Raw genomic sequence first — 72,089 nt, forward strand, 5'->3', positions numbered from 1 at the left:
CATTATTCGATCCTCGTTATGTGGAACTCAGGTTTGCTAACATGCTAAATCTAGCAGCAACATGTGAAACTTAATTTCTCTTAATTGAAAAACAAAATGCTTCTGTGTAGTCAAAATAATGTTAGTATTCCATTTGATACAATACTACAAATGTACCTTACAAATGTGAGTTGAATGCTTTACCATCACTCCACACTGTGTGAATATGTACATTATTTGAGATATAAAGCTGCATTCCATTCAACTCGGAAAGTCGTATTTTCCAACTTCCTTCTAGGAAAAGTACAATTGAAAGGCACTTGAAGTCGGAACACCGATTTCGATGAGATGCAGGTGCGTGATGTCACACAAACATGTCATCACCCAGGGATATATACTAAGTAAGTGATAAATATTCACTTTTATCAAATAATATATATAAATTAGTCAAAGTTCCAATATTACATGATATTAAACTTGTTTAACAAACGTTTTCTGAGACTGGTGTTCAAAACGTGGGAAATTGTAGGCTACTCTCTTTTGATAATCATACACCTGTAGCACAAATGCTAGTGCTGCAGCATTGTTTATCAATTGGGTTGCTAGGAGATGTCTCTAGTGACAGTCGAAACCTGCTAAGCTAACAGGAGAGTTACAGTTTTGTGTCCTTACACATCATCTTCCAATCATCTGGCAATGGAATGCCTTTCCCTGCTGAAAAGACCAGCATTGCTGGTCACCAGCTTATGTTGTGTTTTGGGTGCTAGTTCCCCAGCATGGAATGCTGGTGTGCTGGTATCCCAAGCAGGCCTTTTAACTAGCTTAACCAGCTTCATCAGAAAGAGCTTGCTGGTCATCCAGCTTCACCAGCAAGGTTTAGCTCATGAAAAGCATGGCTATGCTGGTCCACCAGCTAGACAAGCACCTAACAAGCATAAACCAGCCTAGACCAGCATGGGAACTGCATGCTGTTTAAGCTGTTTTTTTCTGCAGGGTTATGGTCAGAGATATCAGGTAGGAATATACCACATCCTTCTTGAATGGAACGAAGGATAAGTGTTGGATGAGGTTAGCAAACATGCTAAAGCTAGCAGCAACATATCATGTGCGTTTAATATGTCACTCCCCTCAACTGAATAACAGCAAATAATTTTGTGTATTCAAAAAATGTTAGTGTTCGATTTAGAGCTGTCAAAGTTATTGCGTTAACGCATGCAAAGATGGTGGCACGTACACACGCAGCAGCTTGGCACTCTCCTCGTAGCAGCAGTTTGCTTATTGTTTTTTTATTTTTTTATGTCTACTTGTGTGTTTGTATATGTGTGGAACCAATGCACGGAAGTCCTACGATCGACTAGAATTGTTAACCATCAGAGAATCCAACAAATCGAACGGCATTCCACCGGAGATATTTACTAATACTACACAGCGAGATCATCATACCCCCGGCGGGGCGACGCAGATGGCGGTGAGAGAGGAAACAAAAGCGGGGTAAGAGAGCCGGGATACGAGCCAGGCTCAAAGCTAAGCCCTATAAGCCCACCCTTCCGAGTCTCTTTCTCGCCAACTCCCAGTTGATTGTCAACAAAATGGACGAAATTAAACTGAGGCTTTCTTTGCACAATATAGACATCCCCGACGGCGCCATTGAGCTAGCAGGCCGCTCTGTTTACCGAGCAGATAGGACACCAGATTCTGGTAAAAACAAAGGTGGGGGATTTTGCATCTTCATCAATGACAACTGGTGCACAGATTCAGCAATAATTGAAAAACACTGTTCCCAGGACATAGAGTTCCTTTTGCTGAAATGTAGACCATTTTTTCTGCCAAGAGAATTTACACCTGTAATCATTACAGCTGTATATATGCCTCCAGAAGCTAAAGCTAAGCTAGCACTGGAGAGACTGCAGGGCATTATCACTCAGCAACTGACTGTACATCCTAAAGCTGCTATCACAGTAGCAGGGGACCTTAACCATGCAAACCTTAAGTCAGTTTTACCAAAGTTTTATAATAATGTACACTTTGCCACAAGAGGGGGAAATATCTTAGACCAAGTCTACACCAACATTCCAAACGCATACAAAGCCTCACCATCTCCGCACCTTGGACTATCAGACTTAAATGATTGATTTTTATTACTTTCATTGTGCTTTATAAGCTGCTGCCTGGACTGAGCCATACAGAATTTCATTGTAATTTTGTTACAATGACAATAAAGAATTCTGAATCTGATTTATTAAAAAAGTTGAATGCGTACATTTGTCTTAATCACGATTAACACATTTACCGTCAACAAATAAACCAGCATAAACACTTGTCGGAGTAGGGTGGAACATTATACTGTAGGGTGGAGTCATTACACTGACACACACACCACAAACACACACACAACAGCAATTCCATTTTAGTGATGAAATGATGGAGAAAGGGCCTCTTAACACTTTGGTGTACAAAACAAGCCAATATGGGACTGTGATAGAATTCACATACTTTGCAGCCTCTGTAATACACAGTTTAATAACCCCAGATGCACATCAAATCTTAACTATCACAAAAATGCAGAATGAGATGTTGCTTGCAAGCACTTTTCGTGTGGAGTTCAAAGCAGCGCTTGACACTGGAGTTGATGCCCTGGCGCGAATCGTAAATACGGCTTCACGATTGCTGCAGGAAAGCAGATAAACACAGTCTACCGGCAGATTAATATTGTGGAGGATGAAAGTTTAAGAGATTTAATGCCCATTGCAATGAATATACAACGTATTGTGGGACTAGTTCTTTCCATTAGTCAACCTTCCACTTAGACTTTGGGAAACATTTAATGTTACCTTAACTGGTGCTGTCCTTTTCTGCATATTGCGGCGCTGTTTTGTGGCCCTCTTCAGCCTATCGTGGCCCGTTCGGCATAATGCGGTGGCCCGTTTCAGCTTATTGCGCCCCATTCGGCCCCGTTTCGTGGCCGGCCAACCGGGAAAGGTCCCGGTTCTCCTGATGGCTAGTACGCCCCTGCAGACAGGACAGATCATGGTCTAAGAGACCTGACTTCTTTCATAACTCTTTTGACTATATGTGTTTTGCTAGTATAGTTTCAGTGCATAGTATACTTTAAGTTGGCGAATTGGGACGTAAGGACAGTGAGAGAGAGAGAGGGACAGTAATGAATAGTGTGTGTCCTGATAATTACATTAATGATTATTAGGCAGAGCTCAGGGGAAGGAGAGAGAGTGAGAGAGAGAGAGAGAGAGAGAGAGAGAGAGACGATCTGTCAGCTAACTTTGACAAATGGCTTTGCACTGGGGGCCACTGCTTAGAATATTAATTTACAAAATAAACTTTGAGGAAGGAGAGAGGGAGGGGGAAAAAATGAAGGTCTGTGAAGAATAATGAAAAGCTGAATTTGTTTAACCTCCTGGAAAAAATGCCTCAGCTACTTTGCAAGAACGTAACAAATATGTTTTACATATTTTAATCGTTAATCTAATTGCATGGCATCACAGTTGGGGGTGCTACTTTGAAACTGTAGCTTCCCGAGCCACAAACTTCTCATAATTTCAAATATTTAGGTTAGAGCCAAGCTACTATTTTGAAAAAGTAGTTAGCTGCACTAAAAAAAAGTAGGTGACAACACTGAAGTTACTAATGACTGCATTTATAATGCAAGGGCCAAATTTATTTGTCCTCTCCATTTAAATTCACTTTAGGCATATCTGACTTCGTTTATATTGATACAGACAGTGCAGTGTTACACAGCCCAATATTGATTGCAGATTAGTGGATTGCATAAGTAAATGGATTTGCTCAGCAACGTCCAGTGGGATCTCATGGATATTGGTGTGGATACAAGTGTTTAGATGTAGATTAGATGATTGATGTCAGGTATGTATGGATTTAGAACCACATATGAAAGTAGCACAAATTGGATGCCAAGAAATCCCATTTTGTAAGCTGTTTACATGCATGCTGAAAGATCCAATCTGTGCCAGAATTGGTGACAGTGTTAATGCGACCTAAAAGGGTGAAATGTTTTCAAGTATATAACCACCAAATTATATAATGCATTAAATAAAATGGTGCAGTATTTATCTGTCACATGAACAATGAGGATCTTAGTGTGACAGCATTATTATACATATAATTTTTTTTAATGCATTATTTTTTATCTAATTAATCACACTGAATTAACTCATTAAATCAACAGCCCTAATTTTGCAACACAGAGAAAGATATAGAATACTGCACATATGCTGTTATGGATCAGTTTTTAAAATCAGGTGATTCAAAGCCTGTTCGCACCTAAACCTAATATACAGTGCAAATGTTTGTTGCAAACAAGATTTTGAATAGAAACAATGGATTCCTATGGCAACATTAATACCGACAAATCGTCCGCAGACAAACCGAAGGTTCTTTTTTCCTCTTCAAGAAACCTGACTGTTACATGAACTGTCCAAATGATTGACTTACCAATGCTACATATAAAAAAAGAGGGCACTTCGCTTGATTATTGCCTCAATTTCGATTGGTTATAAAGCTGCGTGCCCAAGACATTGTGAAAAAACAAATTCAACAGATATAGCGTTGTCACATTGTACCGTTACTTGCTGGAAAATATAGCTTGTGACTAGAAAACCTTTCAGAAAACGCTACTGTGCAATTTAGTTACCAACCAAACTCTGCAAATATACTGTAGTTAGAGTTAAAATAAAGATAAAAATGTCATGCAAATGTCAAAAGAAGATGACAAGCTCTTTAAACACTTTATTAGTGACCTTTAAAGACGTCATGTGTCCATGATCCACCTTCACGATCAAATAATGGTTCAGATCTCAGTGCATTGATTGGTTCGCTGTTTCACGCCGCCCTCTGCATCAACTCCAAAATCTTCAACCCCACACTGCAGGTGTCCTTTCAGACAATGATAACAGCAGTGAAACCCACCTGAACCACAGCCCTTCTTACAAAACTGATCCTCATAGTGGAGAACAACACACAGCCTAATGCCAGGTGGCTGTTGACTGAAGATATTTTGCACATAAATCAAACTGCCATTGGGCTTATCAATAACAAGTCAATTAGCAGGCAGAGAGAGGTGCCGATCTCTAGGGGTCACCAATGTTTGTTAGATGGACATCTGCAGCGCTGTTTTCTTCGCCATGGCAACGGACCTACAGTAGCACTTTCCCTCTGTGTTTCTCTCGCTTTCTCTGTTTCTCTCATTCTCGGGCAAGCCGGAATGCTGCTTTTGAAGGAATAGTTCATCCAAAAATAAGAATTTGGTCAAATCCATATGACTTTCTTTCTTCCATTAAACACAAAAGGTGAAATTCCATGTTTTTGGAAGCCATATGATATCTTTGAATGAGGGAATGACTGGAATTTAAGTCTTTTTTTACTGAAAACCGACACATCCGCTGTAGCTCTCAAACCTCATTTGCGGTTTTGCACGTAATAAGATTGCAGCTCGTGATGCAACATGTTTAAATGTTTAAAATTGAACACAAGCGCAAGATTTAAGAGCTACATTTTCAATTAATAATGATTTAAATTTCTGTCTGTTCCTAACATAAAGCTATTGTATTACTTCAAAAGACTTAGCATACAGCGTCATATACAGTAGGTCATATGGACAACTTTATAATGCTTTAAAGGTATTTTTTGGAGCTCAACCGTGAAAATAGCCATCCATTTTCGTTGTATGAAAAATAACAACTTATAAGACAATAAACAATCACACATGTAACCTAAAATGCTATATATCGACTATGTCTTTCAGGCCCTTGAGGCATCTTTATGAAAGATGAAAGAACCTTTTTAAAACTGCTGTTTTATGTGACCATAATTTTCTTCAGTTTATAGACTTGGCTATAATGATTTGGCCAAAAGCAAAGTGTCTGCATGAAAATCACATTCCTTCGCATTACTGTGCACATTAATGAGGCTTTATTTATTTCCTCTTTCTCTCTCTTTCTCTTACTCTCTCTTTTTTGCTATCAATCAGTCTATTTATATATTTGTCTATTTAATCCATGTAATTATTTATTTTTCATATTTATTTGTGCAGTATTATAGTGTATTCAAGTATGCATTTAGTTGTTTGTTTGGTTGGTTTGCAGAAGTCTTGGCCCTCTGATAGTACTCTGTGTCTATGATGGGCCCCAGGAAAGGCTCTTGGGCACTCACTGTGTGTTTAATGACTAGTCCGACAGTGTCAAAAGGGCCTGCCGAAATAAGTCCAATTCTTATGCAAATATTGAATCAATATGCTTACAAATAAATCCCTTAAATTAATTTTTGATGACACGATCACGGTTCAGAGTGCAACTGCAACAGGAGCCACTTGTAGAACTAATTAATATTCATCAAAGTGACACAAAAAGCAAAAGCAGTGTCATCATGGATTACAAAAAGAAAAAACTGAAATACACTTGCCTCAGCAGTCAGAAATGTACTTATTTATTAGGGGACAAAATAAAATAAATAAATAAATTAAAATAATATAATAATATATACAGTATTTTATGTATAATTAAAAATGTGTGTGTGTGTGTGTGTATGTATACATATATATATATATATATATATATATATATATATATATATATATATATATATATATATATATATATATGTTCCATTTATGTCAAATACTTTATTTGAATCAATGTATTTTTTTTTTTTTTTAAATCTAATGCAATTTTGTTACTTTTGGTGCCAGTTTGCCTCAAGCAGGTATCCAAAACTGTCAAATGCAATCGTATTATAGGCCTACCCTATGTTTGTTGTGCATTTCCAAGTTTTGAATATGCAGTAAAGGTCATTTTATGCTGGCTGCATTGAGTAGATAGTTGTCAGCTTCCTTTTAAGGGATTCCACTGATCTGATGTGCTCTAACAGCTTTTTCTATACAGCTCAGATCAAATAGCCGAGCTAAAGCTTGTTGGTTCGGACCACCTGCTGGAGAGAGTGCAGCCATAAACAGCAGAAGGGCGCATCAGTTTGTATCTATGTGTCTTCTATTGATATGTTTACGATAAAGTATATGTTCATGTGCGTTTGTGTGTCTTAAGAACACATGGTATATGTTGTGTATGCTGTGTGTGTGAATGTGGTTTGCAACCCCCCTACCCACCCCAGATCTCCCGTGTTGTCTCTCAGGTGCTAAAATGTGGCGGTTAAAGACCCCACAGAGAGGTATAAATAGGACTATCTTCCTATGGAGAGAGACATTCTTTTATAGGAGAACCTAAGGAACACTCTTATACACAGAGACTAGAAGATAGACAGCCACAAACAAGAACGCACCAGGCCTCCCCTGTGCCCCCATGCGGAAAAGGACCCAGGGGAGAATTTGCCAGCTGAGCCTCAAAAACAAGGTAGGAGAACCCAGCTGACTGACAGATTGAGTGCTCTCAGCTGTTTGTGTGTGTATATGTCTCAGTAATTCACTTCATAGTTGAGAGCTGGAGAGTCCCAAGCTGAGAGGGGGGAAAGAGAACAAGAGAGAAAAACAGAGAGAAAATGCCAACATGCACCCGCCATGGGAGTGTTATGGTAAGCGCTTGTTGATTTATTGATCAGGAAAGGGAACCGTTTTACATTTTCATGGACTAGATGAGAGCGAAGCATTGTGACACAGTGGTTCTGAGACTCTGACAGCCGCCCGAGTGATGTGACTTCTTAAGTTAGTCCTTGTTTTTATTTGCGTTTTTTCCTCAAATGGTTGAGACACCAGTGTAGTGGATAGAATCTGTCTCATGAATGGCTGGCATTACAATTTTCCTTCATCTGATGTAAAGGTAGTTTACCCCAAAATTTACAATATAAAGATTTATTTACTCATGTTTTTCCAAACCCACATGACTTTCTTTTTATCCATGGAACACAAAAGGAGATGTGAGGGCTGAATGACAGCCTCAGTCATCATTCTCTTTTATTGCATTGTTTTCCAATACAATGAAAGTAAATGGTGACTGAGACTGAACATTCTAAGACATACATGTTTGTAACAGCATAAGGGTCAGTAAATTATGACACATTTGTTTTTAAATGCATTAATTTTGCTATGTTTATGCCTCTAATCCACACTAGAACGCCGTTTTCCTCCACCGAAAATAGAACGCTTCGAAAACACTCTTTATTTCCACAAACTTCTGAAAACAACGACTTCAAAACTGAAAATGGAGAAAACAGAAAACAGATTAGTGGAGACATTTTCGTTTGAAAACGCATGAATTTTGCTACATTTATACCTCTCATCCACACTCGAATGGTGTTTTCATCCACCCAAAATGAGCATTTCAAATACGCTCTACATTACCACATACTTGGGAAATCGATGATGTTAAAAACTAAAAACAAAGTTTTTAACATGTTATAGGTTTTTGTTTGAAAACGCATACATTTTTCTACATTTTAACCTCTAATCCACACTAAAATGGCATTTTCTTCTACCGAAAATAGAGGGTTTTGAAAACACTCTTCATTTCAGCAAACTTCCGAAAACAACGACTTTAAAATTGAAAATGGAGTTTTCAAACGAAAACGGATTATTGAGGATATTTTCGTCATCCACACAGAATGACGTTTTCCTCCACCGAAAATGAAGCATTTAGAAAACGCTCTACATTACAGCATTATTTAGAAAACAATTATGTTTGGAAACTGAAGACAGAGTTTTCAAACAAAAATGGAATAGTGTGGATGTGGCCTAAATCGTTATGTGTGCATCACAAGGGGCCACTCAAAACGAATGCGTTCTTGCAGGTTAAAAAGGAGCAAGATACAGCGCAGCGGAAGGAACATGGCTCAAGATGCATTTTTAACCTGACACGGTGTCTAAAAAACAGAGCGCTCCTGTGTGAGACACTGAAAAAAACAGCCAGACACAGCACAGCTGTCAAAAATGTCTGTCTAGTACATTTACATAGGAAAACAACAGAAAAACAGTCAGGATGAACGCAAAAACACGTTATATGTGAACGCCCCCTAAAACCTGTTCCACATAACTCATTGTGCCTCTCTCTCTCTTTCTCTCTTGCTCTCCATTAAATGCCAACAGGCTACTCTATGGCCTGAAACTCATGTTTCAGCACAGAAAATGACTATTATAACTGATTGACAGCCTTAGAGGTGTCCATTTAGCAAATGCTTGGTACCTGAGAAGTGAGAGGAGAAAAAATGAAACGAAAGATGAGGGATTGAAAAAAGGACATGGTGAGTCCCTGATCGGGAGTGTTAGGGAGGAGGAAAATGAAGTTTTCAGCGCTGGATCGATTCTCGAACGCTTGTCTCATGCATTTTACAGAAGCGCTAAATGCCACTTACCGTATAATACTGCACTCTGGGTCAGAGCAAAGCTTTCCCACTTGGGCTGGGATTTCAGGGCGCTTTTAACAAACTATGCTGTAGACTTAAGTAAATCTGTTTGATTGTGTCAGAGCCTTGGAAATAAGATTATTTTCGCACTTCTTTTGTGGATTTAAGAGTCTGAAACCCCTTTTCTATTACACCTAATAATATTTCTTGGCAGCCAAGCTAATCTCAGAGTCCCATAAACTCGCGATTCATGAAGAATTAATCTCATTCCTTCTAACTTTCTTGTCTCATTCTTGAAAGCAGCTGCGACTAAGCTGACGCCATGGACAAAGAGAGGTGGAGTTCTAAAGATGCTCCCAGAGCCTCAATGCCTGACGAACTTTCTCATCCTAAGTTCTCCGAATGGAAGTTTAAGCTCTTTCGGGTCAAGTCAATTGAGAAGGCCCCCCTGCCTAATGATGCAACTGTGGAGAAGGAGAACCAGGCTGAGGTGGATATGGAGATGGTGGGCTCCCCAGGAAGCATTATGAAGCTCTGTTTTGGGGGGAAGAGTAAGGAAAACTTGGAGGGATCTCGAGAGAGAGTGGATCTCAAGCTGCAGGAGATTGATACACATATGAATCTAATAAAGTGAGTCTAACACTCCCATTGGTTGGGTATTCAAAGTGATATGAGGTTTCAAAAGCTTTTCAAAAAAATAACCAATTTTCAAATATATGAATGCATGGTCTTTCAATTCACATATGGAAACGTGCTCACTGATTGTACTACTGTATGTCTAAGCATATTGATTCGACAGTGCTGAGTTTGTTTTAAAAATGCTGCAAGGTCTAATTGGAAAAAAAAAGTGTTGTAAGATATGCTTTTGATCAAACTGAATTATCTGATCAGCATGTCCTTGCTTTCAGTGTTGGGGATGTTGAGGGAATTAGTGATGCTATTAACTTAAGTACATTTTCAGTAGCCTGACAAAAAAGTGTAGCTTTTCCAGTAACAAGGTACTTTTTTCCAACAAGTAGTGGTGTAGTGCGACCAAACGCAAAATTGTAAATGTCAATTTGTTTGCACACGCAGCATTATTGGAATGTCTGAATATGTTTTAGTCAATTGGTTCATCCTAAATGGTTCTCTCTCTCATATGTGTTGGAAAGTCATTTTAGTGAATCGATTTGTCCTAAATATTTCTTCCTCTCTCATATGTAGCATTGGAAAATCAGATTCATTCTAGTGAATCAGTTCATTCAGATGATTCATATAAATAAATTGATTAAAAAAAAAAAAAAAAAAAAAAACATGATTCACCGATTCATGTCCCTGGACCCAGCACAATATTTTCAGTCTTCTTTTTTATTTTCAAATTATTTAATTAAATGCATGCTAAATAAATTACTTTGTATTCTAGTTTTAGTTGTATTTAGTGTAAATGTACCTTTTCAAACATTTGAAATTGTTCATTTGAAAACCATTTTCTTTTTCTTTTTTTTTTTTGAGCCAGGAAAATTCTGGATTGATCTAATTATAGAACTGAAATCATCGGATAGATATACTGTCTATATATTTTAAAAGTTATTGCCCTCGTAAAGGAATATTCCAGGTTCAATATAAATTAAGCTCAATCGATAGCATTTGTGGCATAATGTTGATTACCACAAAAAGTATTTTAGACTCATCCCTCCTTTTCTTTAAAAAAAGCAAAAATCGAGGAGGCACTTACAATGGAAGTAAATGAGGCCAATTTCTGGAGGGGTTAAAGGCAGAAATGTGAAGCTTTTTATTTTATAAAAGCACTTACATTCATTCTTCTGTTAAAACTCAATTATTATTTGAGCTGTGAAGTTGTTTATATCATCATTTTTACAGTCATTTTAGAGTTTGTTGACATTACATCTTCATGGCAGCGTAGTTGTAAAAATGGCTATAACTTTACACAGAAAAGGTTAGTAAGCGATTTTATCAAATTAAAATAATGTTTTTACGGATTAGTCCCATTTACCTCCATTATAATATTAATAATATTATGCCACAAAAGCAGTTGATTGAGCTTAATTTGTAATGAACCTGGAATATTCCTTCAAGGAGCTTCAATGTAGTTAGCTACTTTTTGTTAGTAGCTTGTAGTGTAGCTAACTAATTTTTCAAAAGATTAGCTTGACTGTAGTTTAACTACTTTAAATTACAGCTTGTAGCTTCCCCAACACTGCTTGTTGGTCTTTTGCTTAACTTAGCTTAGCTTCTCTTTTCATCCTTTGCAGAAGCCTTTGTCGTCTGTGTGGCCTCTCATTATGGAAAGCTAAAGGTACTGCGCATGAAGTCCAGGGTGACCTGGAAGAGTCCAGCAGGTGTGCTTTGCGCCGGATGGGCTGCAAGTTGGCAACCTGGCCTGAGGTAATCTTGAAGGTCTTCATGGTGGACGTGACAACCGACATGGAAACGGTCCATCCGTCCCTGTTCTGTCACCGGTGCTGGATGGCTGCCATGAGGGGAGGAGGGTTCTGTTCTTTCAAAAGGACCAGGATCCCAGCCTGGAAGCCCCACACCTCCAACTGCAACCTCTGCTTCCCCAAGAAAAGCTCTTATGAACGGATGAGAAAGAAGCGGATCAAGCCACTTAAAGGTGCGCACAGCCTTACGAAGAGAATCAAGAAGGACTCCTCAGCATCCTCAGGGGCCAATAGAGTATGGAGACAGTCCACAGAGAATCAAGGGGGATCAGGTGGGAAGGACTGGCTAAACCCATCTGTTCAGAGAGGACAATGGATGAAGACCATTACACTCTGCCAGAGAGACCATCTGAGCTCAAAGCTCATCCCCCAAGAGCTCCCAGTGGACTTGCTATGTGCAGTTACCTGCCAAGTGTGTGATCACCTTCTTTCCGACCCTGTCCAGTCCCCATGCCGACACCTGTTTTGCCGGGTCTGTATCGTAAGGTACAGTCACGCTTTGGGGCCACACTGTCCCACCTGTAACCAACAGCTGAATCTATCCCACCTGACCAGGCCAGCCAAGTTCTTTCTCTCCACTCTCAGCTCCCTGCCTCTTCTTTGCCCCAGCGAAGGCTGCAATCAATGGGTCAGATTAGACTCCTTTAGAGAACACTGCCTCAACCACTATCATGACAAAGAGTCCCATGAAGAACAAACACCTTCAGAACAGAACCTGGATGGCTACCTGCCCATCAACAAAGGTGGGCGTCCTCGACAGCATCTGTTGTCGCTGACCCGGCGGGCACAGAAGCACAGGCTTCGAGACTTGAAGAACCAGGTGAAAGTGTTTGCCGATAAGGAAGAAGGAGGGGATGTAAAGTCGGTCTGTTTGACGCTCTTCCTTCTGGCACTGAGAGCGGGAAATGAACACAAACAAGCAGACGAGCTGGAAGCCATGATGCAAGGTACTGCCAAGAAGCATATCACCCACAATATGTGACTGTCAAAGCAGTCGAAGTCAAATTAATACAACTAGAGTGAACAGATTTTTGCATTATGCATTATTGAGTCGCTTAAAGGGATAGTTCACCCACAAATGAAAATTCTGTCATCATTTACCCTTGTGTTGTCACATGTACAGTATTAGTTTCTTCCTTCCTTGGAACACAAAAGGAGATTTTAGGGCTCAGTCTCAGTCACCACTTTTATTGTATTGAAAATAGATGCAATGAAAGTGGATGGTGACTGAGACTAACATTTTGCCTTATTTTGTGTTTAGTGATGACAAAATATAAAAATGTAATCTAATATACAGTACGGTATCACTATTATTTTTCAGTATGTATAGTTAGTCTGGTTCTTAAATGCCTGACTGTAGATAAATGTATTCACTTTTCATAAAGCAACAGCTTTAACATGTAATTTTACATCATGATGTTTACATTTACTTCTTGCATATAGATGTATTAAATTAATTGAACATGCTCACAAGGTTATCTACATACAAAATTAATCCATACCTTGCTCGTATGGCTGACTGTCAATTTAAATAGAATAGTCACCACACTACTGAATGTGTGTGTATATGCACGTGAGACTCGAATACACAATAACAATTCTTGTAAAGAGCCTGTTAGGATGAAAACAACATCAGTAGCCCTTGTATCTGCAAATGACACAGCCAGAGTCTTCAGCCCCTGGGGGAACTGGGCCCAGCTGGTGTCTGCTTTCATCTGTAGCCAATAGATCAGTATCTCCAGCCCAGCTGAGTCACCTCTCATCTAACTTAAATATTAATAATCTCACTGATCTAGAACAATTACGAAATTGTCCATGCTGCAATTACAATCAGAATTTTAGAATTTCCATGTAGGATTTGCTGGTGCTTTGAAATTAGAACAGACAAACACACACACGTGCATACACACACATGAATATGATACATATGATCACATATGTCAACATTATGAAGTTTATCAAGAACATGTCCAAACACACACACACACACACACACACACACACACACAACACACACACAAAAAACACACTCAATGTACAGTATAAAGACATTTTTTAGTACCATTTTTTTTTGCATTGTGAAATTTTTATTATTCTCATTACTGTAATATAAAAAATAATGATATATTATTTAAATTGAAATGTATTTATACAACATGTTAGTATTTGTTGTATTGCAATAAATGTATGCTGATTTTCCATTTAAAAACACTTTATTAGTATTTTTTTTTTATTTAATATGGTAAAAAATTACAGTAATAACAATTTTATGAGAATCATCTTTGAGAATGAGATTTGAGGACAAAAACTAAACATATGCCCGGATATCTCGTAAACCCCGGTTGCGCAGTTGAAATATCAGACCATTGGATGGTTTGCTTTTTTGTTTCACCTTTATTTAACCAGGAAAGTCACTTAAGAACAAAATTCCTATTTACAATAACAGCCTGAATGGTGCGATTGACCAACCAGAATCAAGTATTCCAGAGATCTGTGTAATAACATTTCTTATTTGTTTCTTCTGATTCTGGGGTGATATACGACCCAGACTTGTTCTTTTTTTTCTTCTTCTTCTTTTTTTTTTTTTTTTTGGTGATATTCGCCCACAAGCATACAAACAAATCTCTATATCAATTTCTTGTGCTCTCTTTCTTACTCACTTTCTTTCTTTGTTTATCTTACCCAAACAGTTCTATGAATACATAATATACTTCTGATTCAGTCTCACACAGTTTTGTTTTCCTTCTGTATTCTCTTCCAGGCAGGGGATTTGGCCTACATCCTGCAGTGTGTTTGGCTATAAGAGTCAACACCTTCCTCAGCTGCAGTCAATACCACAAGATGTATCGCACTGTCAAGGCCACTAGTGGCCGCCAGATATTCCAGCCTCTGCACACTCTACGCAGTGCTGAGAAAGAGCTTCTTCCTGGTTTCCACCAATTTGAGTGGCAGCCGGCTCTCAAAAACGTTTCCAGCTCCTGGAATGTGGGTATCATTGATGGCCTCTCTGGTTGGACGGACTCTGTGGATGATGTCCCTGCTGACACCATTGCTAGAAGGTTCCGCTATGATGTTGCCCTGGTCTCGGCATTAAAAGACCTGGAGGAGGACATCATGGAGGGGTTGAGAGAAAGAGGGCTGGATGACAGCACGTGCACCTCAGGCTTCACCGTGGTGGTAAAAGAATCATGTGATGGTATGGGAGATGTCAGCGAGAAACATGGAATGGGTCCAGCTGTGCCTGAAAAGGCGGTGAGGTTCTCCTTCACGGTCATGTCCATCTCCATCCGAGCTGAAGGTGAGGAGGAGGCCGTTACCATCTTTCAGGAGCAGAAGCCAAACTCAGAGCTCTCCTGTAGGCCTTTGTGCCTCATGTTTGTGGATGAGTCAGACCACGAGACCCTCACGGCCATCTTGGGACCTGTAGTGGCAGAGCGGAAAGCCATGATGGAAAGTCGGCTAATTTTGTCTGTCGGTGGTCTTCTACGCTCCTTTAGGTTCATCTTCCGAGGCACAGGCTATGATGAGAAGATGGTACGAGAAATGGAAGGCCTAGAAGCTTCAGGTTCCACTTACATATGTACCCTCTGCGACTCAACTCGAGCCGAAGCTTCTCATAACATGGTGCTACATTCCATCACACGTAGCCACACTGAAAACCTTGAACGATACGAGATCTGGAGAACAAATCCATTCTCTGAGTCTGCCGAGGAGCTCCGTGACCGGGTCAAGGGTGCTTCCGCCAAGCCTTTTATGGAGACCCAGCCCACCCTGGATGCCCTGCACTGTGACATTGGCAATGCGACTGAATTCTACAAGATCTTTCAGGATGAGATTGGCGAAGTCTACCAGAAAAGCAACCCGAGTCGAGAGGAGCGCCGTCGTTGGCGGTCAGCCCTGGACAAACAGCTGAGAAAGAAACTCAAACTCAAGCCTGTGATGAGGATGAATGGAAACTTTGCCCGCCGACTGATGACACGTGAGGCCGTGGAGGTCGTCTGTGAGCTTGTTCCTTCCGAGAAACGTCGCGAGGCACTACAGAAGCTGATGGAACTCTACCTCCAGATGAAGCCAGTGTGGCGTTCCACCTGTCCCGCCCGAGACTGCCCTGACCAACTGTGTCGATATAGCTACAACTCTCAGCAATTTGCCGACCTCCTTTCCACCATGTTTAAGTACCGCTATGATGGCAAAATCACCAACTACCTCCACAAGACTCTGGCCCATGTGCCTGAGATCGTTGAAAGAGATGGATCAATTGGAGCATGGGCCAGTGAAGGTAATGAGTCGGGGAACAAACTCTTCAGACGCTTTCGTAAGATGAATGCAAGGCAGTCTAAAACATTTGAACTCGAAGATGTGCTGAAACACCACTGGCTGTACACATCCAAGTATCTACAGAAGTTTATGGAGGCTCACAGGAATTCTGCGAAAGCTCTGCAAGCCACATTCAACCCAGAAGAAACCCCAGATGAAGTTGACATGGCTCTTGATGTGCAAGATTTTTGATTGACTTTCTTTAATGGACCATTTTTCTTGCTAAAAAAATGGTTAAATAATTGATTTTATTTCTTGAGATGAGATGCAATATTAGGCGTAATAGCTTTATTATTCACTTCCATTCATTTTTAAGGTAGTGCATAGAAGTGAGCTAAATTGTTTTATGGCACAGATAAAAGTGTATGGGAATGGCAATTCTTTCTCCCCAGCTTTAACAGGCAAATGTTCTGTGTTTTATCTCTTGCTGCTTGTGAAATTTGAGGGAGTTTATTGTATTGGCAGGATGTGATACATTCACGAATTCATACAGAAGGGTTATTTATGTGAACGCACAAGGGAACTGTAAGTCACTGGAATTGTGCTAAAGGAGCCCCACATTTATGATGGCTGTAAAAATATATCACACAGGGCAAAAACAAAATGGAATTAGGAAACTCAAACTGTCTCCATTGCGTGAGACCCAGAGAAAGGGATAACTTTATTTCCATACTGTGCATTACAATATTCTGATTGGGGTTCACTGGGCACAAAAGACTCTGAATGACCCATAGGCACTATATTACATTATTTGCACATTCAAGTAGATTCAGAGTATCGGCATACTCTACCTCAGTTTTCAGTCTTCAATCTCACAAGTCCCAAAGGACATTTGCACCACACCATACACAAATACACTTTCAAACCCATTCTTGAAGAAATGGCCATTTCATTTACAGAAAAAATCACCTATTGACTCAATTTTTCAAGCTTCTTTTTGTTTATGTGTTACTTTTTCACCTCATTTACCTCAGTTAATTAATTATGCGTTTTGTTTATTGGTTCTAGATTACATGCATTGTGTTTACATTGTACTCCTTCAAACTGAGAAGTTTTTCAGTGATCCACTGTTTACTTTATAAATACATTTGATTGATTTCTTGTTTTAACTGATTTGATTTCTTTGATATTATACATGTATTCTGTATTTTACCCCTAAACCTTGGGTACTACTAGTTGTTATATTAGCTATTATTTTATTAATCCAAAGGCACCTCTCATGATTATATTTAGGGGACATATGTTGTGTGGGTAAAATTGCATGTCTGTTTATATACTGTAGCTTTATGCTGAAGACATGAGCATGTTTTATGGCAATATGCCATTTTTGTTCTGTTTTAAATGATTTGGAATGAAAATGCTTTGGACAAACCATTCTTTATTGTAAAAATAATTATGTTTGTAGACTGGCACAAAACATGTTCTTGACTCAACATTCTTTCTTTCTTTCACTGTGTGAGAACATTACAGTGATTGTTGTAATTCATGAACGTGTGGATTTATACTTTACATTTGGCATGTCAATTATTGAATATAATTTTTTAATAAATTACATTTTACTCTTGCTCTGCCACATTGTTCATAAAAAGGAAATAAATAATTAAACCAAAAAGCCAATTGAGAATGTCAAATTTTGTGTCCTATTGTATGTAGAAATGCAGATAAGACAGACAGCTGACATTAGCACGGAGGTTTCCTTTGGCGTCAAGTCAAGAAAGAACATACTGTATAAAGAAAAAAATCAATTTTAATAAGCAACATGAAAACATGAAGGAAAATATAATCCATTTTATTGAGCTTTTTTTGATCAGCTTTTTAAGCAGACAAACACATTCTAGAAGCTGTTTTTCTACATTTTTAAAAAACAATAAATCATCAGCTTAATAATAATAACAGGCAAATGATAATGAGTAATGAAAGTAATCATTTAGTCACATGCAGTCCCAACTTATAAGCTTATTCATTTAATCACCATTAAATTTCTGTCCTTTTAATCAGCCTGAAAAATACACTTCTCCGATTTTTTGCTAATATAAAACCCACAATAAAAATTATTACAATAAACAATGTAAACCAAGCTTTGTCCGATAGGAATACATTTTTAAACACATGTTTCATATTATGAGATGATATAGGGAATGTAACAACAACTCAATCAAAAAGCCTTCTGATGAAACTCTTCTTTGCTGGGGTAATTTTCAGTGACACTGGAGCCTTGCGGTGGGTCATCTTCATTGGGACTCGCTTCAAAGGCAACAACTGGCGTGGTGGGGTCATTTCTTGCTTAGGCAGGCCTCCGTGATCCAGGCAAAAGTACTTGCTGTTGCCTTGAGAGAGGTGGAGCAAAAGGCTTTCAGATAGCTCCATGCATTGGGCATGGACCCAATGTCCACCTTCACCCCTGGAGCAGAAAATCATTGCAGGTCGGGTGAGCTCAGTAGAGTAGTAGGGCTCCCAGGTGTTGGGGTCTACCTGGCAGGTGAGGCAGCACTTGATCCAATAGCCTGTCTGCGATTCATCCTCCTCATCTTCCTCATTGTATGTGTCACCCTCTCCATCACTACTATACTCCAGCTCATGAGGTTCTCGGCCAAAGTAGAGCTCCTCAGAGTCTTCCAATGGTGCTGAGTCCTCAAAATCAGTGGACTCCTGACTGCAACCCTGAATTGTCTCGTCTCCATCTTGTTCATGCTGGAAGCTCACCTGGTAGAAGTGGTAGGCATCTGGTGGGACTGGATTTCCTTCTGATGGGACTGCCATCAAAGCACGTCCTTTGCCCAAGGCTCCACCAAACCAAGTACGACTATGGCATATCTCGGTGGTCCACTGCGGGGGTTCACGTGGCTCCATGTGTACTCCGACATCATCCAGACCAACATAGGTGCATTCCATTCGCTTTTGGGTCTCGGATTGGTAGCCACCGATAATGATGTACTCATGGTGGCCAATGGGAGTGGCGATGGCACTGGTAATGGCCAGACCATCATGAAGAACATCACAAGTGATAACAGGGCTTCCTAGGAGAAGCTCCACATGCAGGCGTATCAAACGAGGTGGTCGGCAATCAGAACTGAGAATGTGGCCACCTAGGAAGTAGACACAGTCCTCTCTCGCCAGAGCCACATGAAATGACTGGCCATCCGTAAGCTCTGGGAAGGTATGGGCCGAACTGCAACCAAACTCCAGGTCAATAAGGAAAACTTGTGGTGGACAGTCCACCACACTGTTCCAGTTCTGTGTGGTTCTCTCAGTGGGAGGCATGTAGGACCTGCCGCCAAACAAAACGCAAGCGGTCTTTCCTCGGCTGTGGATCACACTGATGGTGTGTCCGTATCGACCGCTAGGAGAGTCTCCAACCAGCTCTTTCTCTTGACATCTCAATGTAACCTTACGGTTGCATCCTCTGCTGTCTACGCTTAGAATGTAGAGGCTTGAGGACAGCTCATTGTTGGGTGTTCGCCCACCATGAATGAGGTAGCATTCAGGACTGCCATCATGAGGTTTAAAATGAGCTATTGCTGGACATCGAAGGGGAGGGAGATAACAGGAGTTGTTTGAGAAAGAGATGGCACGAAGCTTGAGTTCTCCATCTTTTAGACGCACACCAAAGATCCCAGTTGGACATGAACGTTTCGGCCAGCCCTTTTGACCAAAGAGGTAAACATCACCCTCCAGCTCTAGTAAGGAGCAGCCTGGTTGCACAAGTCCAGCACAGTTCACAGCAGTCACAGACTTTAAGGACATCCTTATGCAGGTACCTGTGTAGAATAGAATACAATAGAAGTTATTATAAAGATTTTTTTTTTTTTTTAGTTCAACTTATCATACAAAAACACATAGCATAACGATAATATGGATATGCAACAGTCACATATTGGTCCATATAATATAATAACACAACCCGCACCACAGTAAATAAAGGCTACCGCTCCAACCACATACAGTATGCTCAACCCATTGTTAATACATACATTTGGCCCCAGTCATCAGATATTGTACAACTCCTCAATAAATGTCCAAGAAGTTATGCAATATGTGATTGGGTTGGGTTGAAATGTATGTATTCACAATCAGTTGAGTTCCTGTATTGATGGAAAGGTTTATACTGTATGTATACTTCTATGAAAAAAGCAGTAAAATATAACTGAAAAATTTCTCTTTTTTCTTCTTCTATAAATCTGTAGTATATAAACATTTTCTTAAAAATTACACAATGATTCTCAGGTGAATTACACGGATTGAAGAATTTGATTAAAAACAACGCGGAACCATATCACGATTTCCCTGTTTCCCTGAGAACACGGAAGCGGACAGGTTGTAGTTTTTCCTCCCCCCTTTCCCATTCACAACTCACGTTAAAGTTGCAATAAAAATACTACATTTCCCAGCATTCTGTGCTGAAACTGGTCTTTCTCGCGCTGCATTAAAACGGTAAGTTTGAGGTTCTCATTATGCGCTCTGAACACGCTCATTTCACAATTTCTTTAAACATTCAACAGCATTTCTACTTTGTGACACTTTTTATTTTACATGTGTCTTTAGCTAAAAATATTAGCTAGGAAAATCGCATTAAACAAGCAAAATGAGCAGGACTGGCTATTAATATCAGCGCAGAATGACATTACTCTATTGACAGCAAAATAAAGATTAAAGCTCAAAGCTTTTAACAACCAATCTTTATACATTTTTACATATATATATTTATGGATGTATTTTTTTTTTACATTACTATACATTAAACAGAACATTACAATGGCATTGTTCCAAAACATTTTATATACTGAATATATAGTAACTTTCCCTAATAACTTTCTATTTGTCTATCTATTCCTTACCTCCTTGGTAGTGCACTCCGAAATCTGAAAGCTGTTTGTTGCTGGTAACTTTTATTTCAGATATATAAAAACAAATGGTTTAGTGACAGTGGATGAGGCTCAGTGTTTGTGAAGGTTGACTGGCTCATCTTGAGGTTAACTGTCTGTAACTGTTGCTTTCAACAGGTGGCTGAGCACATCACACAAAGTTTGAATGAAAACAAGGACAAAGTCAGTGCATCACTGGTTTGTATGTTGATGTGGACTTTAAATGTGTGGTTTGTAGCTGATGATGATTCAATCAGCTGAAAGATTCAACAGACTGATATAAATTAGATGCAGTTTTTGCATGTAACTTCACAGCTGGAGTGTGTAAACTTAATGTGGATCTCCAATATGCTCATCTTGCAGGTGATGCATAACTGATTTAAGTACTGTATAAGTCCAAATTTGTTTTAGTGTGTCACCATCAAAAAATGCTAAACGATTCCTGTTTAAATTTAAAACATAATTTGGAACCAATCCTAAAGGATTCTTATGGGAATGTTCTATAAGAATTCCAATGGGAATTTTCTCTAAGAATTCTAATATGTATTAACCCCCACCACCATTCTAACACATTCTAAACAACATGACAAAATGCCCATGTAGGACATCAAAATAAATAAATTGTTCAGAATTCCACAGCCTTGGCCTTAACTGACTGGTAGCCACACATTTATATATATATTTTTTTAAAGAAATATTACATAAATAGTACTCCAATAGTACTCTAATCAGTTAAGAATGATAACAAAAAGCCAGTTTATCTTGTAGGATCTTATTCTATTCTTAAAGGATTCTTATTGGATACCACTAAGATTGGTTCAATTATAATATACATTTTAATAGGAATCCTGTACACATTTTATGTGGTTCTTGTTCAGGGTTCATATTTAGTCTTCTGTTCTCTATATCTTGGCATTGCACATTTCAAGCAATGCCTTGAAGAATACATTTTTGGAATCACAGAGATGTTCTCTTTAAGGACAAGACCCTCCAAAACATGCTCTTTATAATGGATCTGTAATAGCATATCATGTCACTGTTTAATAAGCTGTTAAAATCATCTTGCCGTGTATTTGAGTTGTGTATGGCACAATGTTCGGTGAGGAACAGAATGGTTCTCTCTTATTACACCAAATACCAAATACAGAGTGAGTCACACATCAAATTTTGGCAGGGGGTAGTTCAGAATTGTAAAGATACTCCTTATTTCCTGCAGGCTTATATTTTCATTAGCTGTTTCTGCTCGGCGGCTCCTTAAAAGAAAGGAGAGGAATTAGGAGACTGTTATTTGAAGAGAGAGAGATAGAAAGAACAGCTGTGCCTGCCCTATTAGCATAATGTTTTTATGTTTTGGGGAGCTGTGTGTGTGTGTGTGTGTGTGTGTGTGTGTGTGTGTGTGAGAGAGAGCCCTCATGCAGTTGTATATTTGTTTTGGAGGCCAATAGATTGTGTGTGTGTGTGCGATAGACGAAAGAGCATGCAAAACAAAGAGCCATAACCACGTGTGCCTGAAAGAACAGTAAAAACACAAACAGCCAGGCACCTGTGTCTCTGAGCTAGTGCTGAAGAGCAGGGCCTGTGTAGATGAGGCTCATCGGCTCCCCTGAGGCACAAAAGAAAAGAAAAAATTCCTCCGGTGTCTCCAAGCGCACTGCACTGGCAAGCTTTATTCTTGCAGTCAAACGCTCTTACATGGCAGTGTTCACACTTACAAATGTAGTAAAATAAACCTGTTGAGTCCTGGAGGAGATCTGCGTATCGCTGATGTAAATAAATGTCGCCGTTAGCCAGGTCTGCCGCAGAGAGACATACCGAAACGAGAGAGCAATGTGATGCATTGCAACAAAACTAGAACGTCCCCATTATCCGCAATAATCAACGAAGATGTAAAGGACTTTCAGTGTAGACGGCTTCATTGATTATGATAGTAGCAATGTTTCTCACAACACGTCTAAAATCCAGTTCATTTTATTAAATCAGTCCGTTTGGAAAGTTTTTTCAGTTAGTTCAAAAACAGATTTACAGATTCGTAAGTCATCTCAAAAGTGTTTCCAAGAAGTCACATAGTGACATTTTAAGTGTTCTTTTTTTGGGGGTAATAAACATATAATTAACATCTAACAAGATTTCGTATGAAAACGCTTTGATTTTGCTATGTTTACGCCTCTTATCGGCACTGGAACAGTGTTTTCCTCCACTGAAAACGGAGACTTTCGAAAACACACTCTACACTCGCATACTTTGAAAAAACTATGTTTTCAAACTCCACACTAATGTGTTTTTAGATGAACGTACTTTGATTTTGCTATGCCATAGTCCCTTTCAAGGCAAGTTAGTCCACTCTGCGGGCATCTTGGGTATGCTCTTGCGCAAATATTTTCTGTGGGTACAAGCGGCATGAAAGTACAGCTCATATGTACTTGAAGGTGGAAAATCTCCAAAATGGTTGGTCTATATTACAATCAAATAACATATTTTAAATCAGCAGTAAAATCTGATAACAATGGTGTCATAAATTGTGCTTCTTTATCTCAGATCATGCTAAAAAAACGCTATTTGTCAGGCTGGACCAGCTAATGCCCATGCGCATTCTCGAGTTAACTAACAGGCGATGTCTGTATCTAAAAGGTGATTGGCTCTTTTAACTGTAAGGCGGGACTTTTATTTCTACATCTGCCATTTTTGGCTTACCAATTTCTCCCATTAATATGAATAAAAGTGCTCCGTCTCTCATCCACACTGGAATGGAATTTTCCTCCATCGAAAATGGAGACTTTCGAAATGGCTCCCCAGTACTGAATTCTTTGGAAAACTGCATATTCAGACAAAACAAAAGGACATTTTCAAACTCCAGAAAAATCTGTTTCCGTTTGAAAACTCAGTTTTCAGTTTTAGAGAGCGTTTTCACGTGCTTCATTTTTGGTGTTGGAAAACGGCTTTCTAGTGTGGTGGCGTAAATATAGTGAAATCAGTGCATTTTTAAATGCATTTACGTTAATTACGTTAACATGCATTCACGTTATACAGGTGCATCTCAATAAATTAGAATGTCGTGGAAAAGTTCATTTATTTCAGTAATTCAACTCAAATTGTGAAACTCGTGTATTAAATAAATTCAGTGCACACAGACTGAAGTAGTTTAAGTCTTTGGTTCTTTTAATTGTGATGATTTTGGCTCACATTTAACAAAAACCCACCAATTCACTATCTCAAAAAATTAGAATATGGTGACATGCCAGTCAGCTAATCAACTCAAAACACCTGCAAAGGTTTCCTGAGCCTTCAAAATGGTCTCTCAGTTTGGTTCACTAGGCTACACAATCATGGGGAAGAATGCTGATCTGACAGTTGTCCAGAAGACAATCATTGACACCCTTCACAAGGAGGGTAAGCCACAAACATTATTTGCCAAAGAAGCTGGCTGTTCACAGAGTGCTGTATCCAAGCATGTTAACAGAAAGTTGAGTGGAAGGAAAAAGTGTGGAAGAAAAAGATGCACAACCAACCGAGAGAACCGCAGCCTTACGATTGTCAAGCAAAATCGATTCATGAATTTGGGTGAACTTCACAAGGAATGGACTGAGGCTGGGGTCAAGGCATCAAGAGCCACCACACACAGAATGTCAAGGAATTTGGCTACAGTTGTCGTATTCCTCTTGTTAAGCCACTCCTGAACCACAGACAACGTCAGAGGCGTCTTACCTGGGCTGAGGAGAAGAAGAACTGGACTGTTGCCCAGTGTTCCAAAGTCCTCTTTTCGGATGAGAGCAAGTTTTGTATTTCATTTGGAAACCAAGGTCCTAGAGTCTGGAGGAAGGGTGGAGAAGCTAATAGCCCAAGTTGCTTGAAGTCCAGTGTTAAGTTTCCACAGTCTGTGATGATTTGGGGTGCAATGTCATCTGCTGGTGTTGGTCCATTGTGTTTTTTGAAAACCAAAGTCACTGCACCCGTTTACCAAGAAATTTTGGAGCACTTCATGCTTCCTTCTGCTGACCAGCTTTTTAAAGATGCTGATTTCATTTTCCAGCAGGATTTGGCACCTGCCCACACTGCCAAAAGCACCAAAAGTTGGTTAAATGACCATGGTGTTGGTGTGCTTGACTGGCCAGCAAACTCACCAGACCTGAACCCCATAGAGAATCTATGGGGTATTGTCAAGAGGAAAATGAGAAACAAGAGACCAAAAAATGCAGATGAGCTGAAGGCCACTGTCAAAGAAACCTGGGCTTCCATACCACCTCAGCAGTGCCACAAACTGATCACCTCCATGCCACGCCGAATTGAGGCAGTAATTAAAGCAAAAGGAGCCCCTACCAAGTATTGAGTACATATACAGTAAATGAACATACTTTCCAGAAGGCCAACAATTCACTAAAAATGTTTTTTTTATTGGTCTTATGATGTATTCTAATTTTTTGAGATAGTGAATTGGTGGGTTTTTGTTAAATGTGAGCCAAAATCATCACAATTAAAAGAACCAAAGACTTAAACTACTTCAGTCTGTGTGCATTGAATTTATTTAATACACGAGTTTCACAATTTGAGTTGAATTACTGAAATAAATGAACTTTTCCACGACATTCTAATTTATTGAGATGCACCTGTATGTTATGATTTCAGCAGTTTTACCACCAAATAAAGTTTTGAGTTTCAAGAGGCGAGTGACTGACAAAGACTTTGTGAATCAGTTCGATTTTGTCATTAATAAGAGCCAGTGTGAACTACCAGAATATCCCCATTATCCGCAATAAACTGCAAAGATTTTGTGCACTTTTGGTGTAAACAGCTTTGTTGATTACGATAGTAGCAGAGTTTGTAGCAACACGTCTAGAATCTGATTCGTTTTAGTGAATGAGTTCAGGTCAGTGCGGACAGTTTGTTTAAATAAGTTAGTTCAAAAACAGATTTACAGATTCATAAGTCATCACTCAAAAATTTTCCCAGAATTGAAAATGCATAGATTTTGCTACGTTTATGCCTGGCTACGTTTGCTATGTTTACCTTCACCGGATACAGAGACTTTTGACATTTAGACATTCTTTGGAAAACAACTTATTCAAACAAAATTTCACCAAAAGTTTTCGGTGGAGGAAAACACCGTTCCAGTGTAATGAAATCGATGCTTTTTTAAACAAAAACTTATTAGTGTGGACGTGGCCTTAAATTCTGCTGTTAATTACTGTTTTCATCTAAGTTATGTAGGTTTTATAAAATGTGGGGTTAAATGTCACGTTACGATTCCTCGCAGTTTGGCCAATTGGCGAATTGATGATTTTGCGAAGTTCGATCTGGTCATTAACAAGAACCAGTTTAACAAAACGATTAATTCGATTTTTATCTTTATTGGATGAGGAAACATTTAAATTTTTTCTTCTAAAAAAAAAAAAATTACTATGTAAACAGTTAAAATGCACTGAGAAAGTAGTATGCTGCATTGTTGTCACATGACCTTACTATGTTACATGTTTTATTCAGCAAGTTGTGTTCAGTTAGATTACCTCGGAAATAAAAAAACAGTTAATTTGTATTTATAATCCAATTTTGTGTAAATATTTATTCTTTACAGTGTGCTCAGAATACATACAGAAAATTTGCATACACTGCACAGTACAGTATAGTAATAGAAATAGTATAAGTAGTATGGTACAAGTAGTATGCTATTCCGAACATAGTCAGCGAGAGGGAAGAAGAAGGCCAGTGTTACAGCTCACACCCGAGGCCATGCAAGGATTTGCGCTGTATTACTGATAGAGGAGAGTAATTAGACTCAGGTGTAGCACCTGTTTCTGTCCCCGCTAATGTTGTGCCACCTGACGATGGTTCTCCCCGGGGCCGAATTGACGAATGACAGAGCGACAGCACAGAGGTTTTGACTATGATTGCCGCCATTCTTCATTATTTTTTTATGTCATGGCAATCACTGCCCGTCCCCCTTTCCAACTGTCATTGATTGTAATTAAGCTGAACTTCACAATGATAATTTCATTCCAATCAGGGCTAATGTGACTGTAATGCCTATTGCCGGGTCATAAGTGACCTGAAGAGAAATGAGCCTAGCTGGATCCCTTCATAATTTTTTGTATTTTGTCATGGTTTTTGCCAATGTATACGATTCTTTTATACTGATACTTTTGCATTTGTCTCTTCTTCAGGCTCTCTGGCTCTTCACAGAGCAGCAGAATACAATTGTCTGTCCTGTTTAGGGTGTTAAACGTTTTTCAGTTTTGAAAGAGTGACTGTAATTGTTCTGTAATCACATTCTAGAAATTGAAGCTTGACATCAAAAACATTCAACACTTTAATGGAAGTGACAACCAAGTTTTGAGAACAAGTTTGGTTGATATGTGCTGTTTGAAAGGAACCGTATTTGGTACGGTAAATGCTGGTAAATGCATTGTCAAATGCATTGTCAATCCAAACACTGTGTGAACGTAGCCTCTTTCTCTCAGCAATTTTTTTTTTCTGATTGTTTTGTTTCTTTCTCTCTCTTTGTCTGATAGGTTTGACAGGATGCCAGGTTTAGTTCAGGGCTCAGTTGAGGAACACCATGACCAGACCATGACTGAAGCTCTGGAGCAGTTTCTTAACTCCCCAGAGCAAAATTACGAGCAGTTCCTGACCACCTTCACCTACCTGATGCCAGGTGAGCCTTACTGAATGCCAAACAAATCTTCTCTCCCCTGAGACGTCCTCAGACGGATGTATTGTATCTTTGCCTGTGGTCTTTGGTCTCACTGTCGTAACCTATTCCAGAGAACGAGAGGGATCCATGTTTGACTGTCCCTGGAGGACATGGAGACTCATCCCACAGAGAGATGGACAGCAGTCGAGAGGGACAGAGAGATGGAGTGACAGAGACTGAGGAGAGTGCATTCCAATTGGAAGGACAGGCGAATCGCTGCTCACCGCCTGCTGATCAGGAAGAGGTCAGAGCCTTACACACACACACACACACACACACACACACACACAAACAAATCCGACTTATGTCTGACTGTTTCCACCATCGGGCTAAACAGTTCTCATCGCAAAACCATACAGTTCTGTGCAGATCTGGGCCATTTGGCGCAGTTACAGTTTCTTTTTCCACTGTGGTGTGTTGAAATCAGGAGAATATCTGTAACAGATCTGTCTGTTGGCAGCGGCGGCGTGAGAGGTAAACATTGGAGCAAGTGCACTATAGAGGATAATCGCTTGTTCCAGTTTTTAGGACTGCTTTTCCCCCCTGGTTTTACTCTGCTAACACACAGAAAAGACACGGCCCATTTTGCAAAAAGGAAAGAAAAAGACTAGAAGTTTATCATCATGAGGGCTCGTGTATGCCACCGGACATGAACATGCAGAAAGGTAAAAGTTCCCACACTAGCTAAAAAAGATATTTATTGACAAAATATATTATACGTATTATATGAAAAAAGTATATGAGAATATATTGATATATTTAGTTTTAACGAGCTCATAATATGCTTCCCTGATGAAAAAGGCATGAAAAAAATAAATCTAGGCTACAGTAACAGTTGTAGTAATCCTTTTATTGTAATACCATCCTCATAAAATCACGAAGATACACTAAACATACACTATTTTTTATTAACTTCAGCCAAATATTAGCAAACTTGCCAAGCTAGAAACAATTAAAAGCACTATAAGTTACATTGGCGTTGGCAAATTGACAAACGTGAGTCGCCACATACTAAAGCCATTCCACCAGCATTGTTGAGAACGGTTGAGTACCGCTAAGCTCACCGTGCAGAGAGCGGTTTATAATGGTGCCATGCCGAATCATGCTCAAGTCGAAATGCTACTGTAACCGTTCCGTAGCATGCTCAGAACCGTTCGGCCCGATGGTGGAAAAGTGGCTATAGAGTGTTTAGGGTTGTCTCTTTGTTTTGGGCCAGTAAATAACCACCTAGCAACCACATAGCATGATTCTGGTAACCAGTCACAACAACCTAGCATTGTGGTGGTAACTTTTGTATGGGCAAGCACCACTCACATATTTTGCAGAATACAACCACCTAGCAATCATAAAGCAATGACATAGAAACATGACAAAATACACTCAGAACACCTTAGCAGCCACATAGCGACACTCTAGCAACCACCAGAACTCCCTAGGAACCACTTAGAAATAAGCTAAAAACACTCAAAACACCACATGACAACTGCCTGGCAACCATCCACAACAACCTACTGTAGCATCATGGCTAGGTTGTTGTGTATTGTTTTGTTGTTCTTCTTCTGGTAGAGCATGGTGCTAACAAAGCTGTGGTCATGATGCATATTGATACAATGTATACCTTAAGTGCATTGTAAAGGCGGTTACACACCAGACGAGAAGCGCCACGACGTGTTGTGGGTAGGAGACCGCACAGGTTTCAAACACATGGCATGTCAATGTGGTTCAGGTGTAAATGTGGTGACGACTTTTTATGAGTAAGTACTACTCACGGTTTCTTCTGAAAATGTAAAAAGGTCTCCCATCTTTTCTCTGTTTTCCCTCTTTCTGATGTATTTCTGCTCCTATAATTGGAAATCCTTCTCTTAGATTCTTGGACGGCTTCATTGAGATGTGTATTTTGGTTATTTGTCTCTGCGTGTGTGTGTGTGTGTCAGTGTGTGAACGGTGCTTAAGACTCCTGCCTGGCTCACGTATTGATCTCAGTGGGGCTCTGGCGAGCCTCATCACTGGTTACTGTCAATAATACAAAGCACATCAGCCAACAGCACAGGCCAGTCAATGCTAAAAGAGCCTCTGCCATACTGTATGTAGCTCCTTGTCACCGGCAGAGAAAAACAGCTGTATTGATTATATTGTTGTTTTGATTGTAATCACAACGGTTCACATGGGAGCTGTCATTTCAGAGCGTCGTTAAATGAAATTAGATAGTGAAGGTGAGTTTATGAGTTTGTGTGTGTTTATACAGGTGGTGTTGGATGGTGGATGTGTTGGAGGAAGACTGGGGAATGCAGGGAGGCCCGATCCAGGAACACCTGTGAAGGTAAATGGTCAGATGTTGACATATAAAACCTCAGTTGAAGGCCTGTTCACACCAAGAACAAAACAACTCAAACTTAATTAGAAATAAGATTTAAGTAGAAATTTTCAGCACAAAAATCAATCTCTCTCTCTCTCTCTCTCTCTCTCTCTCTCTCTCTCTCTCTCTCTCTCTCTCTATATATATATATATATAAAAATAATATTTATATATTTTTGGTGCTGAAAATTTCTATTTAAATTTTGGTTAATCTCCCTTAAATTCAATGTGACATGCCATTCAAAACACATTTTACTTCCATAATGTGATGTATTTCAGGGTACAACACTATCAAGCGGGGCTGGATTTTATGTATAGTGAATTGATTGGATGATAAAAAGTGGGCATTCTGTACCAAAATGGAGCAAGTTTGACCTGAAACAATGTCTAAATGAAAATATTGCTCAACATCATCCATTAGGATAAAGGGAAAGTTGTTGCAGGTTATTTCATTTTGATTAAAGATTACGAAGACTCTTTTTCTGTCATCTTTAATAACATTCACAGTTGAATCTTTCACAAAAAGACTAGGAATGTGCATTTAGAATGTTAACAGGGTCAATTTTGATTCCATGTCTTTTATATAATATATTTTTACTCTCAAAGTCAAATTAAAAACACATTATAAACTCATTTACTCTCATTTCAAAGTATAAAATTATTCTTTTTTTTTCTCCAAAATGTGCCATAGTTAATGAATAAATGAATGTATAAAATGAATATACAGATTTTACTACTTGTATCTACTGATTTTTTTTTTTTTTTTTTTTTTGTCTTTTCTGTTTTTTTCATGCCAGTTTGATAATTATATAGGAGATTTGGAGGAACACGGTGAAGACGAAGAGGAACCCGTTGATGTTACAGGTGTTTGTTTCTCTGAAACTCAATATTATGTGTGTATACACATATACAAATGCAGTTTACACATATTTAGTTTACAAATGCTAGATTGTAGAGGTTCAGATTCATAGGATCTTATTCTTTTGTTACGGAAAGCAGATTGCAGAGAATTTCTGTCATCCTTTTCGTAATTCACAGTAGCTTTAAATGGAATCTGATCCAACAAATCACAGCTTCTCATGTTGGAATAACCTGTATGGATACACTTCAAAATGTGAAAAGCGCTGCATGCTCCCATAAATATTCTTTTCATGTGCATATGTGTGAATTGCATGGGATCACCTTACCTATTAATAGGGTTTAGTGGATATCACATGCACGCTATTTTTTGTAATTAGGGCTGTCTTACAGCTTGATTTAAATATATTACCATTTATTACACATATTCAATGCATGCGAATTCTAAAGCGCTCCCTGGTCATTAGAGCCGGGGGCAAATGCTCGCTGTGCAGGCTTGTAATGAGACTGCACATGTACCAGCTCATTTCTGCAGTGCCAGAGTGACTCATTTAAACACCGATGAGCAGTTTAATACAAAAATAAATTAATATGAGGAGAAAAGAATCTTTTATTGGAGGGGCTTTGTGTTTAGAGGAGGGCTTCCTCATTTTGTGGTGTTGCCTGTGATCTGATTGATAATACAGGAGGAAAGTATGAGGTTTGTGTAAGTAGAAGTCATTAGGTGTCGTGTTTAAAATGGCAAGCAAATCTGCTGAATAATAAAGGTGGAGGCTGAACTTCACCCTAATTAACATGAATAATCACGCCGATGCTGGGGTTTTCAAAAAAACAAGGGAACGAAAAGACAAAAGAGAAAGACAGAGTCTGAGATGGCAACAGCAATAATTGCCTTCAATGACACGCCAGCGCTTACCACAAAATTAATCTTCAAATGGGTCGTGGGGTCGGTAGCATGAAGGCGGTTCTGGTGAAATTGGATCAAGGTTCGAAAAAAGCCACACAATAATCGCAGAGTGCCTGCGGTTTTAAAGAAACAGTTCACCCAAAAATGAAAATTCTGTAACCATTTGCTCACCATCATGTCGTTCCTAACCTGAATGGCTTTCTTTTTTATGTGGAATACAAAATACAAATATAAATATCCTGGTCTGTCTTTTCAATAAAATGTCAGTGGATAGTGCCTTACTTTAAAGCTTAAAAAAGACCCAAAGTATCATAAAAGAACTCTATGCGACTCATGTGTTATATTAGGTTATTTATATTATATTGTTGTGTACGGAACAAGACAGCACTGACAATGCAATAAAGCTATCATCTGAACACAACAGCAACTCCGACATCAACACCAGTGCTGTTTATTTATTTACTATTTAGTAAAACGTTTTTTCATGATACATAGCGTTGTCACGTCCGCTAATTTTTTGACACAGGCAAGAAAGTCTTTTAGTGGGCGGGCGTAATGACTTTAGGCTATAACAGTTGTGTCATGTACTGGTTATGTAGCTGACACACTTCGGGCCAAGACGAGGAAGAAGAACATTGTCGGAAACTTAAATACGAATGACCATGATGTCATATGTCCACTAAAGATGATGAATTTGTGGCAAAAAGAGGACGCATACCTTATGTAGGATTAAAACCTAAACTGAGTATACTTATTGAACTTCAAATTAAAATGTAACTTACCTTGTTGAATTTTCTTGCAATCAAACAAGTTATGTTTACATTTATTCTTGAGGTCTAACAAACATGCGGAATGCATTTCCTTCCCCATTAATGGTATGAAAATTATATCATGCTAAATATCGATATCAACCGATATGGAAAAAAAAAAAATATTGTGACAATATTACTGACCTTCACGGTCACCTTGCCGTCACCGCAGAGCTTAAGAGGTTAAAAAAGGACCAAAATAAAATTCAAGTCATTTTTCAATGGAATTTAGAGAAGCTTGTTTACTGTTGCATGTTCATGTGCGCTATAACAGAAGCTCGCTTAAAGTGGCTTGCATGTGCATGCGAGAACCTGCGTTGTTTACCGCTAAAAACAATGTAAGTTCTCGCGTGAACGCGTGCCACTGTAAACAAGCTTCTCTAAATTCCATTGAAAAATGTCTTGAATTTTATTTTGGTCCTTTTTTAATCTCTTAAGCTCTGCGGAGGTGGGGTCAGGAGTGTGTAATAATTTTACAATTAAAATGTAAAAGTAACTGGAAACATAAATAGTCATATGTGGTACCATTTGAGAGCTTAGAATCTGAACATTTCACAGAAGTCCATCATTTTTGCATTTATGTTACATAAAATAACAAGATAAAACCTGAAATCATCCACGTCGCAAATGAGTGCCACCCTGTTGTAATGATGTAGAAATATGAACATGAATATAAAAGTTTTTTCAAATAACACTAAAAAGATAGGATAAAATAATTGATTATAAACACATTATTATTTATGAATTAGGACATCTTTTTTTATTTTATTTTTAATTATTATTTTTTTTTTTTTACTATAAATTAATAGCAATATTTTGGAATTAGCCCACTGTATGTGTAAGGTGAACTTTTAAATATGGGTGTGAAAAATTGCAGGCGGCGGCCAAAATATGCAGCAGAGTTTAAGGGGCTTTAAAGTGAGGCAATATCATCTGCGACTGTATTGAAAAGAAAGACTTCGATATTCATTAAAACATCTCCTTTTGTGCTCTGCATGACAAAGTAAGTCATACGGGTTTGGACCAATATGAGGGTGAGTAAATAATGTCAGAATTTTCAGTTTTGGGGGAACTATTCCTTTAATGAAACCTGCTTCTCCATGCCATTCAAGGAGATTCAGCCTCCAGGTTAATTCATTAGCGGCATGCAGCCTGTTCCTGTGTTTCCTTAGTTAGCTGATTAATGACCTTGTTTGTGATAGCATGTTGTTCAGAAAGCAGCTCTGAAGGGTAAAGGTGTTTTTAGAGGTGTGCAGATTCCATAGAATGGCATATCTACACACAGTGTGACGTACACACTCGAATGCACACAGAAATGCACATTTCACCTGCAGATGCCTGGTACTTACCCAGCAACTTCAAATATGACTTTAAATGTGCCAGTAATTAGCTGTTTAATTAAGATCCAAATCAATCACACACTTGCCAAGCCTGATGTCTCTCTCTCACACACAAACTACAAAAAAAAATATATATATATATATATTATGTGATTGATAGATTTATGTGCTAATAAGCTGTTGTTATGACCTTTACAGAGATAAAGGTCATAACAACAGCTTATTAGCACATAAATCTATCTTTTGTGACACATTAAAAAGCTAGTTAACTCAAATATGAAAATTCTGTAATTATTTACTCACTCTTATGTTGTTCGAACCTATATGGCTTTTTGTATGGTGCACAAAAAAATATGTTTTTTGTGGAATATCCTCAGAGCTGACCTTTATGGTATTGTAAGGCCTCCCCTTTAAAGGGATAGTTCACCCAAAACTGAAAATTTTCGACTCATTTTCTCACCCTCATAACATCCCAGATGTGTATGACTTTCTTTCTTCTGCGGAACACAAACAAAGATTTTTATAAGAATATCTCCGCTCTGTAGGTCCACACAATGCAAGTGAATGGTGACCAGAACTTTCAAGCTCCAAAAATCACATAAGGTCAGATAAAAGTAATCCATAAGACTCCAGTTGTTAAATCCATGTCTTCAGAAGTGATATGATAAGTGTTGTAAAAAAAACAGACCAATAATAAAGTCCTTTTTTTACTATAAATCTCCACCTTCACTCTCACTTTTGCATTCTTTCACATTTTGAAAGTGAAAATGGAGATTTATGGTAAAAAAAAAAACTTTAATATATAGATCTGTTTCTCATGCACACCTGTCATATTGCTTGTCAAGATATGAATTAAACCACTTTTTTTGCACCTTGACAGCCACTGGTCACTAAAAGCTTTCATCATATGGACAGAGGAGCTCAAACATTCTGTAAAATATCTCTTTTTTTTTTTTTTTTTTTTTGCACTGAAGAACGAAAGATAGTCATACGGACTTAATGAGTGAAATATGACAGACCGTTTCCTTTAAGAATTCACTTTATGTGTAGAGGGGAATAGTATTAACATATCCTCATTGCTCTTTTAATAACTCTGTGGAAAGGGCAATTGTGTGTGTATGTGTGAATGAGAAAGGGTTTTGAAGATACAAGTTCTCAGTAGTTGCAACGGAAACTTCATAAAGACTGACCCCATGAATAAACATTATAACCTCCTTTATATGTGTATTATCAGATAGACATTAAGATGTATGCAAATTCAGTGTTAAAAAAGTGAAAGAATGTGCATGTATGCGTTTGTGATATAAAGGAACAGTTGACCCAAAAATGAAAATTCTGTTATCATTTACTCAACGACACCATATTGTTTCTTTTGTGGACCATAAATGTTACATTTTCAAAAGTGTTGCAAGATGTGTAGCTTCAGGTTTAAAATCAGTGATAAAACGTTTTCTTTAACCTATTGTACTGTGTTTGCATTTTTGTAATTGAACGCAAGCACGAATTAGATTTGAGAGCTACAATAAAAGGGAAACGTTTTTTGCATAACTACTTCAATTTAGTTCTGTTCATCACCAAAAGCTACTTTTTGTTAAAAACTTTTGTTATAAAGGAACAAGCAGCTCAGACATTCTGCAAAATAGCCCCTTTTGTGATCCACGGAAGAAAGTAAGTCTTACAGGTTTGGAACATTATGAGGGTGAGTAAATGATTACAGAGTATTTTTTATTTTTTAATGAATTATCCCTTTAAAGTTCTATTAACCTAATACAAGAATGTTTTATGACCATTGTAACAAGCTCCTTAAACTTCTAAACTTTAGTTGATTTCTGACATACCTTGAAAAGGATTATGTCAGAACCCTAACCCTGCATTGACAAGAATCGGGTTGATTAAAAAGAGTTGTACAGATATTCATCACACAGGTGTGTTATTCTATAAAAGGACCTGTGTGTAAAGGGAACTCTGTAGAGTGCTGACTGACCACTTTGTGCAAAGGTCGTCTATTATTCATATGTGTGTCTTTTTGTGTATGTTGCCACCTCTTTGTCAGACACATGTGCACTCCCCGGTGAGGTTAAAGAGGCTATGATACCTGCGTCCTCTTCATCTCTCTGTCACCATACACTGCTGGAGATATCCTCTACTTTCACAGACCAGAAAAAACACATTCTCAGTGTTGTTGAGAATCAGGTATACACAATGTGGCTCTTTCTAAAGCTTGATTTTGGGTCTGTGTTCATTCGTTGTTTAAAAAAAGAAAAATCTAAAAATGAATTATACTTTGAATGTTTGTTTTTTAAATGTAAAAAGAAACCAACCTGGTCTTATAAAATCACATTAGTATACCTACATTTTTGCAAAAGGATTTTTACGTGGCTCATTGTACGTACTGTGGCAGTTTTCTGATGAAATGAACACAAGGTTTTAAAACAACAATGATATCAGAAAACTTTTACGATAGCGCATGACTTGTAAGGAGATACATTTGAAAATTTGCATTACATAACCAACTACATTTACAAGCTTTTTCAAACACAGTCGAACTGTGCGGTAGCTCAACTAATAGAGCATCGCACTTGCTATACAAAGGACCAGAGTACGAGTCCCGAAGAGCATGCGAGTCGACACGTGAGTTAAAAGTGTCATCGAAGCACCACAAAATTACGTGGTTGCTTCAGCAATTGTATTTTTCATTTCACATTTGCTTTTATGACACCATCAGTTAGGTTTAGGTTTAGGGTAGGGAGGTAGATTTTGTTTATTTAAAATTCGATAGATTAAATTTAGGGTTAGGTTAGTGGTAGGTTAGGTGAATATTTCAACTTGGAATTGCCATATGAGTAATGAACCATGTGATGTAATTTTTCAATGTGACTGTCGCCACAGTCACGTCATTTTTAGGACAGATGGCTGTTTAATTGCCTTTGGGATGAGTCTTAGCCTCTGGCGAAGTTTTGATGGTGTCTGAAATTTGTTTTTCAGTATGATGGCACTTCTTTTTTCAGACAAAACATGGCAACACTTGCACACCTGATGCTTTGTACGGTATAACAATTTTGCGCGTAAATGAGGATGTCAGAAGTGAAGTGGACTGGTGATTTTAACCACCAGTCAGTGCTGTCAATCTTGTCCAGAGGCTTAGTTACAATGTCATACAATCTGACATAAGTGACAGTTAATGTTGCACAGCCTCTCTTGGCTTCTACCAAAGATCTTACTGGGATCATATAGTGCAATTTGATAAGCAACAATCATAAAAGAACAAAAAAAAAAAAAAAAAAATTTGTACAGTGTACACCAGACTTCTAGATTTAAAAATGTCATGCAGTAATTGAGGTATTGAGATACTTTTGCGTTTGCTTATTCAGACAGTCTCTGTGAAATTAATCTGTAAAATGTTTTTGTTTTTTTTTAGAATGAAAGCAATGAGGTTGTTGCTTTCCATCTGGATGAGAACTTTGATTACGACCAAGTTGTGCTGTCTCGCAAATATCAGATCCAAGAGCAGAATAGCGGATCATCTTGACCATTTGAATTGGTTGTTGCCAGATTTTGGCAAATGCTTTTAACATCTAACAACTATGGGTTTACAGAGTTAAGTCATCATTAAAAGTATCAGAGACATTTTTATTTTGGCACTGAAGAAGACGGAAGACAAATGGTCTGTGCAAATCAGCCGTTTGTTGGGGACTTAAACATCAATGTATGAATCATCATTTTCAAGGCTCTTCAGTCTTGATGAGTAAACAAACATTGGCATCACAGTCCCTACAGAGCATTTAGCTCATTAAAGGCGATTATAGAGAAAATACTGCAGCCTCACCCACAGCCTAATTTAAAGCCTGAAATTCACCCAAAAATAAAAATGATCATATATCAATTATAATTGTCATTTACTCCCCCTCATGCATCCCAGATGTGTATGACTTTCTTCTGCTTTCAAAATGTCAAAGAATGTGAAAATGATTTATGGTAAAAAAAAAAAATAAAAAAAAAGGACTTCTGTTTCTCACCCACACCTATCAAATCACATTTGAAGACATAGATTTAACCACTGGAGTCATATGGATTACTTTTACGCTGCATTTATGTGAGTTTTGGAGCTTCAAAGGTCTGGTCACCATTCACTTGCATTGTAAGGACCAACATAGCTGAGATATTCTTCTAAAAATCTTTGTTTGTGTTCTACAGAAGAAAGAAAGTGTTACACATCTGGGATGGCATGTAAATAATGAGAGGATTTTCATTTTTGGGTGAAATTTCCCTTTAAAGCAATAGTTCACCAAAAATCATTTATTCATACTCATGTTGTCTAAGCCCCAAAAAGGACAACAACAACAAAAAAAAGCACCTTGAAAGTACTTTACCATAAAAGTAGTCTAATAATTTGAGTTAATCCAGCTATTCTGAAGGCATACGTTAGCTTTGTGTGAGGAACAGGCCAAAATTAAAGTTGTTATTCAATGAGAATGTTCCCCTCCGATGTACCTGTCAAATCTCATGTGCACTTCTACATATTTAAACTTGACGTGATCAGTTATGACAACATGCGGCAACCAATGCCATTTGGTGTCAGTGATGTCTAGCCTGGCGCAGTGCATCTTTGTGCTCCATATTTTAGCGTAGTACAGGATAGGGAAGATTTTTAGTGAATAACATTTTAAATCTAAAACATCCAGTCCAATTTTAAGAATTTCACCACAAATAAAATGACCAGTAGCAAGCTGGATGTTTTTAGTCTTAAAAGCCCCCACTTATTCCATGTTGGCCCCAATGTGTTCTGAGTTTAATATGCATATTCAAAACCGACCAAACTAAACATTTCTATTTGGTAGTACAAATCAAATTGTCATTATTGTTGTTGCTAGCAAGGTTCAAAAGCTATCAAAGGTCATTTTCTAACTCAACGGCTCAAATAGAGGACCTGTCGCATAACTCTTTTCTGAGCTTCTGACATACTTGGAAAAGTAATTAATTTCTCGTCTTCTCAACCTGTGTCTTACTGTGTTTTATTCACTGGAATTTTTTTTTCTGCCTAAGAACCTCTTAATAAATGTGCAGAACAGGCTGGTCTTTGAAAAGAATCTGTTCCTTTCTCTGGCTTGATCGTTTATTTTGACATTTCATAGAATGTCCGAATGTAGCTTAAAAGAGTTTTCTAGCTGTTTCCCAGCATGTTTCCTAATTTTCTCCAACCCTTGTTTCATTACTAGTTTTTTTTTTCCTCTTCTGAGTTTCTTTGTACCCTGTGGCCTGGTGTCTCTAAAGCAACAAAAATAGTAGTCTTCAACATATTAATGTTAATTTACCTGTTCTAGAATATCAAGAGAGAAAGTGTGCATATTTAAACTGCCCTTTGTCTCTACGGCTGTGAATTTTTAATGTCCGCTCCTGTCATACTCTTAAAGCAATTAGTGGACTGAGGGGTTGAAACAAGGCACAAAGAGACAAGACCTTTACAGTGCACTGCAAAGAGCTGTTTTAAAAGGTAAAATTTCAGTGAACATTTTATATATATATATATATATATATATATATATATATATATATATATATATATATATATATATATATACACACACACACACACACACACACACACACACACACACACACACACACACACACACACAGTGGGTTCCAATAATCCAGTGCATTTTTATAATATTATATGATTTTTTTATTTTTATTTCTTCTTCACTTTAAATCTTAAATTTTATTTGTTTTAAAATTGTTAAAATTCTACACCTTTTTGTTTATTGCCAGGTTTAAATAATAAAAAAATGCGATCAGACTTTTGGATCCCACTGTGTGTATGTGTGTGTGTGTGTGTGTGTATGTATGTATGTATGTATGTATGTATGTATGATATATATATATATATATATATATATATATATATATATAGTGGGTTCCAGTAATCCAGTTCATTTTTATCATATAATATGATTTTTTTTAAATTTATTATTATTATTCTTCCCTTTAAATCCTAAATTGTATTTGTTTTTAAAATGTTAAAATTCTACACCTTTTTGTTTGTCATATTTAAATAATAATAAAAAAATTTGATCAGACTTTTGGATCCCACTGTGCAAATACAGTCAATATAGAGGCTTACATTATCACCTGCAATTTAAAGCTGTTAAGAAGGTGTTTAGTATTTTAGGTTTTACAAAAATAAAGTTCATGCTTTATTCTCAGCATGAGCTCCAAAGATTTACAAAGTGGACAAAGTGCAGGAAATATCTTTATTTGTCAGTTTCTTAAAGGGATAGTACACCAAAAAATTTAAATTAATACAATAAAAAAATTGTCATTTACTCACCTACATGTTGTCCCAAACCTGTATGACTTTCTTCAGTGATTTTAATATGTATGTTAGTCTCAGTCACAATTCATTTTCATTGCATCTTTTTTTCCATACAGTGAAAGTGAATGATGGCTAAACATTAAAGACTAAAAAAGTCCTGCTTTAATTTGGTCTCAACAATATGTAATCAAATAAATATTTGATTGAATGCCCTTGCATGTCGATAAAAAAAAGTGTTTATTGCCTACTTATTGTGTGTGTTTTATTTGCGAAATCTGCTTAAAGTGGTTTCTTCTACTTGGCTGGCCCTTTTGTTGCTAAGCAATAACATGGGGCATTTGAAGATCGCAGACCACTGGGATGGCAGCACTTTATCATGGCGTAAACCATGCCTGCAGCTCTGCATCTGTTCAGGATTCATTTCAGTTGCGCGCAGGCCTCGCATTTGCTGCCAGTCCAAATATCTCTGTTTCTCAGCCAGACATTTCCAGGGAGAGTTTGAATGCCCTACCAGGTGGATGCTCCTGATTGCCAGGTGGGGTTCCCATTGCGGTCCGTTTAACATCGTAGATCACAACCACGACTCTTTCAGTTACAGCAACCAGAGAGATAGTGACAAAGATAAAGGGGGCAACCCCATTCCCTCCCCCGCATTGCAAGCCAGGTGTGTATGCGAACCAGAAAAAGTGTTTTGTGGGGCACCAACAGTCTTTCTCAGGTGATAAAGTTAAACAGAATCTTTTAAGAAGGTTTTGACGATGTTTCTTTAAACTTTTGCCATGTTCCAGGCTGCGTGCCAGATCCTCTTTGCTTCTTTTGAAGGCCTGTTCTGCATCTTCAAAAATGCTGAACTTAATCATGCCTCTAATAGCTCATTAATAGGCTGTTTAAGTTTTGATCATCCATTAATTAAATTAAAAATGTATCAAGGACACATTCACCCTGCATAATTATGAACTGCGGCAAATGAAAAGAAAAGAGAAGCATTCTTAAAGGAATAGTTCACCCAAAAACAACATTTCCGTCATTATATAGTCCCACTCATTTTATTCCAGACCCTGTATGACTTACTTCCATGGAACACAACACAACAAATGGAGATGTTAGGCAGAATGACAGCCTCAGTCATCATTTTCTTTCAATGTATAGAAAAGAAAATGCAATGAAAGTGAATACTGAGACTGTCCAGCATCTCTTTTTGTGATCCATGGAAGAAAGAATGTCATACAGGTTTAGAACAACATAAAAGTGAGTAAATGATGACAGAATTTTCATTTATGGGTGAACTATTCCTTTAAGTAAAAATGAACGAGAGGTCACGCTATTTTGTGAATAGTCACAACTAAAGAGCATTGTTACACACAATATGCGACAGAGTACCCATTTAGCTGTGACTATATTCACAATATTGCATTATTTTGTGTATTTTATTATTGTAGTGTATTTAATGCTGTATTCATATTGACCAATCCACATTCAGGACGGAAACTGCCCATTTTTAAGTTAGAAGTATTTATTGTTTCCGAGGTGTACATTTTTACATTTTGATAATTATGATGGGGACAATTTTTTAAATATATGATATTTTTTAATTTTTTAATATGTGTACAGATTTGTCTGAAAATTCCCTTCCATAACATGTGGCTGGAATGCTGTATTCACACTGACATCCGCATTCAGGACCATTACATTTTATATTATTTAGTTGTTTCAGAGGCATCATTTTTTCATTTTGATAAACAATTATGATTTATATTATATCATATTAAATATTTAGGGCTGTCAATCACATTTTTTAATGGAATTAATTTCATGGTATGCTGATTAATTAATCAAATTAAATACAATTAATTGCATGCATAAATATTTTCTGAGAAAGCCCCTCAAAAAAAAAACAAAAACAAAAAAAATAATATATATATATATATATATATATATATATATATATATATATATATATATATATATATAATGATTCAAATAATTAAAATGCATTATATTATTTTGGCACACAAGTGAAGCATTAAAAAATACAACATAAAAAGTGGCTTTAGAATGCAATATATTGTTTATTCCATATAATTTAACATAAGCCTATCATTGGCCTACAGTTCACAGCATGTACACCTGCGTCAGACGGACGCTTTTGGAGCGTCTCGGTAGCGTCGCCTCATAAACATACTGGCTGAGTTCGGATTTGCATACTGCCATACTACTCATAGACACATATGGCAGACATACACTGCCTGGCCCAAAAAAAAGTTGCATACTCTAATATTTAGTTGAACTGCCTTTAGCTTTGATTATGGCACACATTTGTCGTGGCATTGTTTCGACAACCTTATGCAACGTGGCAACATTTATTTCCATCCAGAGTTGCATTAAATTTTGGCTGAGATCTTGTATTGGTGATGGGATAGTTGAACCACTCCATAAAGTCTTCTCCAGCACATCCCAAAGACTTTCAATGGGGTTATGGTCAGGACTCTGTGGTGGTCAATTCATGTGTGACAATGATTCCTCATGCTCCCTGAACCACTCTTTCACAATTTGAGCCCGATGACTCTTGGCATTGTCATCCTGGAATATGCCCGTGCCATGAGGGAAAAAAAAATCCATTGATGGGATAACCTGGTCATTCAGAACATTCAGGTAGTCAGCTGACTTCATTTTATTGCTGCATAACATTGCTGAGCCTAGACCTGACCAATTAAAGCAACCCCAGATCATAACACTGCCTCCAGAGGCTTGTACTGTGGGCACTATTCATGACGGGTGCATCGCTTCATGCACTTCCCTTCTTACCCTGACGCGCCCATCACTTTGGAATAGAGTAAATCTGGACACATCAGACCACATGACCTTTTTCCATTGCTCCACAGTCCAATCTTTATGCTCCCCAGAAAATTGAAGTTGTTTTTTTCTGATTAGCCTCATTTACAAGTGACTTTCTTGTGGCCACACAGCTGTTTAGTCCCAATCCTGTATGTTCTCGTTGCATTGTACATGTGGAAATGCTCTTACTTTCACTATTAAACATAGCCGTGAGTTCTACTGTCGATTTTTTACGATGTGACTTCACCAAGAGTTTTAGTGATCTCCGATCATGGTCATTACTTCCGCGAAGCTGACGGTTCACCACTATAATTTTTTCCTTTTTTCTCCCCCAATTTGGAATGCCCAATTCCCAATGTACTCTTAAGTCCTCGTGGTGGCGTAGTGACTCGCCTCATTCCGGGTGGCGGAGGACAAATCTCAGTTGCTTCCGCATATGTGACAGTCAACCCATGCATCTTATAACGTGGCTTGTTGAGTGCATTACCGTGGAGACAGCATGTGTGGAGGCTTTACGCCATCCATTGCAGTATGCACGCACAACTCACCACGTGCCCCACACTGAGAGTGAACCACATTATGGTGACCACGAGGAGGTTACCCCATGTGACTCTACCCTCCCTAGCAACTGGGCCAATTTGGCTGCTTAGGAGACCTGGCTGGAGTCACTCAGCATGCCCTGGGATTCGAACTCGTGAACTCCAGGAGTGGTAGTCAGCTTCTTTACTCACTGAGCTACCCAGGCCCCCCATCATTCCAGCTCTTAACCCAATTCCAATGATTTCAGCAATCTCCTTAGTTGTTTTCTTTGCTTGATGCAGACTAATAATTTGCCCCTTCTGAAACACAGTAACATCTTTTCCACGACAACAGGATCCGTCTTCCATCATGGTTATTTAAGAAATGAGAAGCTACATACGGCATGAGTTAGGGTTAAAAGAATTGTTGCCAGCAGAAACATATTAATCACTGCAATAATGATCCAATCATAGACTCTTAAGTATCTGCTTATTTAAATCCAAATGGCAATTTTTGTTTTGGCCAGGCAGTGTAATAATAGTAGTATGGGTAGTATGCCATTTCGAACTCAGCAACCATTTTTAGGTCGCTGTGTCAAGTTAAATGAAGTTTGAAACATGTCTTGAGATCCCTGCATTCGGATTTGAGCTTCATCAAGCTGTATTTGTACGCGAGAACGTGTTTTCATCTTGTGTTGTCTGTTCTCGTCTCAGTAAGTGTGGTTTGTTCTCTGTCTGTATCAGCTGCGCGTTGCCTATACAGCGAGTTTTGCTTACTGCCCCCCGGGGAAAACAGGTAGTACTCCAAGCTTGAATTGCTCAAGTAGAAGGAATATTCCTTATTACGGTCCGGGAACATGATTAATTGTGTTAATCGTTTTAACGCATACTTTTTTATATAATTAATCGCAATAATGCAATAAATCGACAGCCCTAATTATATTATAATGTGTACTAATCAATCATACACATTAACACCGAGGCTATTTGATAAGAAAGGAAACCAGTCAATTTAATTTTCATGCTGACTTGCAAACATTGTGAATTTTTAACATGGACAAGAAGAACCAAGTGTGACTTTGCCTTCCATGACTCCTGAGTATTAATTTACCTGAATCATTAATCATATGCTAATTTACTAACTTGTCCAGTCAGTATCATGAGCAGCATTTTGTGTCCAGTCATTGTACCTGTTTTGTACCTGCTTTAATTGAACATGTCAATCATTTGCAAAATGCTTGGGAAAAACGAGGCAAGCAATTCTTTCTGCAAGCTATATTTTCTTTCTCTTTTAACTTTATTTTTGAGTGGTTGTGTTCTTCCCCTGATTAAAGCTGTAGTTCAGCATCCTCTTGAGTGTTCTTGGCAGCAGTATGTGTTTTTTTGAATAAGAGGAGGGCTGTATTCTTTGAGCGTGTCTCTCCTGAGGGTGTCACTGTTGCGTTGCTGGTTGGTCTCGAGACTTGTCTGTCTTCCAGGTGCATCATCTGCAATGTTGCACAACCAAGAATCCTACATCCACAAACTCACATTGCATGTTTCCATAAATTTCCATAAAAAAACATACACTGCTGTTTTGTCCAGTAGGCAAATAATTACCAAATGTGTTATGATTTCAAAACTTTAAAATCTAGAAAGGTGATGTGTGTAATTTTATTCCAATGCTTAAATACTTTCTCACCTCCTTTCTCAAATATGCAGAGAATATGCAGAAACAACTATATGCAAGCAATTCGTACACTGATTCCTCTGAAATGTGTAAAAACTGTGGCACTATCAAAACCACAGTCAAACCTGACCAGTCCGTCAAATCAGAATTGGCTCAACCAATGGCATGAGTTTGGCACGGGACTGTGTTTGTTTGACCAAAATCAGACGGGGAAGTGTCGTTATTTTTGCTAGTGGTGCAGAAACTACACACTTAAAAAAATTACACATCACCTATACTTTTTTCATTGTTAAGTACTGATACTAATAATAATAATACAAACAACCTACATTAAAATCTACTCTGTAATCAACTATAAACAGCAGTAAAACAGGTTGTCTGGTCCCTTAAAATAATTTACGTTTTAATTTAACAATCTGCTTTAATTTTAAACACAGGATACCACCTTTATACCCCCAACAACAGTAAAATATGACTTGTCATCCCCTAATTTTGCTTATCCTGTTGAAAATCAACCTTTCAGAGCTAACCAGGTCAGTACAGAGCACTTTAAAATTTGTGCCACCCAACAAATCCATATAATGTATAAATGCCTCCTCTGGGGCCTTGACTACTATTCAGTGCCCTTGATGAATCATACTATTGGAAAACATGCGGAATACAGCTCAGAAAAATCTGCTAGCAGGAGCTTATTCGTCTGAAAATTCACTCCAATAACACAGCGAGTAGTGGGCAGCCCAGTAGCACTGCTGGAGCATTCATTCAGATGCACACACCAAAGGTTCAATTCCCCTCTATTTTCTGCCTTATTCTAACACAGAGTTAAAGGATGTGGAGCCTGCCGGGTACGGAATAGGTACCTTTAGCATCCACCATGAGCCGAATGAAAACATGTTTATGTGCTAACTACTTACTGAAGGGTGTCAGTTGTACTTGCATGTACATGTGTACACAATAAGAGCAAAGTGTATTGAATTCACTAAGAATCAATTGCACCCATTGATAGCATTTATTTGCATTTGCAAGGATTAACGGAAACCAAGTAGTGGCATTACTACATGCCCACAAAATTATGCCGAATTCAATTTGCACGATACAGTTCTCCATGTTGCAGGCCGTTTCTGAGTATTAGGTTCTGTAGGGTGCAGTAGATAACCATGAGCACCTGAAGGGGCTCTTTTGTTTGAATAAATGCCCATTTGATCATAATTTGATCAATTACTGCTGCCATGATAGCTAGAAAATGTACATAAATGTCTGTTTAAAAAAATCCATTCACCATTTGCTTTCAGAGCGCGGTAAGAGCACAACAGTAATTGTGTCTGGCAAATAGCGCTAACTTCAGTGAATAAGGCACAATCTACAGTATAATAAGTCTTATTTACATAGAAAAGCAGATAGCCCCTGGTTAAACTGGATTACGGCTGGTTACTAAATATAAAGCAGATTTGTGCACTGAAATACAGCGCGTAAAAGTAGCACAACTATTTAGTGAATTCACCCTATTTTAAGCTGAAGTACGTAATTTCTGCACCACTAGTGGCACTAAATGAAATTGCAAAAATAAAGATTGTTTTCAAAAACTTTCCCGCACACCCACCTCTGCCGTTGATCGAACAAACAGATAGTTCCTCTGCAAACTCAAGCCATTTGCTGAGTTAGTCAGTGTTACTGTTTTATAGTGCTACCGAGACACAAGGTTTATGGTTTTCGAAGAAATCAAACTACAAATGCCTACAAAATCAACCTATGAATGCCATGATCGCTAGAAAATGTTTAAAAAAAATGGCTGTTTAAAAAAAAAAAAAAAAGCATTTCCGCAGGCGGTAATAGCGCAATGTTAATTACGGCATGCAAATTGCTCTGACTTTTTTATTAAAGGGGTAGTTCACGATGAGTCGCGTGGCGCCATGCGAGGTTTGGACGTGTGAACGGTGAGCTCTGCGCATTTTGCTAGTTTTAATACGTTTTGTGTCATAAACCGGTGAGATTCGATACACCCTGATTCTTAGCTGTTCTAGGAAGACAAAATGTCAAAGAATTCAAAATCCTCGGGCTCTGGAGACATTAAAAGACACTTACATGCTGCAAGCCTCTGGAGCTGATTTGGCCGGTAAAGTGAAGGAAATTCTGTGAGAATTGATGAACGTGTCGGCAATGCTGACGAAGGTCGTTGCTAACTTGGAGGATCTTGCTGTACTACGTTGATCGATCACTGCCATGGAGACGAAATTAACTGAAATGGTTACAAGAGTGGGGGATGTCGAGAAACAGATTGATTATCTGGAGTCATCGGAGAGGGAATTAGCTGCCAATCCGCTAGCGACCAAAGTGGATTTGTAGCGCATCTGGGAAAAGCTGGGAAAATTTCTATACAAAATTTGTATATAGAAACACCGGACTTGAGCAATCCGAGAGCTCTTGTAGGCATACATGGACTGTTTGAGTTTAGAGGGATGTATGCCAGTTGGTGCTGTCGTACGCGGGGTTAATGCGCATGTTTTTCTTTTTTCTGTTTGTTTGGTTCGGGGGGAAGTTTGGGGTTTAATTGTTGCACTGATGTTGGAAGGTGGTCTTTATACATTTATTTTTTGACACAATATATTTTTTCTAATATGTCAAAATGTCAAATGTTAATATGAGTGGATTGTCTCTCTCCACATGGAATGTGATGGGTTGGGGCACCCCATAAAAAGAAGGAAGGTTATTTCTTTTCTTAAATATAAGAAATATGATATAGTGTTTCTTCAAGAAACGCATCTTCCCCCACAGGAAGCTGAAAAATTTGGGAAGATATGGGGTGGACATGTTTTCTTTAGTGCTGGCTCAAGTAAGAGCAGGTGAGTCATTACACTGATAAGTAAGCATCTACACTTCAAATGTTTTAAACAGATTAAAGATAAATTAGGAAGAGTCATTATTGTTTTAGCAGAAATTCAGGGGCAAAGGTTGATTTTGGCTAATATTTACGCACCTAACGCTGATGATCAGGGCTTTTTTATAGATCTTGAAGGGATGTTGCAAGCTGCTGGCACCCCTCATGATATAATATTGGGAGGAGACTTTAATCTATTGATGGACTCAGTCCTTGATCATAGTGAAGCAAATGTGTGTAAGCCCCCTAGAGCAACACTGACGCTTCACAGGATGTGTAAAAATCTTGGTCTTACAGATATTTGGAGACTTTTGAACCCATCTGGTAGGGACTATACATTTTTTTCATCATTTTTTTCGTCCATAAGATTCTCTGATCTTTTTTTTATATCTAAGTCCCTCATTTCATCTTTCGTTGATTGTTCAATTGGAAACATTTTAGTCTCAGATCACACCCTGGTGAGTTTAGAGGTGTTGCCACATATGGAGAAAAATAAATCATATAGTTGGCGCTTTAATGTATCCCTTTTGCAAAATCCTGAATTCCAACAAATGTTAAAGGCTGAAATCAGTGTTTATATGTAGACCAACTGGTCCTCAGTATCCTCTGTGGGCGTGGCTTGGGAGGCACTTAAGGCGTTTCTTAGCGGTTGGATCATACAGTATGCCTCAAGTCCAAGAGCGTCCTATGCGTAGCTTTTGTGCAGAAGAATGCAAATTTTCTGCCAGTATTTTCTGATAACATGCTGCATTCATCTTGCCATCGATTTTCACAAGATTCCCCGTGCCTTTAGAGCTCACACCCCCCCAAAACATCAGTGAGCCACCACCATGCTTCACAGTGGGGATGGTATTCTTTTCACTATTGGCCTTGTTGACCCCTCTCCAAACATAGCGCTTATGGTTGTGACCATAAAGCTCTATTTTGGTCTCGTCACTCCAAATTACAGTGTGTCAGAAGCTGTGAGGCGTATCAAGGTGTTGTTGGACATATTGTAACTGGGCTTTTTTGTGGCATTGACGCAGTAAAGGCTTCTTTCTGACAACTTGACCATGCAGCTCATTTTTGTTCAAGTATCATCGTATTGTGCTCCTTGAAACAACCACACCGTCTTTTTTTCAGAGCAGCCTGTATCTCTCCTGAGGTTACCTGTGGGTATTTCTTTGTATCCCGAACAATTCTTCTGGCAGATGTGGCTGAAATCTTTCTTGGTCTACCTGACCTTGGCTTGGTATCAAGAGATCCCCGAATTTTCCACTTCTTAATAAGTGATTGAACAGTACTGACTGGCATTTTCAAGGCTTTGGATATCTTTTTATATCCTTTTCCATCTTTATAAAGTTCCATTACCTTGTTACGCAGGTCTTTTGACAGTTCTTTTCTGCTCCCCATGGCTCAGTATCTAGCCTGCTCAGTGCATCCACGTGAGAGATAACAAACTCATTGACTATTTATACACAGACACTAATTGCAATTTAAAAAGCCACAGGTGTGGGAAATTAACCTTTAATTGCCATTTAAACCTGTGTGTGTCACCTTGTGTGTCTGTAACAAGGCCAAACATTCAAGGGTATGTAAACTTTGGCCTTTGATCAGGGCCATTTGGGTGATTTTTGTTATCATTATGATTTAAAAAGGAGCCAAACAACTATGTGATAATAAATGGCTTCATATGATCACTATCCTTAAATAAAAGAAAGTTTTTTGTTTTTTTGCATGATCAGTCATATTTTCAAAATCAGTGCCAAAATTTCACAATTTCTGCCAGGGTATGCAAACTTTTGAGCACAACTGTACCTCGGCCATTGATAATAATAATGCTTTTAAAGAATTCTGTCTTGATCTCTATAGTTCCACATCTTTGTCTACTGATTAAGATATTAGAAACTTTGTGGAAGAATTAGAACTCACTAAGCTGACGACGGAGCAAAAAAATTCTCTTGATTCTGAGATAACCTTGGAGGAGCTTGGCGAGGTAATTAAAGCCTTGCCTACAGGCAAGGCTCCGGGGCCAGATGGCTTTGCCGCTGAATTTTTTAGATCTTATGCTACAGAACTGGCTCCACTTTTGTTAGAAGTTTATTCGGAATCATTAAAGAATGGAAAGCTTCTGCCAACCATGATACAAGACCAGATCAGTCTGATTCTTAAAAAAGACAAAGATCCAAGCGAGTGTAACAGTTACCGTCCAATGTCCCTCATCCAGCTAGACGTAAAAATATTGTCAAAGATTCTGGCTAACTGAAAAGTTTTATGACATCTCTTATACATATAGATCAGGTGGGGTTTATTCCGGGCCGCAGCTCTTCTGATAACATTGGCTGTTTCATCAATATCATGTGGTCAGTGGCGAATAATCAGACTCTGGTCGCTGCCATCTCACTTGATGCCGAAAATGCATTTAATATGGTAGAATGGGAATATATTTTTAAGATTTTGGAAATATATGGTTTGGGAATACTTTATTGGATGGATTAAGTTACTTTATAGACACCCGGTAGTGGCGATACAAACAAATGGATTAATTTCAGATTGTTTTACTCTGGATAGGGGCACCCGGCAGGGTTGCTTTCTTTCCCCATTATTGTTCTGTCTTGCCCTGGAACCATTAGCAGCTGCAATAAGGAAGGAAGATGATTTTCCAGGGGTGGTGGCGGGAGGTATGGCGCATAAGCTTTTGCTTTACGCAGATGATATTTTATTATACGTCTCCGACCCCACTAGATCTATGCCTTGCCTCCACAGAATTATTAATTCCTTTTCTAAATTCTCAGGATACAGAGTCAATTGGTCTAAATCCAAAGCTTTGGCTCTGACAGCGTACTGCCCAGTAACGGCTTTTCTGCCAGGCGCCTTCCAGTGGTATTAAGTATTAAGTGTTTGGGCATTTTATTCCCAGCAAATTTGTGTGATTTAGTTATTTAATTTTGACCCCTTAATAAAAAGGTTTTTGAGCGATGTGGGCAGGTGGGCTTCATTTCATTTATCTATGATTGGGAAGGTTAATGTTATTAAAATTAATTGTATTCCAAAATTCAACTACCTGCTGTAATCTCTCCCTGTAGATGTCCCCCTTTCTTATTTCAAGCAATTTGATAGCATAGCGAAGTCCTTCATTTGGAATGGTAAATGTCCCAGATTACATTTCAATAAGTTACATAGGCTGATTGACAAAGGTGGGCTAGGCCTACCCAAGATTTTGTTTTATTATTATGCATTCGGTCTCAGACATTTGGCTCATTGGTCGCTTCCTCCTGAGAGAGCCCCTCCCTAGTTTTGTATTGAACAGGAAGTTCTTGCCCCTATTTTGCCATTGCAAAGCCTTTCTATTAAACTAACCGGAGAAGTTAAGTTACACCCCGTTATCTCGCATTTGCACACGGTATGGACAAAAGTGTCCAAAGTGTTTGATTCAGACATTTATTTAAATATGGCTGAACCTAAAATTATGTATTAGTAAGTCCCCTTTCTGCTGGTCAGAGTGGATTGTGAGGGAGGTTAATACGCTTGGTGACCTATATGAGAGTGGAGTGTTGTGATCCTTTGAAAATAATGTTCAACATTTTAGGATTCCCAGATCTCAGTACTTTAGGTATTTACAGCTGCGCCACCTACTCTGTACTATTTTTGGGAGTAGCATGCACCCCTCAAAAGCGGCAGATACTCTGGGAGTGGTGATTACTGCTTTTGGAAAAGGTCATGAGGCATCAGTGTATTACTCCCTGTTAATTCAGTGTCTGGGGGATGGAGCTTCAACTTCTCTCAAGAGATTATGGGAGAAAGATCTAAACTTGGTATTGAAGGAGGGAGTGTGGGCTAGGATTCTAAAAAAACGTCAAGTCTACAACTAGAGATCCTACATCGATTCTATTGGACCCCCCCCCCCAGATTGTATAGGCTTGGTCTCAAAGACACACCCACCTGCTGCCGATGCCAATCAGAAGATGGGGACACAACCCATGTTTTTTGGTGGTGTGTTAAGATCCAAGAATTTTGGTTGAGGGTTCAGAGTTTTATGTGTGACGTATTGGGCACTCAACACTCAAATTTCATTTAGCCCCATGACTCTGTATTCTAGGCGATGGGACGGTTATTCATATAAGGGATGGGTACATAAAGAATTGGGTCCTGGCTGGTGTTATGATCAGAAGACAGGTCATCCTTAGGAGATGGAAGTCGGCTGGAGTGCCCTGGTTTCGGGAGTGGTGCACGGAGTTTGGCAGGGTGGCGGCATTAGAGGGGATGATATATAGAAGGCTGGGCAACATGGGTTTATTTAATAAAAAATGGGGCAGTTATTTGGACTTTTTGGAGGGCTCTTGGGGGGGGAGACAGTGGAGGGAGATAGACAATGTTAAATGTGTGTGTGCATTCTTATTGTTTTTTTTGTTGTTTTTTTCTAATTACATTCTGTTGATTAATTGTTTATTTATGTGTCATTATTAATTTATTATCAGACCACTGAGGTGCGGGTTTGTGTCGGGTGGTCCGTATTTTATGTCATGTTTATTTAATCTGTGACTGGAATCAATAAAAATTGTTAATAATAAAAAAAAGGGGGTAGTTCTCCCAAAAATGAAAATTCTCTTTTCATTTACTCACACTTATGCCATCTCAGATGTGTATGACTTTCTTCTGCTGAATACAATCTGAACACAAGATTTTTTGAATATCTCAGCTCTGTAGGTCCATACAATGCATGTGAATGGTGACCAGAACTTTAAAGGTCCAAAAAGCATATAAAGACAGCATAAAAGTAATCCACACAACTCCAGTGATTAAATAACTTATCTTCAGAAGCGATATGATGGGTATGGGTGAGAAACGGATAAATATTTAAGTCCTTTTTTACTATAAATATCCACTTTCACTTTCATATTCTTCTTCCTTTGTTTTTGGTGATTCACCTCCTTTGTGCATGTCGCCACCTACTGGGCAGGGAGGAGAATTTATTGTAAAAAAAAAAGGACTTGAAATCAACTGACTATTAAGCTGGGATAGGAGGAAGTGTTTTAACATTGAAAAAGTTACACGCTTCAGCTTTCAGAAGAAAAGTATCATGGCAAAGGGATTGTGTACTGTCATAACTTTCATGCCTTTGCCAATTTTACCACCATGAATAAATAATCTGCTAGGAAAGTCAGGGAAGACAAAAGTCACTTGGCTCAAGGTTGAGTGATCCTCTCTACTGCGATATTGAGGGTCTTGCAAGAACAATGGCTAAATTAACAGCACAACCTTTGAGTATTCCATTTTTTTCATCTTCTCCTCACCGCATTATTGCAGTAATGGGTCTCAGTGCCAAAAGCCCTTGATGGATTCCAGGGGGAGTGCTTGGATTAATGGAATGGCGGTGCTGAGATTTATGAGATTTTTGCTTTCATCAGGTTTACAGTGGAGGAAAAGAGGAGTTAACACTGTCTGTGTGATATTTGATTGTATTCTGCCGTACACGTCTCTTCACGCCTTGTCCGGTGCTCAGGTTGCATTGATTTACAACAGGCAAAATCACGGTGCAATAAAAGCCTTTGATAATCAAGCATCATGCCACAGGGGAGTGCGAGAGAGAGAGAGAGAGAGAGAGAGAGAGAGAGAGAGGGAGGAATGGGATAAGGAGGAGAAGTGTTGATGATCTCCAAAGCAGTTTATGTAAATGCTCTCTCTTCCCCCTCAAGGTTGTCAGTCACCTTGCCAAAGCCCAGTTAGGCGGCAATGGCATGGCCCCCGTCACACTTCCGCCCTCCACAGTTGGGAAGAGGGTGACATGGGGGCTCAGCACCTTCGTGAGCCGGGATTTGGTGCCGGATCAGTCTGTTTGAGCCAGGGGAATGTGTCACGCGGCATGTGGCAGACTGCTGAAACACTGTCCAAATTGACCCACTTTCTCTCCTTCTAGCCCTCTCTCCTTTACTCTCTTCCTCCTTGCTACTTCTCATAATATCTGCCTCATAGCAAATGCAAGACTAACTTTAAAGGGATAGTTAACCCAAAAATGACAATTCTGTCATCATTTACTTACCCTCATGTCGTTCTAACCCCGAATGCTTTTTTCTTTTCTTTTCTGTAAACAATCTCTTTAAAGTTTTGGGTAAAATCAGAGAATGTAATCTTGAAGAACCATGCCAAAGGATATCAAATAAATCCCCTAAACAGACTTATCATGGTTTCACTACACTAAAATTCCAGTAACCATGACTGTAGTAACTGATTTTTTGTTGTTGTTAGGAATGGTTTTAAAAATTTGAACTACAAATTAACCATAGTGTTACTACAGTTAATCTGTAGTAACCATGTTTTTCGTCAGAATGATTATATTACCATAGTTTTGTTTTTTCTGTATTATAACTAGGGTTTTACTACAAAGATCATTGTTAAAATGTACTTACTGTAGTAAAACCATGGTAAATGTGTGGTAATGGTTTTACTACAAATACCATACAGCAGTTGAATTATGGTTACTGTAATAAAACAGTGATACATTTTGTGGTTACTATGGTTTTACTACAAATACCATAGTTAAAATATGGTTACTGTAGTAAAACCATTGTTAATTAGGGAGGAATAAAGCTATAACGAGGGATCCCAAAATTATTGCGAGGGAACTCAAAACTTATTTCGAGGGAATGTAAAAACTTTTTTAGGTAATACGGTACAGTAAGGTTCCATTCATTAATGTCAGTTAATGCATTATAATGCATATCATAAACTAAAATGAACAATACATATTTTTTTTTATTTTTTTTTACAGCATATATTTATCTTTGTTAATGTTAGGTAATAAAAATAGAATTGTTCATTGTTAGTTCATGTTAGTTCACTGTACATTAAATGTTAACATATACAACTTTTGATTTAAAAAATGTATTTACTATATGTTGAAATTAACAAAGGTTAACATTAACAAAGTATTGTTCATTGTTCGTTCGTGTTAACTAATGTTGTTTACCAATGTTAACAAATGGAACTTTATTGTAAAGTGTTACCCTTTATCAAAAAGTAAATTCCCTCCCTGTCCAATAAGGGGCTCCTTAGAAACCAAATCCAAAAATTTTTCAACAATTCTTTTCAATATATTGACAAATGATAAATCCACTGAATAGGTTTCAAGTCGACCAGGGGCTGAAGGTGTGGCTGATTAGCATTTGCAGTTAGCCTCCTGCTAGTGTTACTAAAAGCCTGATTCTCCTTTGATGACCATCTTACATTTGTGTCTTAAAATCTGGTTTCATCTTCATCTAAGTTACAATAATAAACAAACACAATCTGTTTTAAATAATAACACACAAACTATTGTATTTTTATACATATTGAATACATTCAGAGTGTAGGTTGGAAAAAGTGTGTGAACCTTTAGCCTAATGATGTGAACAAAAGCTAATTAGAGTCAGGAGTTGGCAAACCTGGCATCCAATTAATGAAATGAGATTGGAGGTGTGGGTTAGAGCTACTATGACTTATAAAAAGCACTCAAACATTTTGAGTTTGCTATTTACAAGAAGCATCTGCTGACGTAGACCATGCCTCGCAAAAAATGAGATCTCAGAAGACCAACAATGAAGAATTGTTGCTTTGCATGAAGCTGGAAAGGGTTACAAAGTTATCTTGAAGAGCTTGGATATTCATCTGTCCACAGTTAGACAAACTGTCTATAAATGTAGACGATTTAGTACTGTGGCTACTCTCCTTAGAAGTGGCCATCCAGCCAAGGTGACCCAGAGGACACACCACAGAATGCTCAATAAGGTAAAAAAGAACCCTAGAGTGGCAGCTAAAGACTTGAAGGAATCATTGGAACTGGTTAACATCTCTGTTCATGAGTCTACTATACGGAAAACATTAAATAGGAGTTGTGTCCATGGCAGGACACCACTAAGGAAGCAACTGCTTTCCAACAAAAACATCGCTTTACGCCTGAAGTTTGCCAAAGATCATCTTGACACTCCACAACGCTACTGGGAAAATGTTTTGTGGACTGATGAAACTAAGGTTGAATTGTTGGGGAAGAACACGCATCACTACGTATGGTGTAAAAAGTGCACTGCATACCAGCATGAATACACCATCCCTACGGTAAAGTATGGTGGAGGGAGCATCATGATTTGGGGCTGCTTTGCTGCTGTGGGGCCTGGACCGCCTGCCATCATCGAGGGAAAAATTAATTCCCATGTTTATCGCGATATCCTACAGGATAATGTCAGGGTGCTGCAGTGGATTTACTTTGATGTTTAGGGTCATTGTCCTTCTGCATCACCCAACTTCTACTGGGCTTCAGCTGGTACTGAACAAACATTTTTTTTTACAGCATTTATTAATCTTTGTTAATGTTAGGTAATAAAAATAGAATTGTTCATTGATAGTTCATGTTAGTTCACTGTGCATTAAATGGTAACATATACAACTTTTGATTTAAAAAATGTACTACTATATGTTGAAATTAACAAAGATTAATAAATGCTGTAAAGTATTGTTTGTTCATGTTAACTAATGTTGTTTACTAATGTTAACAAATGGAAACTTATTGTAAAGTGTTACCCTTTATCAAAAAGTAAATTCCCTCCCTATCCTATAAGGGGCTCTGTAGAAACCAAATTCAACAATTCTTCAACAATTCTTTTCAATATATTGACAAATTATCAATCCAATGAATAGAACAGCTGAAGCTCAGTAGAAGCTGGGTGATGCAGCAGGACAATGACCCTAAACATCAAAGTAAATCCACTACAGAATGGGTTCAAAAAAGAAAATCCACCTTTTGGAGTGGCCCAGTCAGAGCTCAGACCTTAAGCCAATAGTTATGCTGTGGAATGACCTCAAGAGAGCCGTTAACACCAGACATCCTAAGAATATGTCTGAGCTAAAGCAGTTCTGTAAGGAAGAATTGTCCAAAATTCCTTCTGAACGTTGTGCAGGTCTAATCCACAGCTACCGGAAATGCTTGGTTGAGGTTATTGCTGCCAAAGGAAGATCAACCAGTTATTAAATCCAAAGGTTCACTTACTTTGCTGTGAATGTTTAATGGGATGTGTTCAATAAAGACATGAAAGATTTTAATTGTTTGTGTGTTGTCAGCTTAAGTACATTGTGTTTGTCTATACTTGTTTCTTTGATGAAAATGAGATCCCATTTAATGACCAATTAATGCAGGAAAAAATGGCAAATATTGTATTATAGTAATGTTTTGCTAGTGTCTCATTTATATAGGCTACCATTATTAAAGAACACACATTGTCTTTTACAAACCGGATGAATGAAAGAGGCAGAGATTTGTAGTCAAATAAAAAAAATCCATAAAGCCTCCAAGCTTATGTGAGATGTATCGCTTACAGATTGTCCTAATCTTTTGGACCCTCACGGCAAGTCGAGTGACTCCATAGTGCACAGGAAATGGAAATTTTCATTTTCCTCAACAGTCCTCTCCTCCAAAAGCAAAACGGGCCGTGTTCTGCCCGCTCATTCGATTAGATCTCGCTGTTCTGGTCCCAGTGGTGAGGCGGGACCAACTCTGTGATCACATATCTTATCTGTGTCATATATTTTATATGTGCATGTAATATCTGTTGGTAAATGCCAGGCTCACCAACTGCGTGATTGAGATCCCGGCCGAGAGAATGCCAGGATGATTGATTTCTGCCCTCACTATGGTGACTGAATGATTGGATGAGGTGATTGACAGTTGAGGGGTTTTAAATGGACCGTACCTGAATGATGCAGAAATGGTAGGGAGGGATGAAATGATGGAATTGTATCAAGCTGAGAGAGAGAGAGAGAAAGAGAAAGAATCACTCTGCAGACTCTCTTTTTAACACCTGTTCATACTATTGTGTGGGGAAAGCTACTCTGAAACTAGCTTGTACAGTAGCTTGACAAGCTACTTGACACTCATAATTTGAAGTAGGTCAATTTCTGTCAAGCCAAGCTTTTGAAAAAGTAAATAGCTACACTACAAGCTACTAACAGAAAGGTGCTAACAACACTGAAGCTCGACAGCATTTATGGCATAATGTTGACCATAAAAAAATGGTAATCTCAGAGAATACATAACTGATTACAATTTTAGTCATGTAATTTGTAATCAGTACCAGATTACAATTCTGAAGTAATCTACCTAGCAACACTGGCAATATAATATTACACAAATATAGCATTATACCGCAACTCGTTAGATTAAGTATAGCTTATTACTGGAAACTCTTCATGTCTTTCTCCCATTGGACCACACAGTTTCCAATATAGTAGATGCTGTGTTGGCCCTTATGTAGTTTAAGTAAATATACAGTCCTCAAGTCCTTCGTCCATCGATTCCTCCTTACATCACATAACAAATCCCCTCTAAATGATGAAACGGCCACCAACATCCCTCAGAATGTGAGGACTGAGGTAGGCAATGAAATATTAAACATTTTCATTACTTATCATGTGAGATGTGTGTGTTTAGAGAGCCAGAGATAACTATGCATCTTTAATCTCTCTGGCTCAGTGTCTGACTCAATGTTTCATAAATTCAGTATAACAGGCTTTATTAGCATTGTATACATATTTACAGGTTTTCAGTCTCTTTTGTTACTGTTTAGCTTTTAGTATTTTTTAAATGTATAATTTTAAAGGCTTTTGACCAGCTCTGGTTACTGATAAGAGTTAACTATTTTCATGACAATTACGCACCATTTCCCCCCAAATTCAGTTTCAGTTTTAAAGTGCTTTATTGCCAAAGCATTTAGAGCTGAGTTGCATACAAATAAAACAGTGCAAAACAAAGACAATGTGTATAATATGTATATATATATATATATATATATATTAAAAACTAAATATACAATGTTTTCTTGACAAATAAGTTAAAAAGGATAATGTTAAATAATAAAATGTACACAAGTTTAAAGTTACATATTAAAAAAAAATTAAACTAAAAAACTAGAAAGAGATAAAGTATGTTGGAGATACAGACTCGGGTTAGTTCACTCACTGTCTCTCATTCTGTGGCAGATAGACACATATTGTGTAGCTATCACACAGCAGTACTTGTATTCACCTAATAAGAAGGGCAGCTTTTTATTGTTTGTTAAACAGTCAAATGTGCTGTGAATATGTTTAATTTTGTGGTAAAAATGTTCCCGGATGGCTGTGTATTTTGTGCATTCTGTTAGAAAATGCAGCGCTGTCTCGGTTTTGTTTTGATCACAGTGTGGACACAACCTTTCTTCATGTGGCAGCCATGTTTTACTGTGTCTGCCCGTTTCTATAGAGAGGTTGTATCCACTGAGTCTGTACCTTGTCAAGGTGGCTCTCAGTTTTTTGTCTGTCACTGTATACAGATAGTCTGCCATGGTGTATTCTCTTTTTAGGGCCAGATAGCATTGCATATTGCATATTACTCTGTTGTTGTGTTTGAGTTTCCCAATAAGTGATATAATGTTTTATTTGTGCTGTAATTTGGCTGTATATGTATAATTAGTTTAGCAGTATTGTTCTGGTCCAGGTCTCCAGTGTGTTGAGGGTTATGTCGAGTTTACACTACACGATTTTAGGCCCGATTTTCACTCGCCGACAGTTTTGTGGGGATTGCCGACAAAAGCCCGAAATCATAATTGTCAACAAAAGCCTGAAATCATAGGCAAATTAGAGCTCGCTCCCGTGAGTGATGAGCACAATGTATGAATTATCAAAGATGCAATCTGAGAGAAGCACCGACACGTCGCAGGTGTCATCGAGATATCTAGCATGTGTTGATTTTGCTTACAATTTGTGCTCTTTGCAGAGATATATACTAAGCGTGCAGAAGGAGAAAAAGCCGCTGGAATGTGGCACATATCCAACAGCATATGCTTCTGTCTGATGTGAATGGACCGGCAGTGGAATTCAGCTCGCTGACACACAACCGCTTGGCTCCAAAGAAAAAATCTGAATGAATGGTTGCGAGCCAGCTCCTTTTATACCCGTATGTCCAGGGGAGTGACATGCAAATTCCACTTGCCAATTCTCACTGGCCTTTTCTCAAAGATTAGAGGTGTTTGGGGCTCCCAAGGGCGACCCCTAGTGTCACTACATCGACACAACGTCGAGTGAGTGACAGAAGGGGAACACCTACTTTAGTGTGAGCATAGGTGGTCTCCAAAAAGTTATCTAAGAGCAGTTGTGTTGTTTGGCTGCTTATTGCTTTCTGGTACTCCTCTGTGCTGTTTTCAGCCCATCTGTATGGTTTTCTGATATTGTACAGCTTTTATCATATACTGTGCTATTCCCAAGACGTGAGCAAATGTAAATCTCCCAACAGTGTCCCCTCGAAAGGTAAATTCTTCAGTAAATTCTCATTACTGTAATGCAAAAAGGACACATTACTTTTATAGGCTTCATTTTCTTTATGCAAACTGTATTTCTTTTGTGAGATTCCAACATGTACAGTGGTTTGATGTAGGAAGAGTGTGTTTTTAAAATGTTGCACTTGAAAAATGAATTTTGTCAAGTTGTAAATGTTGTGTATCACTTTCTAAGATTGACATGCTGCATAAACTGTAACAATTTTGTATTATGGTCTGCACTGAAATGAAACCGAATGGTGAAACCTATGTAAAACAAAGTCAGGGAAAGAGCGACTACATGCTGGCAGTCTTTGGTTTCTCAGTTTCTGTAAATGAGGCTGAAGGAAATTTGATTTTGCATGCTGCCTATTAACCTTTAAGCTGAAGATGAAAAGGTTACCATGTTTCACATTCAGCATGTTGTGTTCTTTTCTCTGTCTTTCTTTTTACTTTTAAAAATGAACTGTTTTGATGATTTGTGATTCAGGTTCAGGAGCTAAAATGTTTCAGTTTCTGATGTATTGTTTTAAAACAGATATCTCTGACACTAAAATCTGACTGGATGAGCCATTTTTGAAGCTGTATTGATATACCCCGCACTGAAGAAAGATATTAGTAAGATTGACTTTTTGCAAGTTTTTGCACAAAGTTTTTCTAAAAGTAAAATTTAAATGTGATAAAATATCATGACATAATATTGACTAAAGTAAGTAAACTTGACTTAAAATGTGAGTTTAAATGGTGACTTTTACTTACAAATCTGATGTAAATGATACTTAAAATTGTACAAATTCACATTTTGAATTGACCTCATACACATGTTTATTTATGTACTACATGACACACAGAAACCTTCCACAGGGAAGCTTATTGTATGCTATGCAGTCTATTTGACTACATCACATTGCTTTAATGGTGAAAGTAACAAAACTCAGACCTGCGCATGCAGACCTCAAAACTTGGTGCACAAAACATGATGACGGTAACAACAGAATTTTTTTTTTTTTATCATGAATGGGTAATTTTGAGTAGAAAATGAACTTCAGACTTAACAAAACAAGAAGTTACCAAATGAACAATAAAATAGATGTAAATAAACATGCAAACAGTGACACCATGCAAGCTTATTAATTATTCATGCTTGGAACACCTGCTTCGAATTTTTATTTATTTTATTATTTACCTGTGAAATGTACTCAAATTAGCGAATAAATATGATAAAATTTTTTTTATTTTAAGATTGATACATTGTAACGCATCGTAAACATATGAAACAATCATTAATAATTGTTTACTAATTAGCTTAAATTTGTACATGTTTGAAGTGAGTACAAATGTAGAATTTACTTAATATTTTCAAGTTCATGCTTTAACTTATTCAATGTAGAAAGTACTTAATCTTTTCTGCTGTATTTACTTCATCACAAAATATTTTTTCAGTGTGCACACTGCACATCAATTAACCCTTCGCTAAGCCCCGCCTTAAAAGTGTTTCTGACAAATCCTATCTTGGCAACTGTTGGCGTCCTCCATTTCTCTGACAAGCGTTTGCTTTTTTCCAAGGAGAATCTATGGGGGTAATGTGTGTTTGAGCAGTTTTAAGCAGAATTTTATAGAATACAGTGTTTTCTCCCATTCATTTCTATGGGAAGTTCTGCAAAGCTTGTCAGCGCGAGCTACAGTAGCTCCGAGGGGGGCAGAGCTTAGCGAATCTTTGATGAATGATCTTTGATATGTTGCTTGGCAACTGTAAACAGCATATGGTCATGCTAATAAACTATATTACGTAGTGGAACAATTGTTTATTGTGATTATTACTACTAATGAATCTATTTGGATCACCGTAACACAGTGGATTATCGGTTTATTTTCAAATTTGATTTATAGGTTTAAATTAACAATGGACTTCAATTATTGATTGACTGATTGATTGATTCATGTCAAAGGATAAAGTGACATTTTGGATCAGGAGCACGACTATGAGGAAAAGAGATGGATAAGGAAGCCTGCCAGGCAGACACAGAAAGAAAAGAAGCAGGACCCTCTTAAGAACCTGATTGAAAGCAGGAGAAAATCAATCAACTGAGCCCCTGTGATTGACAAGCTGGCAAGCTGTTTCTGCAGAGGTGTCAAACGCCGCACAATTGAAATTCCTTCCCCCCCTCCCTCCCTCTCTCTGTCTCTTTAGTGCCCGTCCCCCTTTTATTCACATATCATCATTCCGTCCATATCACCCAAATTACTCTTGTGTCTCCTCCACAATGTCTCCACTCTCACTGCACTTCTCTCTCTATGTCTCTCTCACGCTTTTTCCCATCCACCCTTTCTTGTTTCTGGAGGAAGACTCACCCATTTAGGACGGCTGACTGACACTCCTTTAATCTTGTTGCTCTCCAACCTTCATGGGAGAGAAAGGGATGTGTTCTTCACACATACGCACGAACAAAGCACCACCCCTCCTTTCCTTTATGCTCTTTTGTTTGAGCCTATTTGTTTTCCGTAATATCACAGCACACCGAGGAACAGGGAGGAAATGGCACCGCGTCGCCTCAAGATTCTGCCCTTAATCTTGAAATAACACCTAGAGAAATGTGACGGAAGATGCGGCCATTTTAATTTAGCATATTCGCAACTTTTCCGTCTATGAGGGCACTTTGTGGTAGACTTTTTACTTTTAAGAAACTTTTAAAGTACTCTTCCATTTCTCTTTACCTTTCGTGCTAAAACCCTTTTGTGCTTTTGGTTCTTGCTTGGAGCAATAACTGAGTGGAAATCCTTTTATTCAGGTTGTGTGTTACATATTGTTCCATTTTATAATGTAATTTTAGAAAAGTGCGTCCACTATCCAACATTTTTCACACACTCACTATTTAAAAAAAAAAAAAAATGTGTCCGCTAACAATGTCCAACCGTGTATGTACATGTAACACAGGAGATTAATGTCATATTTGTCATTTTTTCTGAGAGTCATGAAATTCCCACCACAGTGTCATTTCCATCACAACTCAAATTCTTAATTGTGTTTAATGTAATAATAATAGTCTCATATTTCATCTCAAGCATGCTCTTCACAGACACTTTTTGCTACTTTTGGTTAACTAGTACACTAATTAAAAAAATAAAATAAATAATTATTAGGGCCAATTTTTTTTGGTGTGGAGGAAATGATGCCACAACTGTGAGACAGTCGTAATTAAAATAAATAAATAAATAAATAAAAAATATAAATATATATGTCACACAACAAATATAAAAAAATATCAAAATGTTTTATGTTTATATCACTTTTTGTTCTTTAAACATGCTATAATTTGTATTTTTAGGACATGGCAAAAACAATATAATCTACACATAAAAGGGATTTGAAAGTCAAAAAATAAATGATAAAAGCCTGATAATAAGTTTAAGTCAGTTTTAATGTGACCATATAACAAAAAGGAAAAAGTTAAAATCTGTTTTAATACAAATCAACCCCTGAGACATGATAGTGCTGAGGTTGAAGAAACACCCATACATGTTATCAGTTTGCATGTTCCCTGGGAATCAAACCTGTGACTTTGACATTGCTAGTGCCATGCAGTTAAGCTGCAGAGTGGAATCAAAATGTAACTAGAGCATCTTCAAATGCCAGTGTGATGTCATGATGGCTTAAACACAAGTGTAAAACACCTCACTGTTTCTTTTTTGCGTTTTGTTTTTGCTATACTGACATCCCAATCAAACGTACCGTAGCTTTTACTATGCATTTATCCTGTCATTCGCTAATTGCACAGTTCTCCGAGCTGCTGCTTTTGAAACCAAAGGACGTTGCACCAGCTCAGTTGTTGTTGCCAAACTTCCGTTCCAGCGGCTTTGCTCTGTTTAGAATGGGATGGAAAGGGCTTCTGGCAGCTGTTCTGATTGTATCGTTCGCATGAGTGACCTCTGAGCTTGGCATCTGGGAGTAACGTCTGTCACGTATCCAGCAATTTAAGACAATGAGTACAAAGAAGATGCATTGATTGTGAAATGTGCCCTTGGTGGCCGGACCCATGACAGCAGCCCTGCAAAAAACAAAAAACAAAAAACAAAAAAAAAATATTCAGATTTTGTGTCTTGTTTTGCAGTGAGAAAATATCTAAACATCCTTAAGAACAAGAAACGTTTAGTTGAGAAGCAAAATGATAGAAGATTCAGAGAACTTTCAGAGAAATCTAACAAAATTTACTGAGGTTTATGTTTAAAATAATAATAATAAAATAAATTGGCCAAAGAGGTAAGAAAAACTTAATTCAAAAGGAAAACAAGTTTTTTTTTCTTGGACCACTGGCAAATAGTTTTTCTTGTTTTAAGCATAAAACTATTATTATTATTATTATTTTTTATTTCTTTAAGAGTAAGACTTAGTACCTTAAAATGGTACTAAGTCTTACTCTTAAAGAAATAATAAAAAAAATATATATATATAGTTTTTTTTTTATAACTAAAAAGCATGACAGCAATACTAAGAAAATTCTTAATCTGTATTTATTTCTTGTTTTACAGTAAAAATATTTAAACATGTAACATGTTAAGGTACATTTACTTGAGAAGCAGGACGACATAATTTTCAGAGAAATAATAATAATAATAAAAAAATCATACAATATATTTTCAGGTTTATGCTTAAAACAAGAAAAAAAAAAAAAAAAAAAAAACATGACAATATGACTGGTTAAGAAAATATTTTTTGGTAGTGAGAAAAGTTTTCCTAATACTGAAATGGCAAGGCAAAAAGGAAAAATACAGGATCAAGTATTTTATTGCCATAGCTATCATGAGAGAAACAATTTTTAAGGAGCCAGGAATTATTGTACAACTTTAAAACACAGCCGCCCTATTGACAGTAAAGCGACAGATAGTTTTAAAAAGGCACAACCTTGCCACACGCTTCTTGCGTTCCTCCTCGGGACTTATGGCATGTATCTTTTTTTCATTTAAAGCTAACATAGAGACGTATTCCGCAGAGACCCGAAACCATAGAAATTTGAGCTGCAGCAGTTTTGAGAGCTGAATGCAAAGCGATATAACTAGGCCACCGGTGCTGTTTTGTATCACAGCTTAAATACAGCATAGAAAAAAGCTTTCAGTAAGGGCTATATTTGTTTTCTTAAATCTCTGAAGCCCATTTGACATTTCGATAAAGTTTTGATAAATGCTTTGTGGTGATAAGGTACTAAGGTGTGACATCTTGCTTCCTAAAATGGATCAAAGCAAGCTATTTTTCCTTATAAGCTTCCTGTGGATTTATGTGTGAGGTTTTTGTAACAAGCGGAATGAAACTGAATGGTTCAAAGGAAATGAAATATGAGGGATGACTTTGTCTTTTGTTTTTTGAGATGTAAACACCAACAATAGCAACCCACTGAGTGTGACTGTATTGGCCCTATTGCTTTCCTTGATAAATCAAACTCTTTGTCTGTGTGCTTTTGCACAAATCCCAGGAGAATAAAAATGATTAGAGATTGTCCTGTCGTCCGTGTGCAGTGGCACTTCATTGTGAAATCACAATGTTTGGGTTTGTAGCTTTTCTCGGTCACAGTTTTATATTTATTAGATAGCAGACAATAGTGATATTAGATAGTGATGAACTATTCATGGAGAGTCAGAATTTTGACTATTGGTGTAAAGTCTGGTCCACTTTGCAGTTTATTCTGGTCAAGAACTGCCCATTTTTTACATAAAAAGCAACCACAGTCTTTTTTTTTTAATGTTGTTTAGGTGTGGATAAATTGCAAATCACTAAAAACTCCTTTTTTTCCCCCTCTTGTTTCAAGCATAAAGTACCAAAGTTTGTTTATTATATAATGCATAAAGTATGTTATACATAATATATTGTATACATGATATAATGTTTATAAGATACATTCTTTGAAAACTAGACTTAACATCTTATACTGTTTAATTTATAATGAATTTATCTTTGTCACAGATGTTAAATTTTTTTTTACTGGACAACTACATTCATAGATACTCATACATCAAGAACATTATTTTTTGCAATATTCTTGTTTTTTCTAGCTTGTTTAAATTAAAAGAAAAAGGGACACACAAAAAATTGAATTTCACTTATAAAGTGAAGCAATTAACTCAATCGTTAACTTGCTCTTATTTCGAATATGACTAAAAAAAATGACCGTTTCATTCTTGTATTTATGACTCATACACTTGACCAGTGCTTCTCAAACTTTTTAGGCCAAGTGCCACCTTTGATCCAATCAGAACATTCAAGTACCACCTGGTCACCACCAATGTTCACTCAAATATTTTTTCAGCATTCAGCAGATATACATTTTTGAGCGTAGTCTTAAGGATTGTGAGCATCATAAACAATGCCATATTTGATTAATATCAATAGGCCTATTCCTGTTGTTTACACAATCAGCAAGAGTGTTTCTTAAATCAAACATACAGTATAAACATTTAGAATTTTTGCAATTCAGTTCAAACAAACTACTATACACAGGCGGCCAAAAGTTTGGAATAATGTACAGATTTTGCTCTTATGGAAAGAAATTGGTACTTTTATTCACCAAAGTGGCATTCAACTGATCACAATATATAGTCAGGACATTAATAGCGTGAAAAATGACTATTACAATTTTTAAAACAATGTTCAGAACTTCTTAAACTACTTCAAACAATTCTCATAAAAAAATCCTCCATGTGCAGCAATGACAGCTTTGGAGATCCTTGGCATTCCAGCTGTCAGTTTGTCCAGATACTCAGGTGACATTTCACCCCACACTTCCTGTAGCACTTGTCATAGATGTGGCTGTCTTGTCGGGCACTTCTCACGCACCTTACAGTCTAGCTGATCCCACAAAAGCTCAATGGGGTTAAGATCCATAACACTCTTTTCCAATTATCTGTTGTCCAATGTCTGTGTTTCTTTACCCACTTTAACCTTTTATTTTGTTTTTCTGTTTCAAAAGTGGCTTTTTCTTTGCAATTCTTCCCATAAGGCCTGCACCCCTGAGTCTTCTCTTTACTGTTGTACATGAAACTGGTGTTGAGCGGGTAGAATTCAATGAAGCTGTCAGCTGAGGACATGCAAGGCATCTATTTCTCAAACTAGAGATGCTAATGTACTTATCCTCTGTTGTACATCTGGCCTTCCACATCTCTTTCTGTCCTTGTTAGAGCCAGTTGTCCTTTGTCTTTGAAGACTGTAGTGTACACCTTTGTATGAAATCTTCAGTTTTTTGGCAATTTCAAGCATTGTATAGCCTTCATTCCTCAAATCAATGATTGACTGAGGAGTTTCTAGAGAAAGCTGTTTCTTTTTTTTTTTGTTGCCATTTTTGACCTAATATTGACCTTAAGACATACCAGTCATTGCATACTGTGGCAACTCAAAAACAAACACAAAGACAATGTTAAGCTTCATTTAACGAAACAAACAGTTTTCAGCTGTGTTTGATGTAACGGCAAGTGATTTTCTAGTATTAAATTAGCAATTTAGCATGATTACTCAAGGATAAGGTGTTGGAGTGATGTCTGCTGAAAATGGGGCCTGTCTAGGTTTGATCAAAAATAACTTTTCAAATAGTGATGGTGCTGTTTTTTACATCAGTAATGTCCTGACTATACTTTGTGATCAGTTTAATGCCACTTTGGTGAATTAAAGTAACAATTTCCTTTTTGCTGCCAGTGTATATATTTAGAAATGTGGAGCTTAGGCATTGTTTTTCATCTCAGCCCCCCTAAAATGATGCAGCTAGCATCATCCTTAAAAATATGTGATAATGTTCATGTGATCTATAAAAACTGCGGCTATCGGAGGTTCATTTTACTCTGAATCATGCACCTTACCAGTCATTAATTTTAAAACTTGTCAAACTAAGTATTGTCCTTCCTTCTAGTCCAGGGGTCGGCAGACTATGGCACACAGCATTGGCACACAGAGGGGGAAATCACTGGCACGCCAGCAATGGCGAGAGAGAAATAGACTATTTTATTCATATGAAATTCCGCACCTGCATTCCAATCTACATCTTTATGTAATCCTTCCTCATGATCACGCAGCATGTTTTAATGAGCTGAATGGTAGGCTAAACAAAAAGTTAAAATGTGACAAGACTGCAGTATACCCAACAGACTCGTGCAGCGTGTGCACGACCCGGCAGCACTTCACTGTTGGTTAATCGCGCGAGTAAACGCGCCCGCTTTGCTTCAGTCAGACTGCGCAGATGACAGCCTAAATTCCGGGTTTCATTCGTTTCTTTTTGCATTCAGAACAACACGTCATGTAGTAAGGAAAACACCACTATTAATCCTTGATTTCCAACCCAGCATACAGGTACACCCTCCTTAAACCATAGTCACACTCAACATTACATTAAACGATTAAAAGAGAAAACATAAACCCACATTGTGGGGTTCAAAAATCTTTTTAAGACTATTCAAAATATAAAGTTTTAGGATTTTGCAGGTGCTATTCACTGAAAGGGGCTAAATAGTTGATCGGCTTGTGATGCGCGAGTCTCGTCACACTTTAATAGCATTTATCCTCCCATTCAGCTGATGAAATCGCGCTGCGTGATCATGAGGAAGAATTACATCAAGATGTAGATTGGAATGCAGGTGCGAAAAACTTCATATAAACAAAACAGCCTGCTTCTCTCTCGCTGTTGCTTGCGAGCTAGTGATTACCCCTCTATGTGATTTTGAAAAATGATACAACACAAGAAATATTTAAGATTCCACACAATTTTGTGATCAGTAATCAAATAAGCACATTTGTGACATTAACTGTTAACTCAACTTATTAACTCAAACTGTTATGCTGATAATATAATTTGTAATGAAAAATAAATGATTAAAATAGAAAAATCTTCAAAAGTTGACTCGAACTTCGGAAAAATCACATACATGTGCATATTTTTTACCCCATTTCTCTGTCCCTCATCTGAGCAATCTTCCAGTGAAATCAAAAACAAAATACTGCCAAATACAACCCAGCGTCTTATAGTCAAAAGCACTATTTAAGATCATAGACTTTAAGGAAGTCTGAGAATGTGTAAAATAAACTGAATTATATCTTGCCTCAATCACATCAGTTTTTGTTGTTCTGTTTTCTGCATGGGGATAATATTGTGTATAAATTTTTTTTTATGTAAATATCCTGGGTTGTGCTGCATACCACCTGAGGGCACTCCGCGTACCACAGTTTGAGAAACACTGCTCTAGACTGATTGCACATTTTAGCAAACATTTCAGAAATACTGTCCTAGGTCTTGTCTTTGGACTGGGCTCCAATTAAATACTTATTCTGTGCAGTCTGAAAAGTGTCGTAAGCTGATAACAACATGCTCTGAAAAGACAAAGAACTGAAAGAAAAATGGTCACCTTTCCTGCTGATTTGAGTTTCGAGCTGGAAAGTGCAGACAGACAAAATGTGGCTGCACTGACAGAGAAATTGAGAGAGATGCAAGTTTGGGGTGTTGTTGCTCTTTTCGACAACTTTAGCTGCAGAATAACAACAATGACGAAAGGCTATTTGAGAGAGCGAGAGCAAGATTCATACTCTAGCTGTTTTTCCAGATTTGAAGAGAGGATTTTGAATATAAATTAAATTACATTGGTAAATATGCTAGAAGTGCCTAGCTACATGCTAGCAACACCTACCTACATGCTAAAAATACTAGCAATGCCTAGCAATATGCTTAAACATGCTAGCAATGCCTAACAACATTCTAAAACATACTAGAAATGCTGATATGCACAGTTTTTTTTTTTTTTGTCTGTAGTGCTTCCTTATATACATATAAACGGGGTCAGTACTAGGGTTGCCACTTTTGGATCTATAGAATAAAGTTGTTGGGTTGGGGTATTGGTGTTTGACGTGTCTACAATCTAATACCCGCGACAGTATTAGGACATTTTAGCACAATGTGTGACTTTAGACAGTCACTTACCCGCTGTAATGTTGCTGGCAATGACAGGCAGACGGAGATGATGATGATGATGTGAAGAACCCATGTGCAGTTTATTTACATGGTGCAGTAAATCCATAAACTGGAAACCCAAGACGTGAAATGAAAACATAAGTGGCAACTTGACATGGATACATGGCATGACGTGGTAACATGGTACGGCAGGATCACTGACTTGGTCATGGTAGGCGTGGATGCTGAATCATTGGCCATGGCAGGCGTGAGCGCTGGCTCATAGAGCAGAGGCGGGCCCGGACCATGGAGCAAAGGCTTGCTTGTGATATAGCATGGAGCATTCTGGGGCTTGGCTGAGACATGGCATGGAGCAGACTGAAGCTTGGCTGTGACATGGCATGGAGCAGACTGAGGTTCGGCTGTGACATGGCATGAAGCAGACTGAGGCGTGGCTGCGAGATGGCACGGACCCTGGCTCGGCGGCCATGACGTGGGACCCTGGTCTTTGAGGGCCACCTCATTAAAATCCACCCTGCAGGCCAGAGCACAGAATTCCTCTACATATTCCTCCAGGGGACGATTCCCCTGATGTAGGCGTAGGAGCTGAACTGCTGGGTTCATAGTCGGTCAGGTATTCTGTAACGTTGCTGGCAATGACAGGCAGACGAAGAAGATGATGATGATGATATGAAGAACCTGTGTGCAGTTTATTTACATAATTTAAACTGGAAACCCAAGACGTGAAATGAAAACATAAACATGAACAGGAAACGTGAACCTTATCTAAAAACATTTACTTGACTCTAGACTAGACTATAAGACTTAGACTTCCAAACAACATACATTAACAATACCTGACAAGAGACAATGGCAAACATGAGGGCTTAAATACACAGACATGGGTAAAAAGAAAACAAGACAACCAATCACAAGACTGAACTAATAATAAGACAATGAACCATGAACCAATGACATAACAAGACTGATAATGAGATAACAAGAAAATGAACCAATGAAAACAAGACACATGAACATGGAGGGGAACAGGATATCACATGACCAGGAAGACATGAATCATATGAACAGGAACTAAAATAAAAAACAAAAGACATGAAAACAAGAACAAAACAATTAAACGTGACACCAGCATTAGGCAACATTTACGAATTTACAATGCTTTCGCCATGACACCATCTGACCAGCTTAAAATATGGGACAAATTGCGTCCCGTATCGAATAAAAATGGGATGCAATTTGTCCCGTATTTTAAGCTGGTCAGATGATGACTTTTCATCGTAAAAAAAACAGGACAATTCCATATTTTATGGGATGGGTGGCAACCCTAGTCAGTACCCATGTGTTTTCAGTGGTTTCAGAGCGGTGCTGTCCTCTACACACACAAATTCTATTTATCTGGTGCCATGAGTGACAGATGAGCTCTGAATTCGGGTCAGGGTGCCAACGTGCGCTAAGCACATTATATTTATAGGGCTTTAGATTTACTTTAATTGTGTAATTTCACATATGTTTGGCTGCTATAATTTACCATACAAATCTACAATAACCCCATCACACTGAGTTTTTGAGGACAGAATGGGAGATAAGAGCATTTCACTGCATTAAAAGGCTGTTGTCATCTCAACGGCAAACAACAGAAACTTCAGTTCCTTTAGTTTTCTGCCAAAGTAAAAGATTCACCAAAATAAAGGTTTGAGGGTTTAACTGGAATGTATAGCAATGCCATGAGCAAGTTAAGAAATTATTAAAGAAATACATTTCTATTGAATAATAATAATTAGAATA

At 38.0% G+C, this 72,089-nt stretch overlaps 3 protein-coding genes across 10 annotated transcripts; 2 read left to right on the forward strand and 1 right to left on the reverse strand.

Annotated features, from left to right (window-relative positions):
- The first annotated feature begins 7,218 nt into the window (after positions 1-7,218).
- rag1 (recombination activating 1) lies at positions 7,219-17,716 on the forward strand. 3 transcript variants are annotated; one of them, XM_051689677.1, is made up of 5 exons: positions 7,236-7,355; positions 7,436-7,533; positions 9,601-9,927; positions 11,550-12,685; positions 14,500-17,716. In XM_051689677.1, exons 3-5 carry the CDS (start codon positions 9,620-9,622, stop codon positions 16,245-16,247), a joined length of 3,192 nt encoding a protein of 1,063 aa, XP_051545637.1. In that variant the 5' UTR covers positions 7,236-7,355; positions 7,436-7,533; positions 9,601-9,619; the 3' UTR covers positions 16,248-17,716. The 3 variants fall into 3 exon arrangements, with proteins under 3 accessions (XP_051545636.1, XP_051545634.1, XP_051545637.1); XM_051689676.1 differs by lacking the exon at positions 7,436-7,533 and having other exon boundaries at positions 7,219-7,355; XM_051689674.1 differs by having other exon boundaries at positions 7,225-7,533.
- Positions 17,717-17,828: 112 nt separating this feature from the next.
- rag2 (recombination activating gene 2) lies at positions 17,829-21,024 on the reverse strand. Its single transcript, XM_051689704.1, has 2 exons — positions 20,891-21,024; positions 17,829-19,813 (listed from the first exon to the last, which is right to left on the reverse strand). Exon 2 carries the CDS (start codon positions 19,797-19,799, stop codon positions 18,207-18,209), a length of 1,593 nt encoding a protein of 530 aa, XP_051545664.1. The 5' UTR covers positions 19,800-19,813; positions 20,891-21,024; the 3' UTR covers positions 17,829-18,206.
- On the forward strand, positions 20,464-39,420 carry iftap (intraflagellar transport associated protein). 6 transcript variants are annotated; one of them, XM_051689718.1, is made up of 8 exons: positions 20,468-20,486; positions 21,056-21,115; positions 27,418-27,560; positions 27,671-27,843; positions 29,845-29,919; positions 30,753-30,819; positions 35,923-36,062; positions 37,288-39,420. In XM_051689718.1, the coding sequence occupies exons 2-8, from the start codon at positions 21,084-21,086 to the stop codon at positions 37,396-37,398; spliced, it is 741 nt and encodes a 246-aa protein (XP_051545678.1). In that variant the 5' UTR covers positions 20,468-20,486; positions 21,056-21,083; the 3' UTR covers positions 37,399-39,420. The 6 variants fall into 6 exon arrangements, with proteins under 6 accessions (XP_051545683.1, XP_051545678.1, XP_051545679.1 ...); XM_051689719.1 differs by having other exon boundaries at positions 21,056-21,100; XM_051689717.1 differs by lacking the exon at positions 20,468-20,486 and adding an exon at positions 20,915-20,934.
- Positions 39,421-72,089: the final 32,669 nt, after the last annotated feature.

Source organism: Myxocyprinus asiaticus, chromosome 46 (genome assembly GCF_019703515.2).
Source record: "Myxocyprinus asiaticus isolate MX2 ecotype Aquarium Trade chromosome 46, UBuf_Myxa_2, whole genome shotgun sequence".
Taxonomy (NCBI): domain Eukaryota; kingdom Metazoa; phylum Chordata; class Actinopteri; order Cypriniformes; family Catostomidae; genus Myxocyprinus; species Myxocyprinus asiaticus.

Bases quoted from the DNA above. Each gene is read 5' to 3' on its own strand.
- rag1 (XM_051689676.1), top strand. From the start codon at position 9,620: ATGGACAAAGAGAGGTGGAGTTCTAAAGATGCTCCCAGAGCCTCAATG. The intron at 9,928-11,549 runs GTGAGTCTAACA...CATCCTTTGCAG, and splicing joins ACACATATGAATCTAATAAA to AAGCCTTTGTCGTCTGTGTG. The intron at 12,686-14,499 runs GTACTGCCAAGA...ATTCTCTTCCAG, and splicing joins GCTGGAAGCCATGATGCAAG to GCAGGGGATTTGGCCTACAT.
- rag2 (XM_051689704.1), bottom strand. From the start codon at position 19,799: ATGTCCTTAAAGTCTGTGACTGCTGTGAACTGTGCTGGACTTGTGCAA.
- iftap (XM_051689718.1), top strand. From the start codon at position 21,084: ATGAAAACAAGGACAAAGTCAGTGCATCACTG. The intron at 21,116-27,417 runs GTTTGTATGTTG...TTTGTCTGATAG, and splicing joins ACAAAGTCAGTGCATCACTG to GTTTGACAGGATGCCAGGTT. The intron at 36,063-37,287 runs GTATACACAATG...GTTTTTTTTTAG, and splicing joins TCAGTGTTGTTGAGAATCAG to AATGAAAGCAATGAGGTTGT.